At 45.3% G+C, this 72089-nt stretch overlaps 1 protein-coding gene across 1 annotated transcript; it reads right to left on the bottom strand.

Moving 5' to 3' along the window:
* Positions 1 to 46009: 46009 nt before the first annotated feature.
* Positions 46010 to 58281, bottom strand: LOC146176827 (globin-like). The gene is made up of 3 exons (XM_084581403.1): positions 57817 to 58281; positions 55677 to 55727; positions 46010 to 46261 (listed from the first exon to the last, which is right to left on the bottom strand). Exons 1-3 carry the CDS (start codon positions 58279 to 58281, stop codon positions 46010 to 46012), a joined length of 768 nt encoding a protein of 255 aa, XP_084437529.1.
* Positions 58282 to 72089: the final 13808 nt, after the last annotated feature.

The raw sequence follows: 72089 nt of genomic DNA, 5'->3' as shown, positions 1-72089 counted from the left end.
AATACTAGCCTTATCTCGAATAGAGCACAGTCCAGGCCTGATATGGCGGCCAAACCTCTGTCCTAACGTGTCAGCAAGTTATATTCCATCACTCATTATCAATCTAAAATCCAACTTTGTAATGTTGTAGCACTTTAAAGAATGCTGGTGCAAATATGACATTTGATGACAGAGAAAGATCAGTGCAGTCACTAGATCTTGACTAGACCAATTAAACAGTTGACCATCTTGATTGGCTAAAGAGAACGCAGTGTAGACCATGTAGGCCACATTGCGTTCACAGATTGGATCTCCATTCTGTGATGGGCATCCTCTGGCGCCCAACTGAACTAAAGAACAGGAATGCGCCTGGTGAGAAGTGTGGTTGAGGGCATAGTCGAGAATCGGAACGCACAGCTTCATTCGTCGTGGTGACTTGAATTTTGATACCGATAATAAGGAAGAGAAAAAAAATTCCGGGAGTACTGTGGAATCCGCACTGCAGAAATGTGAAAGTCTAAGCGTTGCTGTTGCACGCGGTGCATCACGTTTGCTCTCATTACAATTATAAACTAAATGCACAGTCATTCTCATTCCTAATGTCACCATTGTAATTACCACTAACTGCAGCGTCATTGCCATCGCTGCTACTATTCTCACGGTAGACAAGGAGAGTTATGATGCTCGTTACAAAATTCTGGGAGTGGCTTGAACTTTGTTATCATGCAAGACATGCAACCTTATGGCATCAGGCTTCTACCCGTACAAAGTGACGAGGTCCCGTACAACATGATTACGGTGCTAGGCTTCCTCAGGCTTTGGAAAACGCGGATGTTATTTAGGCATGCAGAAAATGTATGATATGTCAAGGACACCTTCATTGAAAGTGTAACATTTCTCGGATATGTTCTCCATGGTCGGCCGGAGCAGCCTCAGTGGATGTGTGGGGTCCACTGATCGATGAACGTGAAAAAACTCAGTATATTGTTATACCCAAAGGTAAGCAGCGATATTTATGCCTGCACGTGCTTTGTTGACTGCCTATAGAAAAAAAAATGATCCCGGGCTGGCGCAGTTGGTCGAAGCGCTCGGCTGGGGATCTAAGAAATGGAAGTTCGATGCCCGGATGGGACAGGACTTATTTTATTTCTTCACAGTAGACTGGCCGATGACGTCACCAGGGGACGACGTCACAAACTCGCAAAGAAATTTGACACTTTTAGTGGCCGGGCGAACAGGATAGTGGCCACGAGTATGAGCCATTAAAGACTTTCGCCTTAAAATAGGTTTCTTTTTTCGTTTTTTGGGTTGGGGATACGGGTTGAACCTTTGTATGAAAAACCTTTATGCTACACTCTTTCAAACTTCCACCGAAACTTTTGGTTATTTCTGTCGTGCACCAATGGCTGAACATGCGAATACTATGGTCTTACGGAAGCACGAAACAACTGAAAAGTTTTGTGTTGTCGTTGTAGATGCGAACGCAGTGCCTGAGTTAAACTTTTCCTCGCACAATAATTTTCCTGACGGCTCCGGAAATAACCTCAGGTTTCTTATTTGAAGCATCTCACAATATGAAGAAGAAAACCATATAAATAGGGAATGGACAGATTCTCTCGTTCTGCTGCTTTCAGGGCGCACTGCAATTGAAGGGTATCCCCAAAAGTGTTTCCCGTCACATAAGTAAAAACATAAAATGCCGCAAGCCGTCTTCCTTCTACAAGTCGATCGAATTCGGGATATTCGAAGCACTCGCAGTGACAGTTGGAACGTCCCACGAGTTGGCAACTTGAGCCCACGGTAAACACGTCGGAAAGAGAGGAACTACTTGTACGGTGCAAACCAATGAACTTGTCGACCCTGGTCTACAGTAGCGCCTCTGTTTGGCAATATAGGCGAAGTCATCTATTTGACTTTCTTTCCGGCGTGCAACTTCGACTTTTCCTTCCATCGAACGCATCTGCAAGAATTTATGAGAAAAAGCAACGACGGTTTCTGTTTTTTTTTCTGTATTTCGTTCAATATTCTGACAGAGAAGCCGCTGTACTCTTAGGAGTCAAGTTTCGCCACTACATTTGCAAATAAGAGAAAAATTCCTAGTATCTATTTAACCCTTGGCACTCTTTCATTTTTATATCTTATGCAAACTTTCTTGCCCACTTTATTTCCTTCCTGATGATACTTCATGCTATTTATCCGGAGGCTCTGCTTTCTTTCTGTATACATCCGCTTGTGCTCTGTGGGTAGTACAAAGTGAAACAAGGCGGAACTAACGACAATGTATTATTCTAGATTAAAACTATAATAATAAAACAAACCTTCGGCCCCGTGCCTGCGACATCTTGAGCACCCAAGTAAAGTTTTAGGCACAGACGACGGATGAGTTAACTAAATATAAGTAGCAATTACTTACAAGTAGACCTTTGCAGCAAGCAACTCAGCCCAAAATTCACTGTTTTACAGAGTGCATGTGGTACATTTGTATGTGGACATCCAATTGGTATGCGATATCAAGTACACACTTCTAATTGAACCCTAGCGTTGCATACTCTTGCGTTTCTTTCTTCTCTTGTCAGCCGTGTTGGATAAGAGGTCACAAAGATCGTCCGGTTACCGGCTGTTCGTGATATTGAATTCATCACGAAGAAGAAATCCTTACAGCTATGGTAAGTCATCTCTCACAACTCATGTACAGCTTTGGCATGATACATAATACGCTGCAAAATGGAGTTAAAGCGTATAACATTATTTATAACGCTATTATACGAATGTCCGCTCATGTCTCATTAAAAAGAGATATAGTACCGACAGTAAGTAGAAGAAATCACATCAGCAGTTTTAGGTCTTTACTTCAGTTAACGTGCACTCCAGGAACAACCTCTAGAGAAATGATTACCGCCTCGAATGAATCTCCTTGTAGACAAAAGCATCCTATGAAAATAACTCCATTTTAGTCGTACATTGTTTTTTTTTTTCGAGGTAGGTAACTGATCTCTCTAAGCTGACTGGCCTTCACGTTTTGCAGTCATCATTGATGTCATTTGTTTCCCTACCTTGTGAACTTGACGTTATACAGGTTGTATTTTTTCTGTTTTTGCCTTTCTTTCACAACGTTATCTCTGGCTATGTCTTTGGCATAACACCATCACCAGCTTAAGAGAGGCAAATGATTCGCATAGTACAATTTCTAAAATCGATAAGCCTACATGTACGCCAAACCTTGCTGAGGTACGTAACTGCTTCAAGCTCTTTGAAATTTGAGTTGTGTGCGCAAACGCTGCTTGTTCAGAACTTGGCTTTCGCCAGTACAGTATGTAGAGGAAGCTGAGGTTCAATTGGAGCAGTTATGTATATACGCGACAGGTCAGATATTTATAAAGGATGATAAATGTATTGGATGGCGATGTTTTGGTTATAGGAGACGTTTCCCGAATAAATTCACTTACAAATGTAGTCTATTTTGAACCATATATAGAGCATCTGTATCTCATAACAAGCCTCTCATTTCACTGTATTTTCCAGCTGATAAATGCACCCGGCGCCTCTTCGTCCTAGCACCCTTGAGTGAGCACGTAAAATAAGGAGTTTTCCTGAAGCGTCCACCCTTCCCTGTCAACAGCGTTGTAGGTCACACTCGTGCTCATGGGGAACATCCTAAAAATTATGTTATGAAAGAGCACATCGCTGCTGGCTATTACTAAAGTTAAGCTTGACTAAGCATAAAGTACACCTCTAACAGTAGAATGAATAGCTGTCACAGTATCTTAATCATTATAGCAGTGTACGGAAAACATAATAATATGATTCGGATGCTATCGACGGCATGTTGTAGTTCTGCTGCTTTATCACCGTCATATACACCCGTAAACAGATTGCATACTGACTCAATGCACGTCAAAACTGCAAATTAAAAGCAAGTAGGCAAAGGTGCAACCAGGATTAACCTAAGGAACCAAAGCAGAAGCGCAAAGTTTCCCCCTATTCGCCTCTCCGTATCTGTGCGACATCCCCCCAGAGAGCTACGTCCAAAGGATGACGACTGCTGCCGTTAAAAGGCAGCAAAGTCACGTTATACCTATCGGCAAGTTGAGGTCGAGAGCTGTTGCAATGCAATATGCAAACATTACAGAGTAAGTGGCCCTGTCGAGCACTTGCCGAGTGACGTCATGTCTATCATGTTACCAGGAAGAACCGAGCGCGCGTTTCCGGCGGCGGCGCGGCCTAGCCGCCGCTGCGGCTGAGTGAAGTCCTGGTAGTAACGGTAGTTTCTCCTCATTTCCAAGTTAACATTATTCTGTCCGCGATGAGGCAACGGTAGGGTTTAGTAAAGCATTTGCTTTAAAATATGCCTCTGTTTATTTTAAGGCTGAAGCATTTCTATGCTCATGGAGAATATCTCGTGTCTATAGATGCGTCCGCGAGATTCCGCGAGATATATTCGCGAGATTTGTCAGCGAGATTCTGCAAGATTGCGCGAGGTATGTTAACGAGGCGTCGCAACAGGCTCTGACGTCAACATAATTTCCCAGTTGAGGACATCGCAATAGGCCTTGATGATGAAACCAAAGATATCAGCGCACGTAAAAGAACCCCAGGTGGTCGAAATTTCCAGAGTCCTCCACTACGACGTCTCTCATAGCCTGAGTCGCTTTGGGACGTTACACCCCACAAACCAAACCAAACCAAAGAAAAGAAAGTAATGAAGTTATAAAGAGTACAGAAACAGGCATGATAGATGAAAGGAAGAGGTACAGAGAAGAGGAAGGGGGAGAGGCTTTCGTGATTAAGCTTTTAAGTAAATCTAAGTCCATTCCTGCAATTATTCTTCCATAAATTTTGTCATTATTTTTATGTTAGTCATATTTCACATCATTTCCTGATATTTCTCTGCTGAAGACAAGCTGGGTGGCTCTCTGAAGCCTAAGCTGTGTAACCCTTATCGTCCCTGACGAATTTTGTTTAAGTACTTGTGACTGTCTCTAGCTGGCCACGACGTGATACCACCAGCCTGAGTTTTGACGTTGTTTTTTTTTTCAGCCAGGAACATTGTCACCTTCTAGTGGACTCCTTGAATTTCACTTTTAAGTTAAGCTTTTTAAGGCTGGATATCGACGGATGGGTTTATCGAAAAGAAAGGCAGAGAGGTTGGCCGGAATAATTAAAATCTGGCCTGCTACTCTGCCCTGGAGAAGGGGATGGAGAGAAGAAAGAGGGTCATGATGAGTGACGATTTGGGAGAAGACATTAAAAATATTGATCGAAGTTTTATAGCCGTATGGCTGCGCTTGGGTGGATGCCAATGAGTAATTGCTCCCTTATTACATTAAAATATATACAAGCCCTGCAACTTGCTTAAGGGTGAAAGCCAACATAGCTTGCTGCTTCAGTAAACTGTTATTCACACTAATTGTAAACAAAATGACCCGTAAGGAAGGCATATAAGCAAAAGTACTTTGATGTCTACGCTGGCAATAGGCCTACGAGATCAAGTAACTACGTATACAGCAAAAAGAGTTAGTTGGTCAAGGAAGATTTTTTAAAACCCCCACTGCAGCCCTCTATGTCATGTCGTGAGTCAAAACATGTTTATATTTATCCTGCTTGCGAGACAAACAATATTAGTACGTTTTACTTCCATGAATTAATTATACAAGTTATGCAGTATCCAGTCGCAATGGTGTGTGGGAAGGCTTTTGACTGTCTAGATTTGTTGTAAAACAAATTTCAAATTTCAGAGAAGGCAGAGATTACAAAAGGTTTTAACAGGATTTATTTCAGTGGTTGCAAAAAAGACTATTGTGATATGTATAATAATAGCATTAACAGTAATAGTAGTGGTAGTAATAAAGTATATTGAAGGTGTGCAGCAATAGATTTATCATTATTGCAATATGCTCAATAGCTGTAGTAGAAATCAATATAAATGTAAAGGGAGAGAATTATCTGAGTAATGAAAATACTGGACATTGCCGCTACCACAAAAAAAGACCATTTTTATGCGACTATTATGCATTCTTGTCTCGCTAATTGCGTGAATGCTTTTGGGAGCGCTATATATCTCATTTTAGCCTGAGAAAGGAAATAGTATGACTTTGCTTCTTCCCCCAAGAGAGCGAAAAGCCATGGAGATTAGTCATAATAAGGTGTCAGTGTTAATGCTCCAATTCAGCGGTGAGACATGCAGGATGAAGAAAAAATGTGGATTGGTCAGAAAAACTCGACTCGCACGCGAAGCGACTGAATGGACAAGTATTTAAAACATTCGATGAATAGTGTTTACAAGGTCACAGCATGACTCAAACCAGTACGACATGTATGCTTTGTTCGTCCACAACTTGAGTTGGCTTCGTCCATTTGGGCTCTACATCATAACATCATGATCACTGCAATCGCATCTATCCAAAATAGAGCAGCACAATTCATATCTCGAAATTATAACTGCCATTCAAGCGTCACTGTGATTAAAACTAACTTTAGTTACAATTTTTAGGCACACGCCATGACGTCGCTTTCCCAACACTATTACACTAGTATGCACAACTTAATAGATCAAGTTCTCTTAACCTCGATGTTCTATCCGGCACGTCCAAAAAGTTAGTTTTATAAGAATATATGGAGAAATATTAACCCTCAACTCATCAGCACTTCCAAGAGCCATCAGATTATGGAATAACTGCTAGATAATATCGCTTCTCATGGTAATTTTGATACGGTCCATCGCCAAAGCATCACATATCTCACTTAATCCTTCATTTAGCCTCAACTCTCTTACATATTTTTCGTCAACCTTGTTGCGACTGTTCAATGCCTTTTTGATGGGTTTTATTTACTTGTGTCTGCCGTGTACGCTTTTAGTTTTTCTTCCCTTATCTGCTTGTTTAAAAAGCGCCATAGCGGGCATGTTTTCCACTTGCTGTTTAAATTTTTTTTTCTGCTGTTGTGCATTATTCTGTGTCGCGTATTTCTTGATGTTAGTATTATAATTATTTTCGTGTCGTTTCATTTGCTCTTCTGTACTATTTTGTTTGGCCATATATTGATTACTGTGCTTTGTGTGGTTGTTTGTTTTCTTCCGTATATATATATATATATATATATATATATATATATATATATATATATATATATATATATATATTGCGAGCCTTCTGTGAACCTTCTTTCATTTGTACATACCATCATCATCGTCCCGCGGCGCCGGCTCCGGCGCGCGCTGGGGTTCGTGATCGGATTAAAACGCTAGACAAGGCTTCGCTGTCCTTGCCGTCACGACCTCGCCGTCTCGACCTAGCCTTCTTTTACAATATATATATATATATATATATATATATATATATATATATATATATATATATATACATACATACATACATACATATATATAATATTGCACAGACTTTTCTGCCCCCTTGCACAATGCCTAATGAGCATGTAAGGTATTTAAAACCAAATAATAAATTGAAAAAGGTAAACAACATGACGCTAAAAAACTCGGTTGTCATTTGTGAACCATACCAATCGCCTTTATCTAGATTCTGGAGCGCTTCCTCCACTTCATGCAGGCACGTTTATACTGCTAGGTTGAACTAGGTTTTTTTTTTTTTTGTAACCTACCTTAGTGGCTAATAGCCGTATTCTGGATATTATGCATGAGATTGCACTGAGGCCATATAAAATAGTAGTAGAAAAACGAATTCCATATCATTTATAGGGGTACTTAGTGTGCACGGACAAGGAACCAAAACGAGTGCCAGCTGATTAAAGAAAAAAGCTCTGTGACATTTCGTGAACGTTCTTTGAACAAGCAATAAAGAAAAGCTACGACAGGCTGATATATAATTATCTCTGACAGGATGGTAACTACCGTTCAGCAATCTTCGACCAGCGGGGCTAAAATAAATGGCTGCATGCAGCACGACAAACTGAACCCCCCCCCCCCCCCCTCTTTTCTATAAGGAACCTTAGCTCTCAGGGCTTGAGGACCAGAAGCCGAGAAGCAACAGGCACAAAAAAAAAACAGAGGAGGTTATTCCCCTTTCGCTATCCATCTTAAAGCGAAAAGGATGGCCTAGCCATATTGCGAATCTAGGGCTGGAGAAAGAAGGCACACGCTGGTTGCGCAGTCTATCACTTCAGCACACGACGACTGGTACCAAATACTTCATGTGCTGGAACAAAGGTGCCCAACTGCACAATAATGACAGCGCTCCGAAGCAGGTTTGACGCGGAGAAAAGCTCCAGTGATGAAACAAAACAAAATGCACCGCGCTCTGAATCCCCGCGCGATGTCTGCCTTTCCTTCGATCTTTCTCATAGTTGCTACTGTGAGAAAGCAGCTGAAAGTCGTAGAGACCAGAGCGAAAGCAGTAGAAACTCAGACGTGGAAACTCCTCAATGGAGATGGGCCCAGGCAGAATAGAGCGGCTCATTTGTCTTCAGTGGTTCTTCAGAAAGCCTCTGGTTCGGGGAAATATTTGCTCGGCTTGTGTGGCTGCGTCTTACTGTGACCTTTTATATCTTGGCACTGTCTTTTACCTCCGGGAGAAAATGATTGAGAGAGTGGCTTGCAGTAGATATCGCGTGGAATCATGCAAATGAAAACAAAAGAGTGAAGATGAACGATGCCTACGAATATCAAACAAAAGATGCCCGGATCGCTGCAGCCTCTGCAGTTTTCTACCTGTGTGTCCCATCAAAACAGATACGTAGTACGCGAAAAGAGGAAATAATAGGTTTGTTTGTCAGGGTGGGTATTCCACGCTGCAACACAAGGCCCGGTTTACGATAAAATACTGCTCACATTGAGCATTAACTTTCTTTGGCATTAGATGCTCTGAAGAAAATACTTCTAGATGTCTTTTACTATGTGACAAGGCGCGCCGTCTTACGGCGTTTTGGAGGCGACGAGAGTATGGCTTTACTCATATAAGTCACATTGATGCCAAAGTATTAGTATGGTTTGATATTCCCCTGGTAGTTTCATTGGTCCATTATATTTCAGCGCAACTTTGTGATTCTATGGTACATGTCTCTCTTCATTTTATTAGTTAGAGAGCAAGTCATTTGGCCAAGAAGTGAGTACAGTCTTCAGGACCACAAACCATCTATATCTAGACATAGCTATTCTATAAGTAAAGGACGGTTGTCATCCACTCAGCCTTTACAGACAATATAATTCGTCCTTATTACAAAGGGGCATGTTCTAGCCTCAATATATACCTAAGACTTGACAAAAGCTAATTCGCCAGTTCTTAGTAAAATCATCATCATCATCATCATCATCAGCCTGATTATACCCACTGCAGGGCGAAGGCCTCTCCCATATTTCTCCACTTAACCCGGTTCTGTGCTAGCTGCATCCACTTGACCCCTGCGAACTTCTTAATCTCATCCGCCCACCTAACTTTCTGCCGCCCCCTGCTACGCTTTCCTTCCCTTGGAATCCAGTTTGTTACCCTCAGCGACCATCGGTTATCCTCTCTTCGCACTACATGTCCTGCCCATGTCCATTTCTTCTTCTTAATTTCTACTAGAATGTCGGTAACTTGAGTTATTTCTCTGACCCACTCTGCACGCTTTCTATCTCTTAATGTTACCCCTACCATTTTTCGTTCCATAGCCCTCTGGGTTGTCCTCAACTTAAGTAGAACTCTCTTGGTTAGCCTCCACGTTTCAGCCCCATAGGTGAGTACAGGCAAGATGCAACTGTTGTATACTTTCCTCTTGAGCGATACCGGTAAGCTGCTAGTCATAATCTGCGAGTGCTTGCCAAATGCGCTCCATCCCAATCGTATTCTTCTTGTTATTTCCTTTTCGTGGTCCGGATTTGCGGACCACGAAATAAAATATTAGCGGTTTATGGTTTGAAGTTATATCGAATTTGCGTTATAAGTGCCATTACCAACAAAAAAGCAACATGGAAGCGTCACCACTGAAAAGTGAACATCCCGCGGGTATTGAAAATAGTTTCTGTTTAAAATTTCAAACTGAATGTAGAATCGTAAAACAAAACTATTCTGGATACTAGAGGGTATTGTCCATACAAAAATGGAGGTAAAAGGCCTGCGGAGCTTATGGTTGCACAAAATATTTAACTACATTCAATGTATCGAATAACAACACGGCATTTGCGACGCGAATATTACGATGGTATTCTGCAACAATATAATATTGTAGCGTGTGCAACAGCAGCCGCTAGGCGGCTGCTCATCGAGAGTCTCGTGCACGGACTCGAAGAAGTGCCCCGTGGCGTTCGAGAGGAAGCTGAAGTTAGCTGCCGTCTCTCGGTGCTCCGACCCTGCTCTTCTGCGCCCGCTAGCTAAACCCCTCATTAAAACCCAGCCTTCTGGTTACGGGTCTAAACGGCTACGTGACACTGGTGGAGGTGAGGCCTTGAACTACATGTCTCGGGCCTCTCGCAGCCGCTCGTATCTACACCCGTTCATCGCTGCAGCCGTCGCCTCCGGGGTCTGGCGCCGGAATTCGCTCCCCTACCTGAACCGACGCCAGCTGACCAGCAGTTAGAGACTTCTACAATGGCCCAGGCAAGTCAGCATCAGTTGCTGCTTCAGCAGCTTCGTACGCCCCCCAGTTTCCATGGCGGTACTGGGGAAGATGTCGACGACTGGATCGACCAGTTCGAGCGAGTGGCGCAATTTAATCAGTGGAACCCGGCTCAGAAGCTGCGCAATGTGTATTTCGCGCTTGAAGACTGTGCTAAAACATGGTATGAGAATAGGGAGGTCAGCCTTCAAAACTGGGATTCCTTTCGCCAGCAGCTGCGGGAAACCTTTGCCAACCACGACCGCCGTGATCGCGCACGCCGCCTCCTAGAAGCTCGTGTGCAACTACCTAACGAAAATGTGGCCATGTTCGCCGAGGACGTGACGCGTCTTTGCCGACGGGCTGATCCCGACATGACGGAATCAGCGAAGTTGCGCCACCTGATGCAGGGCGTAAAAGAACCCCTCTTCGCTGGTCTGGTTCGGAGTCCACCTCAAACCGTCGCGGACTTCATCAATGAAGCTACCCTCATTGAGCGAGCCCTGCAGCAAAGATACCGGCGCACGGAGTCTGCCCGTGGTCAGCCCTTCAGCAGTGTGGCCACATTGAACAGGTCTACTGACGATCACTGTCTGCGTGAGCTGATCCGCGAGGTAGTTCGCGAGGAGCTCCTCAAGTTCAATCTTGGATCGCCTAACCCGACTGCCGTGGCTGTCACCGAAGCCGTGCGGGAAGAAATACGTCAGACATTGTCACCGCCTGAGTCACCGTCGGAGCCACGTTCCATGAACTACGCAGCGGCTCTTCGTCGGCCTGCAGTGCCTCCTGCGCAACAGCTTCGTTTCGAAGCACAGCCGCCGCCCACTTTGCAGCCACCGTTCTACCAACCGTCCTACCAGCCACCAACCCAGCAGAGCCTCGTCATGCAGCCGTCCGCTCCTCAGCCACTGTTCTACCAGCCGCCATCCCAGCAGAGCCCTGTCATGCAGCAACCGGTTCGGAAGGCAGACGTCTGGCGCACTCCTCGCCAACGGCTGCTGTGCTACCACTGCGGAGAACCCGGCCACTTGTACCGTCGTTGTCCATACCGGGAACTCGGTCTTCGGGGTTTTGCTCGTGACTCCCCGCGTCCCCGGGTCGGCGAACGCCCTCCAGAAATCGAAGAATATCTGGCAACCCGTGAAACCTCTTCGAGAGACAGTACACAGTCTTCTCCCGTGCGCTACTCGTCACCCGGCCGCCGTGAGTTTAATCATGTGCCGAGGCGCTGGTCGCCAAGCCCACACCAGGGAAACTGAATGCGGCGACCTCAGGGGAGCAGGTTGCTGACGAACGGAATCGATGTCCCGAAGACCCTCCCGTGACGACTCAGCCCGATGCTGTGACTACGATGCCTCCGCCGCCCCATGAACCCGAAACTCCCAGTCAACCTCAAGCTGATCACGTTGTTAGCGCCGACCTTTCCGTTCTCGTCGACGGACACCCAGTAGCCGCTTTGGTTGATACCGGAGCAGATTTTTCAATAATAAGCAAGAATTTCGCAGATCGGCTCTCCAAGATTAAAACTGAATGGCTGGGGCCGCAAATTCGTACTGCTGGCGGTCACCTTATGACGCCGATCGGACGATGCGCTGCCCGAGTAGCCATCGCCGATTCAGCCTTTGTAGCAGTTTTTGTTATCCTGCCGCACTGCTGTAAGGACCTCATACTCGGCATGGACATTTTACGTGAGCATGGGGCCATTATTAATGTTCCTCGCGGTACTGTCACGTTTTCGACGCCTGCAACGACGACCGCTGACTCCGAACGACGCCACACACCTTTACGCATCGTTGACGCGGATGTATCTATACCGCCACTTTCGTCTGCTCTCGTCACAGTCAGGTGCGACGACCAGTCCTGGGCTGCCGGCGTTGCCGAACAGAACACAGAGCTTCTGTTACATCATGGAGTCTGTGTTGCACGCGGTATAGTTCATCAGACCAATGGTCTAGCTCACGTGCTGATTACGATCTTCGGGAACGAACGGCAACGCATCGTTAAAGGCACTACGGTAGCCTACTTTGAAGGTGTCGCAGAATCAGCCCACGACTGCTTTGTTCTTGAGACCAACACGTCTGCCAGCCAAACGCCCAACTTCGACTCTGATGTGAATCCCGCTCTATCACTGGCAGAGAAGGACAGACTCGTCGGGCTACTCTTTCAGTTTCAAGACTGATTCTCATCCGCCTCCGCAGTTAAACAGACGCCCTTGACCAAGCACCGCATAATAACCGACGATCGCACCCAACCAGTCCGACAGAACCCTTACCGAGTGTCACCGCGGGAACGCGAAGTCATTGCTCAACAGGTAGACGAGATGTTAAATGACGGTGTCATACAACCATCGAGGAGTCCCTGGGCTTCGCCTGTTGTCCTCGTTAAGAAGAAAGACGGAAGTTTAAGGTTTTGTGTTGACTACCGTAAGCTCAATCAAGTCACAAAAAAGACGTCTACCCGCTGCCACGCATTGATGACTCATTAGACCGGTTGCGCCACGTGCGCTACTTTTCATCGCTTGATCTTAAGAGCGGTTACTGGCAGATCGAAGTCGATGAACGTGATCGCGAGAAGACAGCGTTTGTCACGCCCGACGGACTTTATGAATTCAAAGTCCTACCTTTTTGATCGTGCTCCGCTCCAGCGACATTCCAGCAAATGATGGACGCTGTTCTATCTGGTCTTAAATGGCAGATGTGTCTAGTCTAACTGGACGACGTTGTTGTGTTTTCACCAACGTTCGAGGAACACCTCCAACGTCTCTCCGCTGTGCTACGGGCTATCAGATCTGCCGGCCTCACGTTAAAACCACAAAAGTGTCACTTTGGCTATGAAGAGCTCCTGTTCTTGGGCCACGTCGTCAGCCATCGAGGAGATCGTCCCGATCCCGCTAAAACAACAGCCGTCACCAAATTCCCTACTCCATGTAACAAGAAGACAGTTCGCCGTTTCTTGGGCCTCTGCGCCTATTACCGCAGGTTTATTGAAAACGTTTCGCGCATTGCCGCTCCGTTGACACGTCTCACCCGGGATGATGTCACCTTCACCTGGACGGACGAAGAGCAAAAGGCATTCGACGGGTTACGGCACCGCTTGCAGACAACACCTGTTCTTGCCCATTTCGATGCGAATGCCGAGACTCTGGTCCACACAGATGCCAGCAATGTGGGTCTAGGCGCTGTACTCGTCCAGTGGCAAGACGGTGCCGAGCGAGTTATCGCATACGCCAGCCGGACTTTGTCCCGTGCCGAATCGAACTATTCCACCACCGAAAAAGAATGTCTGGCTGTTGTATGGGCGGTGATGAAATTTCGACTCTATCTTTATGGCCGACACTTTCGGGTTGTGAGTGACCATCACTCTTTGTGCTGGTTAAAGAACTTGCGAGACCCCTCCGGACGCCTTGCACGATGGAGTTTACGGCTACAGGAGTTCGACATGACCATCGTGTATAAGTCTGGACGTCAGCACAACGACGCCGACTGCTTGTCCCGTTCACCTGTCGAGGCTGCGCGGGAAGACGAAGAACCAGACTTCCCCCTTATCGCAGCCGTCGACGCGCTCACTGTTTCGCAGCAGCAGCGTGACGACCCGGCTCTCGCACCACTTATCAATTTTCTGGAAGCGCGCTCTACAGAAGTTCCCCGTCTCTTTGCCAGAACGCATTCATCGTTTTGCATGCAAAACAATGTTTTAAACAAGATCAACTTCACTCCGACGGGAAGAGATTACCTCCTCGTCGTACCAGAGTTTCTTCGCGAAGAAATCTTACAGGCATGTCATGACGAGCCCACCGCGGGTCACCTGGGGTATGCTCGAACTCTGGCCCGAATTAAAAAGAGTTATTACTGGCCAAACCTTGCGGCCGCAGTACGACATTACGTGAGGATTTGCCATGATTGCCAGCGACGGAAAACACCGCCTCTGAAACCGGCCAGTTTACTGCATCCTGTTCAAGTGCCAAGATACCCATTCGAACAAGTTGGCATGGATCATTTAGGTCCTTTTCCAATTTCTGATTCGGGCAACAGGTGGATAATTGTCGCAACAGATTACCTCACGCGTTACGCTGAAACGAAGGCTCTCCAGCGCGGTACAGCAATCGAGGCAGCGAAATTTTTCATCGAACGCATCGTCCTGAGGCACGGCGCCCCGACAGTTATAATAACGGACCGAGGCACTGCTTTCACTGCCAAGCTACTGGAATCTGTCATGCAACTAAGCGGCACTACCCATCGCAGGTCAACCGCCTACCATCCACAAAGTAATGGCTTAAAAGAACGTCAGAACAAAACTCTCGCCGACATGATGTCCATGTACGTGGATGTTGAACATCGGTCGTGGGATAACGTCCTGCCGTACGTCACGTTTGCGTACAACACGGCGCAGCAGGAAACAACGCAAATTACGCCGTTCTCCTTATTGTATGGCCGCGAAGTTTCGACAATGCTCGAAGCCATGTTGCCCCACGACGGCCGTGACCTCCAAGTTGGCGCCGAGGAGTTCACTCAACGCGCAGAAGAAGCGCGACAGCTGGCGAGGGCACGCATCCGGAACCAGCAAGGTCGAGACGCCCAGCGTTACGATCACCGCCACCGTGTAGTGACTTTCGAACCGGGCGATAGAGTGTGGCTTTGGACTCTGATTCGACGTCGGGGACTATCCGAAAAACTTCTGAAGCAGTACTTTGGCCCATACAAAGTGCTCCGTCAGCTGAGCGACGTCACGTACGAAGTGCTTCCGGACGGCTTTTCTTCTACTCGTCGCCAGCAGAAATCCGAGGTTGTCCATGTCGTGCGCATGAAGCCGTACTTTTCGCGCGGAAATTAGCGCACCGCCTACCGTATGTTTCTTGCTTTACTTTTTTTTAACTCTGCTTTCGAATACATCACGTTGACATTTATTTTTTTAGATAGGGGGGTAATGTAGCGTGTGCAACAGCAGCCGCTAGGCGGCTGCTCATCGAGTGTCTCGTGCACGGACTCGAAGAAGTGCCCCGTGGCGTTCGAGAAGAAGCTAAGTTAGCTGCCGTCTCTCGGTGCTCCGACCCTGCTCTTCTGCGCCCGCTAGCTCAACCCCTCATTAAAACCCAGCCTTCTGGTTACGGGCCTAAACGGCTACGTGACAATATATGCAATGCGCAGCACGCTATCACAGAAAAGATGCAAAACAGCTTTGAATACAATTGTGCTACACTATGTCAAAAGATTATATGTAAAGATTTCGGATGCCCCTTACTCAAGTAACAAACGGATTTTGGCATTTATTTAGCAGCAGCGTCTCACCTCTCTCCCAAAAAAACCTACATGCAATTACCACAGGCAAACTGTATAGTTCAACGAAAAACGTAGCGTTAATACAGGACTAAATAGACGAGGACAGGACAGAGCTACATTTAGCTCTGTCCTGCCCTCGTTTCTCTAGTCCTTTCTTAACGCTAGGGTTTTTGCTGATATATTTCTGACCAACTGGCCCCACAGTATACTCTGTTAAAATATATAAAGGTAAAGCAGGTTTTCTTAACAACGATAGGCAAGCGTAGTAAATGTGATGACGGGATATGGCTCTGGATACATCAACTTACAACATCAGTGTACAGCATGGCGGTTTCTGGTGGCTAGTTGATATACGGATAGCGCGAAGGGGGGGTCGCCGTTCAGGCCAGCGTCGTATGTGGCACCAAGGAGCTCCAACTTTGCTTGTAGCGTGGAGTTGAGACCTGCTAAACATAACGTCGTATTCAACTTTAAAGTCCAGTTGGCAAGACAGGCATGATAATTTTTAAGGGGAGAATTAAAACACTTTATTGGTTAAATAACTATGTAACCGGGCAATGTTTTGGCTACTGGTTAAAGCAGCATAGCGGCGGCTGTTCCAACAACAACATGCTCATGTGATACGCAAACTTTTTTAACTTATTTACTCAAAATTATTGATTGTCAATACGTTTTAATCATAATGGCATTCTTTCAGTCATTAGACCTTTTATGCACTAATTATTAAAGTATAACAGCCTGGCAGACGGAACAGCCTGGCAGACGACGCATCCAGCTGAGCGTGCTTTGTGAGCATGCGCTTAGCCTCATCCTGTTTCCAACTTCGCTCCGTCATAGGGCGCTGACGCACAGAAACGTCGCCGCTCGCGCACGCCAGTTAAAGATTTGGGCGCCTGTACAAGTACAAAAAGAAAGAAGTATTTCGAGCGGGAAACGAAATTTAAGGTGAGATGTGAATCAACCCAGAGTAGCTTGGAACTAGAGAACTTGCCACTCAGTCAAGTTCTTATGGCTTAATTAAGGCTTGGCCTCTTAGTATGACGCGTGGCCCTTCACATAACGTGGTAGATTATATATATATATATATATATATATATATATATATATATATATATATATATGTATATATATATATATATATATATGTATATATATATATATATATATATATATATATATATATATATATATATATATATATATATATATATATATATATATATATATATATATCCTACCGAGAGTGTATGAGGTTTCAGTGGGTCTATTCAGGGGAATTGCAAATAAACGATTGCAAACTGCATCAAGGACACATCAACATAAATAAAAACAAAGTATATCGGAGTACGCTTCTCACGTTTGTTCAAAAATAATCATCTTATATGTATCAGACCTTCTGCTTTGCGTTGAAAAGCAAATTTATATATTAATTCTTTCATTTGCCTCGGAAACCTGGAACCATATGCAAAATTAAATATTGAATGTAGATTGCGTTCACGTATTCGAAAATAAATGTGGGCCAAGTTTGAGTGCACGGGTCGCCTGTGAATAATTGTTCTGCCGCATTGCAACTTTCTTTTGCACGGCTCTTATTGCCATGTTTTTGAATTATTTCTTGCACTTCTTTATTTAAGCTGTCTGTTCTTTCATTATGTCCTTTGCTTCGTAATCGTTGCAGATATTGATTCTATTCTGGATGTTTTTTCACCGTTGAATTTTTGCTTTGTATCCCTCCACTGTATGAGCATGTGTTAAAGTGTAATTAAATAAATAAATAAATGTCGGCGAAGAGATGCGTGCATGAGAATAATGTACCACAGAAAGAGCTGCTGAAGGGGGCCAGTAAGGCTGTGGTGTTTCTTGACGGTTCTTCGACGCGGAAACAAACAAAACGACTGGAAAGAGTGCACAGTTTAGTGTTAATTGGCGAGGAAGACTATATGTTTTATTTTCGGAAACAATTAAGCGCGGCTTCTATTATATGCTGCTGCTTTCGACATAACTGAACCAACACCACTCCTCAAAAAGCCTTACTATGCGATATTTAGGAGGAGCAGGCCAAAAGCAATAAAGCAAAAAAGCATCTAGAGAGGTCATACTCCTTCCATCATCCATCTTGCTGTGAGAACAAATAGCGCAGCTGCATGCCGAACTATTTTGAGACAAAGAACGCTCAGACTGTTTGAGTCATCGATTTATTCGAGTTCCCGCTCACTGGCGCTGAATTCTCTTTGAGTTGGAATAAAGGTGTCGAATTCGTGTAAGTGGCAGCAGTCAGTAGCAGGTGTATTGGGAAAGAACAGTTCGACAAAATAAAATAAATACAAAGCCTCCTGTCTTGATATCAGCATGCAAAGTCTGCCTTCCCCACTGCATCGTGACAAGGCACCTGAAAGCGGTTGCGAGCGCAGTGTCGGCGATATAAACAAAGACACAGATGTCGTCCAGACATATGGGCCCCGACAAATAGGAGCGGCTCGTTTGTCACCACTGGTGCCTCAGAACCATTCTTGGCCAGGATGGCTTTGCGCGGAGTAGGTGGCTGCGGTGTATTCTAACCATATCAATCTTCGGCAGCGTTGTACACCTTAAAAAATAAAAAGCAGGTCGAGAAGGGGGTACACACTAAAATTTAAAGCAACGGCAGCAGCGATAAGAAGAAAGTGAAGGTGTACAAAGGCTACTAGTATTTCGGAATACCCGTGTCGTGGAAAGCATAATACCCCTATTGAGCGCGAGCTGCTAAAAAAAGGCATTCGCTTTTAGAAGCCACCTTTTTTACGTTACCATAAAAGGCTGACTTTCCAAAATATGGCGGCGGAACTCTTTTCTCGTGTCAGGCTATGTAGTCAGGATGCTCATACCAGCAATAGCAAAAATTCCAGGAAGCATCGTCTTGATCATGTGAAATTTTAAGGCCATCTTTGAATGACTTAATACACATGGCCTAAAGCTATCATGGGCATCGGGTATTTAACTAAGTCGTATTCTAGAATTGGCTGGTATTTGTGAGACATTTTGTTGATATAGCATGCCGTGTTGTTACTTAAGGCGAGTTCAGTATGAAGTTGGGGAAAAGTTTTAAACATTTTTCGTGCCAGTTTCATTGATTGACGTGGTTTTACTTCGCCTAACCCATTCGGGTATAATTGTTTTTGTTTGTCTAAAAGAAATTCTTTTATTTGTGCATTATCAGGGCTCCAAAAGGCCATTTCCTTGTTTTTCAGCGCGAACCACTAGCTGGCAAATGTTTACTGTTACACAAACGTGCTGGTAAGAGTAGCAGGAAAAAAACGCCGCAATATAATTAGTGTAGACCGTGAGCTGTAGACCAACTTGTACATATATCGCACTAACTAAACGTTGGAACTTTAGGCATCAATCTGCGTTGGTGTTTCGGTTTCTCCCATCAGACATAGATGGTACCATAACTGGTAACTTCTAACATGAAGTCCAGAGATGTTCTGTGCGAACGCAATGATTACAGTGAGAATTCCAGCGCCTCGAAGAAAATTTGGAAATGTTTTTGTGAAAACTAATTACATGTAGCAAAAATTCCGGACTCATTTTGAACGTTCAGGGCCAGCAGCCTATGTTTAAGGAACAGGAAACCCGCAGCGTTGCTTCCTATTTCCAGCGCTTGCGAGAGCAGCGATTCGTGCTGACGGTTAACACCACTTCAGAGATTACTGTCGGCAGATGAGCCTGATCTTCTCTAAGCGGAATTAATAGTCTCAAAACTACTGCTAGATGCCCACCGTAAGTTGCATGGCGGCGTGTTGTTGCGGTCGTATGAAGTCCTATCTTATTCGCCATGTATCGCTGCAACAAACTTAGCTAGCAGCTGTGATACACCTTCATCTAGAGCACCCACTTACACGCTAGCCAACGTCGGGCAATAGCAGGTTCTACAGCGAAGAGAGTACGACCTATCCGCACACAAGCCTCAAAACCCATACCACCCGGAACAACAAAGCATGCAAATCCTCAATATGTTTTGTTAGCGTGTAGAATCAAGTACGCTTATGTTATAGTGCTTCCGGTTGAAAAAAAAATATCGTGTAATCTTTATTTCTTCGTTGCTATTGTGCAAGATCGCCCCACGCCTGAAACATTACGCGAATACTTTCGTTAATACCAGTACATTTGTTTCGAGGTGGCAGAAAGATGAGATTTACATTTCCGAAGTACAAATGCTACCAATAGTTTGAAAAATAAATTGCCCAACTATGGACAGCCATTGAGTCGTTCGTTTGTTTTGAGAGCTTCCGAAACGTGATTGTTTCAGAACTTACGGCAAATCGGCACTTTTCATTCTACGCTAGCCAATAAGTGGGTGGAAATCTTTCAAGGCTTGAAGAGTTCTGTCGCTCCACTCTTGACTCTTCCTCCTAACCAATTTTGAATTTGATACAGACGGCGTCGCTGGCGTTCACGTGAACGCGTGTCTCGTTTTTTATACATTTGTTGATTTATGTTTCGCCTTAGGCGGAAACGAAAAGGTTTTTCGACTGGTACTGCCCAGCAATCATCTATGTCCACGTCCAAACCTTTCTTCTCAACGTAACCACTAACGTGCATTTTTCACTGCTGCGGTTTAGGGAGCAGTCAACGGAAGACTAGAACTCGCAGTAAATTCAAACAGCCAGGAAAGAAAATAGAGAAAACGGAAACAGCTGGAATCTGAGACATGCGCCTTAGTATTTGAAACGCCAAAGAAAGATCAAGGCGGCGACTGTCAGACACGGTTCGATTTGCACATTCAGAACATGCGTCAGCAGTATCCAGGTGCTACCCCCGAACTTGCGTTAGGCGTCCTAGAGCCTAAACTTCTGCTTTACTTTAAAACAATTGAGCTTATATATTCCTCCACAACAAGAAATTCTAAGCGGAAACTTTCGCCATATTTCTTTTTTTCTCAAAAAACCAGACACTTCGCGTTGAGTTTTGTATATTTTGTGTGGAAATAGATTGACGGGGCCTGCTGACGCAGCTCTCCTGTCAGTTGCCGCAAGGGAAGAAGGGTCGCTTGCTTCCGCGTCTAATAGTTGTTTGCGACCTTCAGAGAGCAACGCTGTAGTTGAAATAACTTGGCTATTGTGTTTTATTTATTTGTTGCGTCGCCTTAAATATTTGCTGAAGGGTGCATTTTACACCACACTGCACATTTCGCTTGTGCGGTCGATTTCAGGCCGTTCTCTTTCGCAGAGTGTAAGGTGTACATAAGCAGATAACGCCTTTTGGTGCTTTTTTCCCGATTAAAAGAAGGATTTACGTGACATAAGCATTATTCTATAACTTTGACAAAGATTATGGGGATAATACGATAATCAGGTAACGATAACCAGAATTTGCAAGTAGGATAGGACATGTACGTTGATTACATGATCCGGCCAAGCCAACTCTGCAAATAACAGCAATGTTTGGTTGTAGGTGCGTAGATTGAAAACAAGGAGCTTATGCCTACCTCGCCTTACTTAGCTATGCCACGCAGTGGTGGTGTAGTGGTTAGTGCAGTCGACTACAATGCTCAAAAAGGCTGGGCCGAGTACCGGCCTGCGCGGCTGCTTTTCGATGGAGGCGAAAATCATGTGCTTTACGACATCAGTGCGCGGTAGAATAACCATAGTAGTCAACATTTTCCGTGGTCTTCACCACGGCGTTCTTATAGCAATCATGAAATAGGCCTATGTGTGGCACATTGTTCGCCAAATTGGGAGAATCGAACACCTTCCGAAAATAATTGGCTTTGTGAGTTATTTATGTCAAATAAGAGTGGATTTTCTGCTGCGCAAATAATGCCTCAGGTACATAAAACTCTGTTATTGTAAGCTCTGCGTTTTGATTCGGATATTCAGCATGTGTCTTATTTCCTTAAACATGTCTTATTTCCTTAAACATCCAATGTACCAAACCATAGAAAAGGACTTTTATTTGTAAATATTTGCTATTTTACTGTTATAGGTAATTATGACATGTTACCATAATAGAACTTAACCATGAATTCATACCAAACTCTCTTTGGCCAGTTACAAGAGCTGCGATCCTCACTGAAAAAAAAAGTGGCACTTACTTTGTTTCCGATGCACTTCAGTTGGTCGTTAAGTAAACAACAAGAAATAGTTCAAATGTTTTCGATACACGAAAACAATCATGCCAGTGTGCATAGAATATATATAACAATGTTAGAAAGGCATCGAATTATTTACACGTACGTGGATAGGGCTAAAGTTATTGATGATCAGCGAATGTTTCATTACAGAATGCAGAACTATAACATTTGCGCTTAACAGCATTTCAGATGGAACATATTGTTACCGAGAAACGCGGGGCCAAAGTGCGCTCACTGACAAAGACGACGATCGAGGAACGCGGGCACGACGAAGCGTTGAAAAAGAGAACGACGCTGAGAGAGTAGATTCTGCACGGCTACCGAAGTCAGCGTCGAGTTCAGCCCATCGCAGTGCCGTCACATTAAGTACATTCCCGTAACAACTTGGTGGAGGTCGCGGGTTCGACACAATCTGACACTGGATCTCCGCAGCGGCCGTCACCTCGGAACCGTCACGATGACAACCGACGCGGCTCCATCAACCACCGCAACTCCAACTGTCGTCGTAGCCCGCCCCCGTGACCCTGGCACATTCTGCGGTACAGATGAGGTCGATGTCGAGGACTGGCTTTCGCTTTATGAGCGTGTTAGCCAGCACAACAGGTGGGACGCCACGCTGATGCTGGCCAATGTCATCTTCTACCTTACTGGCACGGCACGCGTGTGGTTCGAAACACACGAAGCAGATATACCCTCTTGGGATGTTTGCAAACAAAAACTCCGTGACCTGTTCGGAAAACCGGTTGGCCGTCAACTCGCCGCCAAGAGGGACCTCGCCACACGTGCCCAGACATCTACCGAGCCTTATATTACGTATATACAAGACGTTCTGGCCCTCTACAGAAAAGTCGACAAAGACATGACAGAACCTGATAAGGTGGGGCACATCCTCAAAGGCATAGCCGGCGATGCCTTCAATCTTCTACTCTGTCGAGACTGCTCTACGGTTGACTCCGTTCTGCAAGTTTGTCGACATTTCGAGCAGGCCAAACACAAACGCATTGCACATCGCTTCAATCGGCTCCCCAACACTGCCCCTAGCTCCACGTGCGAGGATCTGCCGACCCTAACGCAGCCTTCCAACTCTGACAATGTGACCCGCATCGTGCGTCGTGAACTGGAAGCGCTCGCTCCTGCTGCACCCAACCCGCCCTACTCGGACAGTAACCTAGCGACGATATCCCTCATTCAAGCCGTCGTTCGTCAAGAGGTTGCTGACTTGGGCGTCCCCTATAGCGACAACGTGGAACACCACAGTTCTAGCCCCATCCCTCCCATGGTCGCCCACGCTGCACCCTGCAACACCTACACGCCACGCTACCGATACCGCAATCCTGAGGAGTTGCGCACCCCTGACGACAGGCCGATCTGTTTCACGTGCTCACGTGTTGGCCACATCTCTCGCCACTGCCGCAGCCGCTGGACATCACCACCTCGACGTTTCCCTTACGTTGACCGCTACTCCGATTACGGTCACCGCCGTTTCACGCCTCGTTATGAGCCGCCCCGCACCGATACCACTCCGCCTCCTCCTGTGTCCAGTCGCTCTCCTTCGCCGCCAGCCCGCCGTTCCCGTTCACCTCTTCCTAGCCGCAGTTCCTCGCCGTCCTCTGCCGGCCGCTTCACGGGAAACTAGCCGATGCAGCTCCCGGAGGTGACGCTGCATTGGTACCCCGACCTGGAAATCCTCTGCCCATTTCTTCGCCCTGTAACCTCCTCTCCCTGCTCGTGGGTGGTGTTCCCGTCTCTGCCCTCATTGACACTGGTGCCCAAGTCTCGATCATGAGCTCATCATTTTGCCGCCGCCTCAAGAAAGTACAGACCCCCGCCGCTTCGCCCACCGTTCGTGTTGCCGATGGCAGTACTGCTGCCGTCACTGGGCTGTGCACTGCCCGAGTCACCCTTGCCGGTCATCACATCCCTGTTTTGTTCACCGTCCTCAACCAGTGCCCTCACAATGTGATCCTCGGCCTTGACTTTTTAACGGCCCACTCTGCCCTTATCGACTGTTCCAGCGGCCTTCTTCGTTTGGACCTACCTGTCTGCTCAGAACATCCTCCATCTACACCCCGCCTTCGCTCCACCGAGTTCGCTCGCCTGCCCCCTGACTCTGCTGTTTACCTACCTCTGTCACCTTTCCCGCCTGTGCCTGACGGTGACTATGTTGCCTGCCCTATCACCGAGGTCTTTCTTGACCGCAACGTCGTTCTTCCTCATCTCATCGTACGCGTTACACAGAACAACACCTACCTTCCTATCCTGAACTTCAGTCTGTCACCCCAAGTTCTCCCCGAAGGAATATCCCTTGCTACCTTGTCTCCTCTCACAGACTGCACCATTTGTGCACTCAACCCTGGCCCACATTCAAGCGTCCTTCCAACATCCGTACTACCCACCACAATTACCGACCCTATTTCCGCAATGATTGCCTCTGACCTCAGCCCCAAACACGCTCAGGACCTGCACAACCTTTTGTTATCCTTCTCCGACATTTTTGACTTTGCTGCCGGTTCTCTGGGCCAAACATCAGTTGTGACTCACCGCATTGACACCGGCGATGCAAAACCTGTACATCGGAGGCCTTATCGTGTGTCCATTTCTGAGCGCCAAGTCATCCAGCAGGAGGTCGACAAGATGTTGGCCAACGATATCATCGAACCTTCGAATAGCCCCTGGGCTTCTCCTGTCGTGCTCGTTAGAAAAAAAGACAACCGTTGGCGCTTTTGCGTCGACTATCGACATCTGAACAAGATTACAAGGAAAGATGTTTACCCGCTGCAGCGAATAGACGATGCCTTGGACTGTTTACATGGAGCCCACTACTTTTCCTCTATCGACCTTCGTAGCGGCTACTGGCAGATTTCTGTTGACGAACAAGACCACGAGAAGACAGCTTTTGTCACACCCGATGGTCTTTACCAATTTGAGGTTATGCCTTTTGGACTTTGCAACGCCCCTGCTACGTTTGAACGAATGATGGACTCCTTACTCCGCGGCTTCAAATGGACGACTTGTCTATGTTACTTGGATGACGTGATTTTCTTCTCGCCCTCGTTCGAAAGCCATCTTCGTCGCCTTTCTTCCATCTTCGCACTTTTTCGCCGTGCCGGACTTCAACTGAACTCAAAGAAGTGCAGTTTTGGTCGCCGCGAACTTAAAGTGCTTGGCCATTTGGTGAATTCCACCGGCGTGCAACCCGATCCTGACAAAGCTCGTGCTGTCAGTGCTTTTCCATCTCCCCGTTCGCCCCGTGATGTCCGCAGATTTATAGGACTGTGCTCTTATTTTCGCCGGTTCGTCCCAAACTTTGCCGCTGTTGCTCGTCCTCTCACCAATCTCCTGAAGAAAGGCGTTCCTTTCTCATGGGGACCAGAGCAGGCTAACGCATTCTCCACCCTCATCGCTGTTCTCACGAATCCTCCTGTGTTGGCCCATTTCAACCCGTCAGCCCCGACGGAACTTCGCACCGACGCCAGTGGCCACGGGATTGGTGCCATTCTTGCACAGCGACAACGCGGCCAACACTGCGTGATTGCCTACGCCAGTCGTCTCCTGTCATCAGCGGAACAGAACTACTCTATTACGGAACGGGAGTGCCTGGCTCTCGTCTGGGCCGTTGGAAAATTCAGACCCTACTTGTTTGGCCGACCATTCACTGTAATTACCGATCACCACGCCCTCAAGGATCCTGCTGGCCGCCTCTGCCGCTGGGCACTGCGCTTGCAGGAGTATACCTTTTCCGTTGTATACAAATCAGGTCAGCTCCACCAGGATGCAGACTGTCTGTCCCGTTATCCCGTCGATCCCCCTTCCTCTACTGACCATGAGTCGGACCCCTGTGTCTTCTCTATATCGGACTTTTCCCACATAGCCGACGAACAGCGGTTGGACCCAACCCTCAGTTCTCTTATCGACCGCCTCCGCACACACAGCCGTGACTCTTCCCTCGCCCTGGTCTTCCTTCATGGGAATACGCTATACCGCCGCAACATGCGACCTGATGGCGCTGAGCACTTGCTCGTCGTTCCCCAACACCTACGCTCTGCCGTTCTAGAACAAATGCACGACGCCCCTACAGCTGGTCATCTTGGCCTCTCACGCACATACGACCGCGTGCGCCGGCGTTTCTTCTGGCCTGGACTCTACCGCTCTGTCCAACGTTATGTAGCCGCTTGCGACCTCTGTCAACGCCCGAATAAACCCCCTGTGCTGCCACCTGGACACCTGCAGCCGATTGCTATCCCGACTGAGCCATTTTCTCGTGTTGGCCTTGACCTCCTAGGGCCCTTCCCCGAGTCCTTGTCAGGAAACAAATTTATCGCTGTGGCCACCGATTATGCCACGCGGTACGTGATCACTCGCGCCATTCCAACCACCTGCGCCACAGACGTTGCTGACTTCCTTTTGTACGACGTCATACTACACCATGGTGCTCCCCGTCAACTACTTACCGACCGTGGCCGCTGTTTTCTTTCCCGAGTTGTTGAGGAAATACTTCGTTCTTGCTCCGTTCGGCACAAGTTCACCACTGCGTACCACCCTCAGACGAACGGCCTTACGGAGCGTATTAACCGCACACTCACCGACATGCTCGCAATGTACGTATCCTACAGTCATCGCGACTGGGATATTAGTCTGCCATTTGTCACCTTTGCATATAACTCTTCGCGTCATGACACTGCTGGGTACTCTCCATTCTATCTTCTCTTTGGACGAGACCCCTTACTGCCCTTCGACACTTTGCTTCCCGCCGCTGGCCCCGTCACAACCTATGCCCGCGATACCATCACCCGAGCCGACGCTGCTCGCCAAATTGCTCGTCACAATCTCACCGTCTCTCAAGAAGCTCAAAAACGCCGCTACGACGCTCACCACCGCGATGTGCACTATCCTCCCGGATCTCTGGTGCTGCTCTGGCTTCCGTACCGTCGTGTGGGATTGTGTCTGAAACTTTTGCCCCACTACACGGGTCATTACCGTGTACTACGCCCAGTGACCGACGTGACCTATGAGATTGCACCGCTCCACCCAAAGTCACCGACTGCTACACCCACTTCCGAAATTGTACACGTCGCCCGCCTCAAGCCATATTACTCCCCCTCCACACCGCACGCCTAATACGCACCGGGACGGTGCCTTTTGCCGAGGGGGGTAGTGTTGCCGGGAAACGCGGGACCAAAGTGCGCTCACTGACAAATACGACGATCGAGGAACGCGGGCACGACGAAGCGTTGAAAAAGAGAACGACGCTGAGAGAGTAGATTCTGCACGGCTACCGAAGTCTTAGCGTCGAGTTCAGCCCATCGCAGTGCCGTCACATTAAGTACATCCCCGTAACAATATTCTTGGCTTTGTGAGTTTATTTTGCCGAAAATGCAAAATGCGCCCATGAAATAAGGTGCCAGACTTTCCCCCGCCTGCCTTTCCCATGTGTATATATTTCTGTAGCGTTGGTGCAGTGGCTCAGGCGCTGGCTTGCTGCGTCCAGCGATGAGCAATTTTCCTACACGAGCACTGCTTTTGTTGAAGAACAGAGATTCTTCACCATTTGGTTTAGTTGGAACAAGCTGCACATAAAGAGCATCACAGGATTTATACAGCACTTAAACCAAATATCACACTTAAGCTTTGCTGCTCATAAGGCAAAAGGAAGGGCTTACAATCATCAATGTAAAGGTTCCTTTTCACCGAGTCAATCAAGAAATACAGTATGTCGGCAAGAAAGAAAAAGCACTAAAATACCAACTGTATGATCACATTTAGATGTATTTTCATGTAGATCTCGTTTACTTTTATGAAGGTCTTTTGGTTTGGGTTATACGGTGTAACGTCCCAGTGACGCAGGCTATGATAAGCGGGGTAATGGACGGCTTTAGAAATTTCAACCTCCTGTACTTTTTTGACGTGCACTGACATCCCGCAATAGAAGGGCGCCTTGGGATTTAATGCCGCCTCGTTGGTTATAGCCGTCGGGCGCTTTGAAAAAAGCGCCATCACAGCGCGTTTGTTGAGACTGTGTTTTTTTTTATGTTCGATACATTCGGAACAAATCTGATACTAAAGCCACACGAAATGAGGAAGAATTTTGTTTTCATAGTTATTAATTATTGTTCTCAATGTAACCCCTGGGCGCTGGATCGAATCCCATGTGTGGCAGCCAATTTTCGCTGCACGCCAAATCAAGGCGCTCGTGTGCTTTGCGATATCAATAGAGGTGAATTACGCGAGATGGTAAAAGTTTTCTAAGGCTCTCTACTACGGCGTTCCTCAAGGCATCGGTAGCTTTGGCACTTGACACTCCGTAAACCTAATAGCAACCAAATTGGCTTTCGGATATAAAAGAATATATACGCTTGAAATTTGAATATATACGCTTGAAAGTACTTGAAATTTCAAAAAAATCTTTTTTTTTTGCCATTCCTCAAATAAAAGCATAAAGTCATCGATATTGAAGCAAAACCCTAAATCTAGCATTGCGCTAAAATACCTGTCGTTCGTAGTCATGGAATTTCGGGATGCAAATCTCTAGCTTGCTTTTACAAAAATACTGAAGGGCAACCATGCTGAGTTAATGATTGATTTATATTCCTCAAGGCCTGCTCATCGCATTGTGCGATTTCATTTTTTTACAACGCACAAATAAAAACTTTAAATAAGCAAAATACTTCCACCAAAATTGATACTCTCACGCAGGGCCCGAAGAGCACTGCTTTCATGACGTCTCATGATGACGACACAGGCGTACAGCCGAGTCGCACTCTCTCACGCCGTTCTGATGAGGTGTGCGAGCGTTAATTGCTATCACGTACGGCACCATGTGAAACATACTATTATTTGCTGCGGTGAGTCGTCCTCGATGTCATCGAATAGTGATATTCAGACCTCGTCATTCAGTAGAAATTAAAATAAAATCCTACACAGTACTCGGCAGGCATTACGAGTCAGGGCAGAAAGGCCGAACAATATTGAATGCGGCTAAATTATTGAAGTATGAGGCCGTAATTCTCAAGATTTGTTAAGGTATTTATGCACTTCCAGTGCCCAATGCAAGTGGCCGGAATGTACTACATCAGGACGACCGATACTAATAGCCTAAATTCCCATTCTTTCCTTGATACCGACTCATAATCCCCCTAGCTGCGAGCAATGTTATTGTCCCACAGCATCAATACTCCTGCCACATGGAAATTAGAATGTAATTCCCGCCGAATGGTATTTGTTCAATAGAATTCAATTTTTCCTACGTGGTGCTACACGACCAAAATTAATGCCGTTTGCAAATGCAGGCAATTGCAATGGGTAAAAACTGGAGCATATACATATTTCGTCGCGCCTTCAATATGTTGCGAAAATTACTTCGCTGTGAACGAATGGAGCTCCCAAATTCATATTCATGTCTTTAATGCTTTGTAACCAACCTGTTATCACCACTATCCATTATGAATTTCAGTGGCGGTGTCGGCGTCTGCTCAAATTACAGGCCAAATTTTAAAGCGCACGGAATTGCCAGTTTCCACTATGTACACTTTGTACACTAAAACAAGTTTTAAGAGCAACACGCCATATATTGTCTAGTGCGCCATTCTACGGATCCAACTTTAGCGTACGTGACCAACCGTGCAGCATACAGCCCCGTTCCGTCCACGCAGGATCGCTTACTCTGTGTAATATATGTTAACCAGTACATCGAAAAATTACCAACCACAGCCACATCAAAAAAAGAGAAGATATATTTGTAACGCTTGCCGCATTTCTGCAGCGAGCTTACAGCGACGGTGCTGCCGGCGAGAGCGGCGGACAACGGCGCTCTAACCGTGCACTGCGCCTGTCGTTAAACTGTTTCACTAGGCAAAGCAGCACCGGACGGCGCTTCGGGATTGATCAGCAGTATAGTAAATTCTCTATTCATGAAACCGCTTTACTCTTAACCCGATTGTCTCAGAGTGAAAAAAAGATGTAATTTCGGAGACGCCTTTTTAGCAGCGCAGCTGGTGTGTAAGAAATCGGAAGAGCTGGGGCTGCGAGCAGAAATTTTCCTGTATCTCAGTTATCACCACAGTCTTGTTGCAGATCAGCTATCTTCAGTAAGGGCTACTTTTTCATCTTCATTTCTCCAATCGCGTATTATTTAAGAGGTCAACAACAAATTTTAGCCTCCTTTGTTTTCTAACGGTGGCTCTTAAACATTCCGCGTGCCGACATAGACTGACAGCGGCAGGAGGTTTAGCTTGTTTCGTGTGCAAACGTTCGTGCACACAGCATCCCATTTCAACCATCGCCTGGTACTCGTGAGGCCAAACTCATCTATCAGAACCATCCTGTGACGATTGGTAGTAATCTCGCATGAGCTGCTCTGAGATGCAGAGGGGGAGCCGGATCGCGGCATTCAATTTGCCGCGAAGCTCTTTTTTCTTGGGAAATCGGTGGTATATCAGTGTGTTGTTTTTCGTTGCATAAGTTCTTCAGCCAACAACAAAACATTAGCTATCGCTGCAAGGAGCTCGAACTACAAGACCATGATTACACGATCGATGCTGTTTGCAGGTAACAAACTGGATTCCAAGGGAAGGAAAGCGTAGCAGGGGGCGGCAGAAAGTTAGGTGGGCGGATGAGATTAAGAAGTTCGCCGGGGTCAAGTGGATGCAGCTAGCACAGAACCGGGTTAAGTGGAGAAATATGGGAGAGGCCTTCGCCCTGCAGTGGGTATAATCAGGCTGATGATGATGATGATGATGTCGGCCGTGTCTGCGTTGTACCGGACTGTTCCCTAGTAACGCCACCATCGCCCTGCCTTGTGCCAGGAGCATCGCTTAAGATCATACAGGCGATTTCATAGTGAACTTACTGTAAGGCTGCTGCCATAGCCGCTCATTTCCCACTGTAGTCTGCTATCGATGGTCTTTCGCGGCAGTGATTTCATCAAGCACAGTGTTGGCCGCAGGAATTTCCTAGCTCACAGCGAGAGTCGAGAGTCCCGGGTGCTGTCTTTAAAATTGCTTTTCGACAAAACTAAAGTATTCTCAACTGCGGTTTTTATTACACGTAATCATGACGCTGAGAAGAACGCCTGACCCAAACTTCCTTGATATCTGTGAGCATCGAAGAATCATCGGACTCGCCCTTTAAAACCTTGAAGGACCTTCAGAGTAACAGGCGATTATGACAGCTCTTAGGAAATAATCTTTCTTGTACTAGCTTATTATAATAGGGATCGATATATTGCAAAAAAATTGATATTTGGAGGGATAAAATGAAACGCAGAAATTTAACACACCAATTATAAAATTTATTCAATAATATACTGAATAAATTTTATAATTGATGTATGTGTATTGATGTATAATTGAGTTGTAAAAGCTGAATGAACTGCGGCAGATGAAAACCGTTATAAGAACTGTGGAACAAAATAGCAAATGCCTGTTTTTCCAGTGTTAGGGCCCCACAAAAAAAAAATAACAAGCTTTTATGCAACTATTTTGCGCGAAGCGTTGAGGCATAGATTAACATCGAATTTTCCTGCAAAAAAAAATTGAAGTTTGAATCTTCGCTTCCTTCCGGTTGTAGATTACCGTAATGTGGTCTCGTATCTCATTTTTTCTTTTTTTTTTGCGGCTCATGGAGCGTTTGTTTTGCAGAAGCCGGTTGAAACTGCAAGCTTACTTTTTATCACCAAGATAGAGAAGCCAAAGTCTTCATCTAAGTGCGCTTAGTTGTGTTTTCACTAATGTGCAACGCAATTATGACAAGGAAAATGTAAGGAAATAGTCCACGGCTGTCAGAAACTCCTCCGGCATGATTCAGCTCAAATTTGCTCACCGGCACATCAGTCTCTCGTTCCGACAAAACATAAAGAAGCATTGTCCGCTAGTGTAAATATATTTTATATATATTGCGGAAAAACTTAACCAATGAAGTTTAAGTAGCGTGAATATTAACGATAATGCGCAACTCCCCCAGGCTCAGTGCAAAAAGAAACTCTGCTTACATTCAGCTAGTAGTTAACGGTACAAATGTTCGTGCAGCTGCATCGCATACTGAAACAATACTCAGCTTTCAAATCATTCTTCAGGCTCTTCCTAACTGGTATAAAATAAAGAAAATAGAGATTGAAGATTGACTGACGCAAAGGTCTCTTTGCTCGCCCTTAGTCGAATTTTATGCCCACAATCGCTTGTGCAAAGACCACTGCGTTCCGCTTTAAAATATCTCACGCGTTGCTAGATGCTGTGTAAAGCGTAAACTATGCCAAAACCGAAAGTTAAAACGGGAGACTCCACTTCTAGACTATGATACGTCGCCCGGCGTGAAGTTTAGTTTGGCAGCGTGCCGGAAGTCACAACGCATTTTGCACTGTGGCGTATGGAGTGGTCTCAAAATAGTTAATGATGTCCTTCACCTACCTACCCTCGTCTTGCTGAACAACACAACCACATATAAGGAAGCAACGGAGCCAACCGGCTTGACAGCAATTGTAATGATATGTGAACCCTAACAGATCTGGTTATGCCTAAGTATCTGCAACATGCATTTACAGTACTACGTTAATACCTGAAAGAAGACTCGTCGTAATTACACATATATTCGTTTAACTGCGTATGATTAAACTCGATAAGCCTAAAAGTCCAAACTAAGCCGATCTGCGCGAGAGCACTTCTAAATTTCGCTTGGAGTACTTGCCACTATAAGTAAACCAGTGTCATTTTTATTTAGCATTGCACTTGAACCACTTCATGCCTTGCTAGCCATTAGTGAAGCTTCAGGCTCTTCAACTGACGGAGGTGAATGACTATACTTCCAAACAAAGGTTTTCTGGTTTCGGAGTTCACTGGGGGAGTGCCGAGTCTAGTATGGAGAAAACAATAAACCTCTGCCCACATTTCTTTCTTCTAGCTGGAGAAATTATAATTTAGCTGAGCTGTCTGAATATACAGCGCGAATTGTGACGTACAAGGCTCTAATATTACCCAAAATCTATTACATATAGACGCGCTCACAGCTAATGTTTCCTTCTACTTGCAGTTTTGAGATATTCTGCGACGTCATCAATGCACTGTTTGTAATAGCACGCATTAATTTTTTTTTTACTGGACGTAAGGATGCTCGAGTGACAACTTGCGTTTGGCTAGATTTTGTTTTAGAGGTGATGTAGAGGCAGCGAATTTCGGACAGTTGCCATTCAAGCAGACCGCGCTCCTCTTTGATGAAACGATCATTACTTCAGAAGCAGGTTGAAGCCTCTCTGGTACAACGTTACTAGGATGCTTACACGTGCGAGACATCAATGCTGAAAACTGATCCATGCATCCTGTCGGCAACGTGTACCAGGGAACTCGAAAAGTGACCGGGTGCGTTTACAGACAGCTTAACCATCTTTACCACCGCCAGCGTGGCAAAAATTAGCCGAATGGTTTTGCAAGCAAGTCAATCTTATTTAGGAGACCTCCATGCAACAATGATTTCCGCGGTGACGGTCGGCAGCGCGTCTCAGGAAATTCCGAATATTCCAAGCCGCCTTCGGCTGAACTACAATTCGCCCAAATGATTTGCATGACGTTAAGGGCAAAATATTTCGTGAAGTAATTGGGAAAAGCATAAGCTGAGCCTTTGAGGGTGAGTGATAGCACATTGGCTCCAGTTTTAACTATATTTTTCCATCAACATGGGGGGGGGGGGCATTTACGTTGCTGATCACCTTCATTGGTCGCGATATTGTTAAATATCGATATCATTCACATTAAAATCTAGCGCTGCTGTTGTCAGCAGCGGCGATGTGAACAGAAAAGTCAGGGATGCTCTGAGAAGTTGCGACTAATTGCGAGAAGTTGCGACACTTGGCCACGTGAAAGGGACGCTTTGGCCGCAGCTTCGCACTTCAGCTTTTCAATTCAGATAGGAGGTTGAAAGGAATCGAACTTACAGGTCCTGCTTTCCAAGCCAGGCATACTAACCTTCCACAGGCACGTTATCATCGCTTGGTTAAGCGAGGCTTTATATGTTTTCCAGGTGGTCTTCCACGAAGTATGGGAGCTGACGATTGTATAGTGTGATCTTAAATAACAAATATTTGCATTGTAAAAAATAGTGATATAATAGAGGCAAAAGCAAAGGACTGGTGAATAAGCGAGACGTAAAGAGTATGTACTCGAGCGGGGATGCGGAATTATTAACGCTATTTCATCATGTCCGCAAAAGCGGAACTTAATTGTTCCCACCCCCCGATTTCTGACGCGAAAGCCTTTATAGACGATGTTGGTGAGGCCAAACGTAGGCGCAAAATGTGAGGCCAGGAGGATTCGCGCTGGTCAAGTGTCCTCAAAGAAAGTGCGACAAATACTGCGCCTTTCCTTTTCATTAAACCAATCATTATTGCGAAATCAGTTGTAAAAGATATGTAATGCTAACGTTAGATAGTGGCGATTAATCACCGTAAATATAATAAATATTACTTTATTAAGTAATGAAGATAACAATTATGGATATTCTTTAATAGTAACAGTAAAATAAAAGGTAACAAGGCCACTTAAAATAACAAGTAAACATAAATAAGATGAAACTAAACAGAATTAGAAATAAAGACATCCCCAGGAAAAAAGCTAAATATTACAAGATTATCGCTGCAGCGGTAATGCTTTCGCATTCTTTCAATGCCTTTATGCAGTGACCTCTAACTTTTATTTGCGGCTCTTTAGTCTGAAGTTTTTTCAGTAGCGTACACTTCCAACGTATCACATTATGTGAAACACTGACCCAAGAATAAGCCTTCACTTTAATCAAGCGCATAAACGTCCATGAGAGGCAGTGTGCATAACTGGAGGTTCTAGTGTCCTCGAGGGTGGATTAAGTCCTCACTCTCTGGTCTCAAAGGTTAAGTTCATCCCTCATCTCGGTCATGTGACATGTTTTTGTGATAGCAATAACCGACGACTAGTCACTACACGGCCGTCTCATCTGCAGTCACCGGCCAGAGACGACATGTGTATTTCATACCCTTCGGAGCAATGCCTTCAGGAAAGGAACATTTACGGTATTACATTGAAATGCACAAAGCCGACAATGGCAGTTGAATTAAAAAAAAAGTGTCGCAAGCTATTTATTCTGCTGCTTACCTGTAAGCCTGGCATTGCGGGACCGCATGTGGCAGCTACAACAATGCATCATACTCCATCAATTTCACAACCCAATGCGTGATGATAAATTCGAGCCTAGCAGACAAAACGCCGCACTGTTTGTCCGCCTACGTGAGACTGTCAAACACATCGGCTTCAAGCAGTTAACAAGAAGAAAGCACCGGTGGCATTACGGCAGCAACAGGTGGCGACTGCCGCGACAGTAGAGAGCGGAAGGGACAAATACTAAACTACTAAAACCGTTATTCACCTTTCATTGTGCGTGACGAATTGCCTAAGCCATTATGGCAGGGCATCATCCCTACGTGAATGGATGGATGGATGGAATATAGGAGTGTCCCCTTTGAAACGGGGTTGTAGCAGTTCCTATCACGCTCAGTTTTCTCCCTATATATCTTAATTATTGCTTTAGATTGGTTAATTATACTATCATTTTATTTATTGAATTTTTGTTTCTACATTACTAACATTATGTCACTTTTCTGCTTTTAAGCCACCAATCTTCCAGTCGTTTTTTGCTAGCTTCCCCCGCAGGTTTATTCACCCGGCCACTGTTATCTCTAAACCTCAGAGCTTCAGGAAGAGTCACTGCGCCTGCATCGACTTGGATGGATATCATTATATTTGAGTATAATACGGTCAATTGTTTCACGGGAGTTACCACATACAGCACATGCGTCATCTTCATTGTTAAATTTCTTTTTTGTAGCTGCGTGTTCTAAGGCACCCTGATCTAGCTTCAAAAAGTAGGGCACTGCCTCTTGAGTTATCAAAGAAATCTTCCTTCCTGATCTGCATTTTCCACTTTCGGTATAATTCCACACTCTGTTTCTTTTCCATCGAATTTATCCAATTTTTACCTTCTGTGTTTTTCACTAGTTGCTTAACGCTCTTTATTTGTCCGTCCTTGTTACTAGCATACTTACTAATTAGTTTACTAGTTCTTTTCCTCCATTGTGAGTCAACGCTTTTTAGGTATAGGTATTTAAATACTTTAGCTGTCCATCTGTTACTGTCCAATTTTCTCAGGCATTCCTCATATAATATTTTACTCTGAGCTTCCCGTACTTCGAAAGATGTCCAGCCCATATCTCCGTGTACCGCCTCATTTGTGGTTTTGCCGGGGGCACTTAATGCTAATTGCCCAACGGCTCTCTGATTTATTTCTAATGTCGACTGTACCTCTGATTTTAAGCACAAAACCCCATTTCTGAAAGTAAGTCCGGGCACCATAATTCCTTTGCATATACCCCTGACATCCTCATCCCTGTTGAATCCCCACAATGCCCTATGCTTCATTATCCCGGCATTTCTTCGCCCTTTGGCCTTAATTGATTGCTCATGCTTTCCAATGTATGCCAATCCTTCGTTTACCCATACCCACAGATATTTACATTCTGCTACTCTGGGTATTTCATGACCATGTAATTTAAGACCCTGATCAGTTGAGTTGAAAATCATCAGACCCGACTTAACTGCGCTTAAACTGAAGCCTAGAGGGTCCCCTTCATCTCCGCTATACTTAACTAGAGTTTGCAATTCTTCCAGACTCTCAGCTAGCAGGACAATATCGTCTGTATACATCAAACCCGGGAGGCGCTGGTCTACCCAATCTATATGACAGGTTAAAACCTAGGTTACTTTCTTGTATCCTCCGTTCCGGGTTTATTTAATTGGGTACCAGCGCCGCTTTGCGAGGCGCGGCGAAAACTGGGGCCCGACCGTGATGAGGCGCTTCCCGTAACGAGGCGCTCACATCGCAATCCCCGTTTGGTGCGATGCGTTTTGCTCCTCCATCGCCGGTTAATCGAAGATGAGTTTCCATTGAGAGGGCTTGGTTCTACACCGTTGTTTCTTGTTTCGGGAAGAAGGAAAGCAGGCGCCAGTTTTGAATGAGTTCACTGTTCTGCACCCGACATGTCTGGAAGGGAGCACAGATAGATCCACACTTGCGACCCTTGCGATGCGGTGCTCTTACCTGTTTTCTGACATGTAACTCACTCATTTCTTTTTGAAACAGGTAACTAGTGATATCGCTCAGGGGAAGGATGTTTGTAGCCCATGCCCTTCAACCACCCGCTTTATCTCCTGTACCAGTGTGCGTAACACTAGCTGCTTCGAGTCGCATCCAGTAGCTACTTCATACGTACCGCCGGCGCAAGGTCAACATTATTTGAGGAGGGAAATTGAGAGTAGTATTCGAGAAGAATATCTGTTTTCTTTTTTTCCGGCGGAAGATACATCTTCGCTCGAGGAACAGCGGTTTTGGCCTAACTTGTACTGTAAAAAACATTTGCGAAAAAAAAAACACATAAATTTCATGGCAAATTTATTGAGATAACTATTCTGTTCTCACTTCTCTTCTGTCTTCACTTTGTAATTTTGCCAATATTTTCTGTTAGTGCGTTTTCAGTAATTCAACAGAATTTCAACTTTCCTTCTTTTTCGATAAAACCGGCTAGTTGTCATTTCACAGATTTTGCTGTCTTGCTTTTTTCTGTAATTAACAGAAATTTTATGTTTTCGCAGTTTGTCAAAAAACAGGCTAGCTTGAACTACCGCATAAGCAGCTTCCAAGTTTTGAATTTTATTAAATATTCCGAATTTGTATTTTTCAGGGCATTTGCCTAGACAATCGTATTCAGATATGTGGCGCAAACAAGTGAAGCTTCGTTGAGTTTACGTAGAAAAGAATTTAATTTTATTGAGCGATTCTCTTGAGTTATGCAAAGAATGAGATTATTATCGGGCCTCAAGGTGTTATTCTTGGCCTAAAGTTGTTATTCTTGGACTCATCTTACGTTTTTGGGGCCATGGGAGTTTGCAGAATTTTTTCCCCCTTAAGTACATGGGCCTCGTGGCTTCATAGATGTTGGCAAGATATAGTTTCTCAATAGATAGGGACTACTTAAGTTATGGTGTGTAGATGGACATGTCCTACTGTATTTGCTGTATTTGTGTGGTGGTGTTTTTAGTGTATGATTTGTGACTATGTGGTGATATTTACCTGTCCAGTGTGGTAGGAGTTACTGGGCAATGCAGTGGTGTGGATTTACAAGACAGTATAGAATTTGTGACTGTCATGTTTGGTCGATGTTTTTTGGGCTGAGAGGAAGAAAGTGTCACTTTCCCCTTGGTAAAGAAGAGAAAGAATAGAAGAAAAGAAAGAAGAGATTGGTCACCGCCATGTTTGGACAAGGTTATGGTGTGCGAGGAAGAGTGTGACATTTTCCCCTTGGCAAAGAAGAGGGAGATGAGAAGAAGAAGAAGTTGAGACGTGCCTGAGTGTAGAAGAGGAAGTGTTTTCCGGTTCTTCTTACAGTTGGTAGTGTGCGCGTGTGTTGTGGATCTTCTCCTGTGTTTGTCTTTGTTTGCGCCACATATCTGAATACGATGATGCACCAACTAGCCTCTCAAGCCGTTATTTTGAGATGCCTAGACAATCGCACACCTTTGGAGAGAAAGAACATGCCTTGGCATTTAGAGTGTTTCCGTACTTCTTTCAAATTTCATTGCAGGAACAGCCGTAAGGAAAAAGAAACAAGAGCCTAGATTAGTGTAACAAAATGCTATTCGGATAATACCATGCAATGTTTTCCAAAATTTCAGGACTTTTCTAAACTGTGGCAACAATATTATCACCAATACGCCATATGCAGCCGGAGCGTTCATGTCTAACAATTATAATTTAAGGTGGGGTCGGTGTTTATGTTAAAACAAAATAATATTTTTGCAATGCACACATCAATATGACATAACACTTATGTTCTTTATTTCGCATTTGCGTCAGTATTTAGAAAGTGCACCAGGCCGGCCCCTCGACAATCTTGCCACGTTTTGTCACTGGTTCCCTACGGTTGTCACTATTCTGGTTCCCTACATGAATTCCGCTGCCACTTGAGCGAACCTGGATTTGCTATCATGCTCGAAACTGTTTTTCGTACACTGTTCGAAGCAGTTTTGCCGTCTTGCATTTTCCTACTAATCCCGCAATATGGTATGAACAGTTGCGTTAGAGAGCTGCCTACTGCTAGGTTGTTCCGTCAGCTCTGCAGTGTAGGGCGCCTCGGTCGCATACAGTTTTCAAGCTGCATATGATTTGCGCGTTTTGAGACCTTTACTTGCTACGGCGTGCACTGGTGTTTTACTGAGGCTCTCAGTGTGGCACTCATTGGGTGAAATCATGGCTCACGGAAGCATCCCCTAGAGGGGGAGAGGGGACTCATACTATGCCGGTTAAAGTCACCGGATACTATCTGTGGGGCTCTGTCTGCTCTTTCTTCCGATTTTATAAAAGAATAACCCTACTTGACCTCCCTCATTTTCTGCTATACACACTGAGAATAAACATGTTGAGGCTTGCTCATCGTTTTGGCAGATTCTTCGCAACCACGTGTAGTGAACTCCTGTTAGAGGCACCAGCACCGTTTTCGCTAGACTTCTCATTGCAGATCGCACCTGAAGCGTTGTCTTTAATATTTATATATACAGTTTATTTATAAACGTACTGCATTTCACATATGACCCTAGCAGGGGGGACAATAAAGGAACGAATTGAATAACGTCATGACAAAAGTAGTAGTAACAATAGCATAAAACAAGCAACACAAACAATACAAAAGCAAACTAAAAGAAGGGATCATATTTCACTCAAAAGAGAGTGATTACGTGAGAACGAAAACAGGTCTTTAGGAGCATTTACGACTGTGTCATAAAATAAATAAGGCGCTTTGACAGAACTATTTTCATTATACCATTCAAACCATCGCGTAAGAGTATGTTGAGTTTGGGGATATTGTTCAGTCTCATCATCAATATAGGAGAATGCTGCCTCTTATATTGTGGCAAAATAAACCGGATAGCTTTCCGGATAATATTTTCTAGTCGCTGCTTTTCCTTTTTAAGGTAATCTACAGGTAAAGGCTTACATCCAATAATAATCTCACACTGTATGGTAGTTGACATAATCAAGTCGATCTCCCGTTTTATGTACTGGTATTACCCGGGCCATCCTCCAGCCATTTCATACAGAATCGTATTAGAGTGATACTCTAAATTGGTTATTTAAAAGGGCATTTTTTTCGGTATGAACTCTTAAAAAAAGCCTGTATAGCATCCAATGATTTTAAGTCTGGCCTGTCAATTTCGGTTTTTTTACCGTTTCTGAAGGTACAGCTCGCAACCTCTATGAGAGGTAATTTCTTGTGTGCAGTTATTACACATATTTGAAATGTTCCGAAAAAATAGAATGTAAAACGTACTAACGTCGTATACAAACCTTGAGAACAAAAAGGGGACTCAACAGGCACAATCATGTGCGAAACTAGGGCGGCCGCACGAACTGCTACGGCAAGTGTTTTTTGTGAGCGAACGGGTTAAACTGACTGAAGGCTTCAGAGAAACCATCCTAGGCGTACCTCGAATACAGCCGCTGCACCGTTGCTAAATGCTGGAACATACATGAAAAATGGCAATAAAGATCTCATGAAAGGCACGCTGTGATCGTCTGCTCAAACTAATAAATGTTTCGTTTATTTTGTAGGCTTTAGGTTCCCAAAACCAGTCAGGCAATAGCGATGCTCGAGTTTAGGTATTCAAAAATTGTGATCGCCTGGGGTTCCTTATCGGGCACTGACATCGCAAAGTAGACAGCTTCCTTGCTTTTCGCCTCCATTGAAAAGCAGCCGCCGCGGAGGGGATTCGATCCTGCATCAATAGCTTCAGTAGTTGAGCGCCCTGACAACTGAGCTACCGCGGCAGGGTTCAAACTGAGGAAGGGCACATCTTTAGCATACATTGCAAAATTACTTTTGAAAAGGAAATAAATTACCTCACTAATTACTTTGCTGAAAATTGCAGAAAAGTAATTAAATTACATTACTCATTACTGCTCTCCAAGAGTAATGAAATTACATTACAATTACTTCCACTGAGTAATTCAATTACTTTGAAATTACTTTCTAGTTTCCATAAATGCAAAAAGTAAGTAAAGCTATTAGGTTCAGTTCAGGCGTTCAGTCGTGTCCGACTCTTCGTGACCCTATGGACCATGTCACGCCAAGCTTTCCGGTCTCTCACTATCTTCTTAACATCACATAGCTTCATCTGCAATGCCTCGAGAATGCCATCTAACCATCGCGTTCGCTGCCTACCCCTTCTCCGGCGACCCTCAACCTTTCCCAACATCAAATCTTTCTCCAGCGACTCCTATCTTCTCATCAGATGACCAAAGTAGCTGAGCTTTAACTTTAGAATTTGACCCTCCAATGAGCAGTCAGGGTTTATGGTAGACAATATCGACTGATTTGATCTTCTAGCAGTCCAAGGAACTCTTAAGAGTCTTCGCCAGCACCACAATTCAAACGCGTCAATTCTTCGGCGGTCAGTCTTTTTCACAGTCCAACTCTCGCATCCATACATCACAAAAAGCTATTAAACAAAACAACAACTTGTTCTCTAGAGTATTCTAGTTGACAATAGTTCTGCTCAATTCTGTCTCCTTTTGCCAATCCCTTACTCTGGCTTCGGGTTGCAGCATGTCGTTTCTGCTTTCGAGCACTCTACTTTGTTGTATATTGATGGAGTGATGGCGCACTTTAGTAAAAGTAATTTCAAGAGGAATAATTACTACTAAAAAGTAATTCACTACATTACTAAATTACCAAACTAAAAAAGTAATTCATTACATTACAAATTACCGAAAAAATAATTAAATTACAGTAATTTTATTACTGTAATTCAATTACTGCCATATCTGATCTTTAGTCACTGAATATTCCAAAAAAGCCAATTCTACGTATGTTTTCAAAGCATCCCCCATTATATATTGCACGAAATAATGTATCTTCAAACTACCACAAACACTTATAAAGATAGCTTATTGTAATCGGCTGTAGCACAATCCTTCTTCTGATACCAGAACATCATTTGCATCGGCTTAGAAGAAACTGTGTTCTCGGAATTCTTTTTTCTCGCTTTTCCGAACTAGCTAGAGCTCGCTCCCAATCCTTCATGCATTGTCGTGTTATAAATCGATAGCCTGAATTGGCACGGGCCCGTACAATAGATCTCCCTCACCCCGAAACAGTTTGCCCAAGTAATTTCCTTGTATATCGCATGCATTGTTTGCAGACAATCTACCTTTCGGTCTGCATCTTGCCAAGAAGAAGAAAGAGGAGGCTTGACCCTGTTCCGGGTCGTTGTCTCAACTTGATGAGTTGGAGCCTACATCTCCAAATACAGATGTTTCTTTCCATGTGTTGTGACAGCCCACGAAGGGCACTATACCTTCAGGGTAGTTTTATGGTTATACAGCCGTGTATTGTGGAGTGGTGCAAATGGTTTTTACGACATCCTTGCCTGGTGCCCTGGGACCAAATGTTGGAGCTGTAGAGTATCCGCTCTATTTTCTTGGGAGCCCGGGCATCTTGACCATACGCCCACACTGGGTGATTTTCTGTCGGTCGGTAACCGCCGATTTACAGCAGTCAAGATTCTTAGCTGCTTAGCCATGTTACTCTGACAGTGAGGTAAATGCTAGCCGCTGTCTGTCAATATATAATAGTATATGTATGTACATAAGAAGTTCGATACAGCCAGACCAGACCTCACTTTTCTCTTTAAGTGCATCCTCGCTAGCCATTAATACATCTTCTTTTTATTTATGCGATATAGCGCTGTATCCTCCGCTTCTTTGTCAGAGACAACAGCGTCCCCGCCTCATGCTCATCGTAATGGTAATTATCTCATTCACTTTTTCCATATCATCTAAGTGTTTGGATTTAAAGCACATACTCTGCGAAAGTAAAGTACTAATAAATGGCCGTCGGTGTTCATAGGCGTCTAAATTTATTTTCCGACATTGTTTTCAATATAGATACTTCTCGTCGGCGTGAGGCATGCGAGCATTATTACAACCTAAGTTTTATGACATTAGCAAGGAGGCTTTTTCATACGCTGCCGGTACGGAAACGTCAGGGGAGAGGAGATAATTATTGACAGCATTTTTATCTTAGGAGTCAGCGTCTTCTTTTTGGCGATGACAATTGCTGCTAAGGTGCCTTTTCATTGAATCTGTTTTTACAGGTACTCAAGTCAGCTCTCCGCACGCCGCACTCATAGTATTTCAGTCAGAACCAAGTGGCTCATCCATGCACAGTTTTCAAATTTCTTCCTTCGGTTTTGGCAGCTCACTCTGCCCACGCCAACACTCATGGCCTTGCGACACCGCATTGACGCAACCTATACTGTCATGTAAGCACAATGCGGACGCACAGATACATCCGTGCAAGAATAAAGTTAAAGTTATATACAGTGAATACATTGTTGTGTTATCATAAGTCAAACGACGCAGTGTCCATACAGAGCCCTGGTTTCAATTTTTTTGGCTTTTTTTTTGTTTTTTGCTCCTCATTATTGCCGAGTGCAGAGAGGTAGCATAAGCGTGCGAAGCGTTCCTTTGACAGGTTTATTTGAGGCTACAGGGAACTTCACCAAACAATACGGGACCATTATATGTGCTTTCAATATGACAACAACCCTTTGGAAAATGAATTTATTTCGCTTGCCATAGAAGAACATTATTTATTGACAGTTTACAGCTGATATGCTTCCAAGGCACGCTTTTCATTTTCGTACCGCGTAGTAAATTATGTTTCATGCTTCGTTGAGCCAACACCAAACTACTGCAAATAAAGCAATATTTCTTGTTTTTATTAGAAGGTTAATAGAACTCTTTTCTTCATGTATGTTCGTACTAACTTCCTCGAACATTCATACAGAGGTTGGCCACCTGATACGTGACAGACATTTTAGATCGTCACATATCCTACTCTTTACCTGGGATTGCCAAACAGGAACATAGATCGTAATTTACCGCGTGCAGTATGACTAAATATATAGGCACACTTGATAGAAGCTCTTTTCAGCGCATACATTCTTTCGCATGGTCGCTTGCGAAACTAAACGCCTTTCTCGGAACCTCGATAAATATTTTATTGCATACCAAGCGCTCTACGCTATTCTTTTCCTTCTTTGTAGATATCGATTCCAGATGTTAGTACCGGTTCTGCCGAAGCACATTTATGTGGAGACGTTATAAAGGCAAGAACAAGCTAAAGGTTTTACTTTTTCAGGAAGCCATAGTAATAAATTCTTGGGGGGGGGGGGGGGGGTATCATGAAAACAATATCCACAGCCTAAAGTAGCCCTGCGCGGAGCTCATTGAATTTCAGAACTGCAGCTTAGCAGTTTCCAACATAGCTCTGGCCATGGTTCCCGTAGCATCTGTAATACTATTAGTAACCCTATGTTATACCGGAAGCTGTGCAAAGCAGTGGCAGATAAAGCAGTCGCAGGTACCACAATCGCAGGTACCACAGTCGCAGATACCGCAGTCGCAGATACCGCAGTCCCAGATACCGCAGTCGCAGATACCGCAGTCGCAGATACCGCAGCCGCAAGTACCGCAGGTCATCGATCCATCATGTAAGTGTCGAGCATGGCATCTCAGGTTGCCTACGACCTGCCCAATACCACAAACTATTGCCACTTCATGTAAGCATGCTAAAATGCGAGGTTGATGCCTAAACAGATCCTTGTACTCATTTATACGGACATTTCTTGTGCTCCGCAAGTGGTCATTGTACAAAAGAAATGATTCGGAGTTCATGTAAGGCATTTTAAGTTCAAAACTGCATCCAGAGCCAGGCTATTAACCGTTTATTTCTTCTCTTTAAAATTGTTTTTATCTGAACACTGCATAGCTATTTAAAAATGTGTAGCGAAGGAAAGCGTTTATTGTAATTACAGTACTGTTTTGTTCCCATCCAAATCTAAATCACTTCAACCAGTGGGATTTGTGTCCACGTTTCTTTCGTGTGTTTGCGCCGCCATAATGATAGTTCTTGCATAGAAACAAAAATAAGCTTGAAGAACACAAGTTAGAAGGAGGCAAATAAAATCGAACTCGACGTTTCTGACAAATATTTCAACCATTGCACCGCCTATGTACTGTGTTAAACGAATGCGCATTATTGCGGCGCTGTTTTTTCTCTGTTCTAGTTAACTATTTTCCTGCTGTGCATTTATAATGTGGCATTGCAATGTCGTAGAGCCAAGATATAATTGACCGTGTAGTGCCTTTCTTAAAAAGCATAATGATGTCACTTATGATCCTTCAATACACCTAACAACACCTTTAGAGGCCTGTCTTCTTGATGCAGAACTGCACAAATAATGGATAAATTATTTTCAACATGTTTCTGCGTTTTGCTTCTTCAGTTTTATGCCGATATCTTTAGTTCATCGGTTCCGTCCGTTAAATACCTAAAAGTAAACGTCATCAATAAAACTGTTAGCCAAGATACAACCTGGATACCACAGTCATGAGACCACCGCTGATGCATTCTAGTGTTTAAAATTTCTCGGTACCCATTTTTTGCAATCGAAATGCAGCTAACGCCGGACCGTTTTCGTTGACAAAATTCTGGATCATCAACGCTGGATTATCCAGATTCGTAGATAATGAGGTTACTCTTGTCATGCTTGTTCCAGGCGAACATTAGGGGTGCAGACACATCAGTGTTCATACGGGCACCGGGTTCGTGTATCACATGTTCTTTAGCACCAGTCGAAACCTACCTGATTATCAAAAATCACTGCCTGCCTGCTAGGCCTAAGCGTAGCGCGTCGAACTCGAAAGCGAAAGCTCCCGGTAGTTTACATTTCGATATGTAAATGCAGCACACAAATAAGTATTGTTACGTGGCTAAAAGTGAGGAGACGGCACAACATTATGACCGGGTGAAAGAATATTTAATGGCTCACCTAGCGCGAGGGCTCCTATCGCGCCCCTGCTGAACTTCTTCGCAACATTTCCGGGGCCACCCAGCGATCGCCCCGATCGGTTCATTCCAGTCGATGACTTGACGGTGAGAATTTCAAAGGAAATATAAAAGGGAATGACTTGCTTGTCAGCCCCGTGACTGAAACGTGGATGATCCGCCTCCCCTGGAGCTTTCCAGCAATCCACCATCAAAGCATCCATGGGGCCGATGGCTCGAGGTTGTGTCGGGAGACTTGGGCTGGGGTTTCGTGTTCATGTCCTTCCCGTCTTTGTTCTGGTTTCGGCTCTGCATGGTCGTTCGTCTGTGCGACTTGACGTCAGATCCGGGCTGGGGGTGGGGCGGCGGTAGTTGCGGATTGTCGGGTCTCGGCAGGAAGGGCTGGAGCGGAGTTCCGCAGCGATATCCACGGACTTTCGGCCGATGGCCCGGCATACGGATGGCGTCCTGGCTCCAAGGTGAGGATGGGGATGACGTACACCGCGCCTCCAACCAAAATATTACGTGGCCACAAACCAGAATGCAGCACAACATGGCGACAGGGTGTAAGATAATTTAATGGCTGATCTAGCGCGAGGGCTCCTCCCGCGCCACTGCCGATCTTCTTCGCAACAGTATTGCTAAAAATGTTTTTGTTTTTTTTCTAATGGATGCAGAAGTAAAAAGACGCGAAATTTCCTAATGCAATTAAAAGACTATATGTATTCTTAATTCGTGTTTAGGCTGATTATTTTTGTTGCTTTGCACGCTACTACAGTGTTCCTCGACGAAAAAAATACAGAAAATTTGTCAGCGGCTGTTTTTAGGCTTTTCTAGAGTTTAACTTCCGAAAGGTAAATAGACTACCACGTACGTCTAAATGGGGAGACGGGTTGATAATATTAAATGCAGCGGATTGTTTAACGGGCACCCAAGTACAAAAGCAGCGGGCTCACCGCAAAACTGCCGCCGCGTCCGAGATTGAGTCCGGGTGCCCTTGGCTTAATTGTGGAGCTTGTATGACATGATACAGCGTCTTCCAGACTTTCATGTTGCGAGAAAGTTGGCCGAAGACAGATCACTCATATACGGCTGGCTAAACACATTCAGTCTATTTTAATGTTTTTCTCCATGGCCTCAATCCAAGAAAACGGCTCGACCCCCTTGGGTAAGTTACATATGGCTGAAACTTAGCCGTAGATAGAATATATGCCGGGCGTCGATAATCTCAAACTCTCAAAGCTCAAACTCTTCTACTGGTCACGCGCTCAAGCCCCACAGTTTTCTCCGTAGCGGCATGCATCATGCAGAAGCCAGCCGCGCGACGTTTGCCCGAGGACGAACCTAATTGCGCCCCCCAGTATCGAGACCAATGCCGACAGAAAGCAAATGCCTGCAGCGTGACTAACGATCGAGATCAAGCCTAGACTAACAAACAATCCAGAAGTAGAGCAGCAAATCTATGGCTTACACAAGTAGTAAGAAATAATTAGGAGGACTATGACAGTAAGCTGGGAGAAGCTGGCTCTTCTACTGCTTCAAATCACATACGACGTAATTCGAAATATAATGACCATCTGTTGAGTAAAATCATCGCACCCATCAGTCTCAAACCACATAACCGTATTCAAACCTTGGTCTGACAAGAATGTCGTAGGCAAGTAGCTTAACATTTAGGAGATTTTTACGTTGCGTCACAGAAAACTCAATTTCCGAGAGGCTGGTGTTTAAGCATTTGCAGACGGGAGTGCTGTTTCATGACGCGGAAGAAAGAGTATAAAAAAGGTACAAAAGACATAGAAAGGGAACAGGACGGGCGCATAAATGCATAAACTTTATTACCGCAGCTTGTTCACTTTGTGCAACAAAGAACCCCAGGTGGTAGAAATTTCCGGAGTCCTCCACTACGGCGTCTTTCATAGCCTGAGTCGCTTTGGGACGTTAAACCCCACAAACCAACCAACCAAGTTTGTTTTGCTTTGTAGGTTTTAATGGCCATAAGCGACTCATCAAAAAAAAAAACTGTTCTATGTACAACGGCCGCGAAACGGGCAAGGTAGCGTTTCAATTTTTCATTGTACTTTAGAAAACTTTGCACTGTTGCTGTCTTCATAGCTGCCTCCATTGAAAGCACAGTGCGCAACGTTCTTTAAGCCGTGCTTAGGAGATAATAACAAGATTAAACCAAGCGCATAAAACGCCCAAGATACGCTTTATTCAAGGAGAGACGAGAAAGAGAACCAATGATCTTCCGAAACATCCTGCAAGAAACCGGTCCGAGCACGATGGGTACTCAAGCGGCAAAGAGGTGGCGTGGTGGAGGCAGGGTTCAGAGCCTAGCTGTAGTTTAAATTTATCAAGATACTTTAGGAGCCACTGCGAGTCTCTTATTGTGATACGCTGCTACCGTGCGTAAGAACTGCTCATAGCATATAATTCCTCCCCATAACCTGACACACCTTACCTCTGAATTTTGTAGCAAAGACATGCACGTTTCGTGACGAACACTCTGGTAATGATGATCCTTATAATATTGCATTTTTGCCTGCGATAGCTGTGACGCTTACTCCAGCACAAATTACTTTTGCTATGACTCGGTTGCTGTGGACGCAATATGCCAAGTGTACCCATTTCGAATTTATCAACCTCCGTTATTCTTATTTACACGGTACCATTGTTTTTTTCTTTTTCTTGTAGCATGCTCGGACAGAGAAGTTTTCAAGAAGTGTGTCAGTAGATTCTGCGCAGAGGAATCCTGCCTCGACTTCCAAGAAGAAGGGGACTCCTTTGAGAAAGCATGCACTGATGAGTGTGCATCCGGTTGTTTTTGCAGGGATGGATTCTACAGACAAAAATCTGGTTCCTGTGTTACAGCCGAAGAGTGCAGTAGTTCATAATTGGCCCCTCTCTATTTCCTGCCTGAATGGCTTTAAACGTGGTAGAATCAGAAATAGTATGATTCGCCACGCAATAGCGCTTCGCCTGGAGTACAGCAACAAACAAAAAGTCATTCTCGAGAGCCGTGCTTCCAGTTACTCCACGAACGCCATTCCCTTTGGCAATAAAGAACTACTGCAGTCGTTAATCACTTTATGAAAAACGTTTTGCTAATTTTAATGCGAGGCTAGTCTATACTTCTTTTTCTTTCTCCCACACTCACTTTGTCCTTCACTATGCCTACTGGCGAACATCTCTAATAAAAATAGCTACAGCGATACAAGTGTTAGTTGTTTTAGTCTATGTCTTCATGGCCTCGGCTACATTTATATCTCAATACAAAAGAGTACGTGATAAAATTTATACAGCGAAAAATGTCTGCTGATTAGAATGTACCATGCTTTCGGAAATATAAGAATAGGATTATCGGGATTTATTTACCCGACACCAACCGTAAGCCGAATACGAAACGTGCCAAATCGCGAATACCATTGCATACTCATTTCCTTGCAGTTTTTACTGAAATATAGTCTTAGCCACGGGCTTGGGATCTTGTCGACGGTGTCTGGTGGGCTTACATTGACTCCGAAACAAGCTTCTTGAAGCTCTTTGACATGCGTCGAAACTGCTGCCGCTTTGAAAAAAAAATCATTTCCATTAACAACCCTTTATAAGAATGTATTTAGAGTGTTATCTCGACACCAACTATTCCCTGTCATTCATGTGTGTTAACTAGGTACTGCGTATACGCCTATTTCATAACTGTCATTCATGTGTGTGAACTAGCTGCTGCGTATACGCCCATTTCATGGCCGCCTCACCACAGCTGCGGCGCACGCTCACCCTTTTACCGCAAGTGATGTTAGTCTCGAAATCAAGTGTCCACGAGGTGCGAATTGCCCTCCTTTTCCGCCTCGTAGTCGGAGGCTTAGAAATCGTATATAAGCCTCACAGGTTTTTTTTTTTTTTTTAGCTTCGCATCATGTGCAGTTTTCCTCAAGCTTTCCTCGTAAAGGCTCCAAGTTCAATGACATTTCCACGTAACGGCTTGCAGCCAGTGGGGGGCGCATATTTTTATGCCACCTGCACCCAGCAAAAATCAGGTTCGATAGCGGCCAGTGTTTCTGCGTATTTGTCCTTCAGACCCTAAAAACCGGACTGATAACACTCACTAATTTCCGAAAAACCCGAAATCCGCAGTATATTTGGCGGAAACTACATACCAGCGCTCTCAAAAATAGTCATATCGTACAAGGTTTTCAGCGGCAAACATTTTCGTAGTCTTCAGAAACAAAGCCTCGTCCAATGAGGAATTGCGGTAAACGTAGGCAGCTACTTTTAAAGACACGCAAAGCTGAAGGTCAGTCGTAGCTGTCTTCTTCGGCGTGGCACGTTAAGCTGCTAAGTTTTAGCTAGCATCTTACATGACCGACCGTTATATTCTGTGATTTGTACTACTTAACTAGCAGCACCAAAAGTTGGGAGGAACTGCCAACTCGGGTTGCTGATTTGATCATTTCAGGTGGTAAGTTGCCATAAGAGCCAATTTTCCAGTGCTCTTGGACGCCAAGTCCGGCACGCTACTCCATGGCCATGCAGCCAAATTCACACGGCTTGGTTGAAGCGGCACTTAATATGTCGTGTGGTATAGGCTACATGTTCGGGTAACACCCCTAAAGGCTTAGTTTAACTATCACTATGCTTTATGTAAAGAGTATTCCTCAAGTAGTTCAAAATGCACCATATCCGCGCAATTTAAGCCCAGTGCGCACGGACCTTTTTTCGGAAGCCAAGTAGCCACGCCTGTGAAACGTACGAGCCTTTACCGCCAAACTCGGAGCATCAAAAGCGCAAAACGCTCGCGGGATAAACGATAGGGATAAAAATGCCTAAAGATATTTTTCTTCGCACGCTAAGCTTATGAGACGATTGTCAAGATTTTTAACGTTGCAAAGCTTCACGTATCTATGAGGTACGTGAAGCATCAAAAATGTGCTCACAGCCATGGTTTCACTCGTTTGAGTAAGTGCAGTTCTAACCAGCGTAGCGTCTTTCGTCACAAACATTCCAATAACCGATGGTCGCTTAGGGTAACAAACTGGATTCCAAGGGAAGGAAAGCGTAGCAGGGGGCGGCAGAAAGTTAGGTGGGCGGATGAGGTCAAGAAGTTCGCAGGGATCAAGTGGATGCAGCTAGCACAGAACCGAGTAAATTGGAGAAATATGGGAGAGGCCTTCACCCTGCAGTGGGTATAGTCAAGTGATGATGATGATTATGACGATGATGATGATGATGATGACGATGATTCCACCTCACTTTCGGCCTTTCGTGCCTCGTGCACTCCGACAGGTGTGCATTTCTTTGAATATCAAAAGTTCTTTTACGCAAGGTTTCACTCTCACTCATGTTTGTAGCGATATCCTCAACCAAGCAACCTGTATTGGAAAGCCATCCGCATGCAAATTCAGCATTTCGGGCCACTCATGGCTGTTCCGAGTAAATTTTCAAATTTATTCATTTGGAGCACCTACTACGACATTGTGGGCATTATTCTAGGAGCCGGGATACATAAATACTTCATGCAGCAAGAGCATTCTGGACACACATAAAGAATGCGCCTACAGACTCCGCAAACACTCGCATGCTGCAACACTCAATCAGCAAAAAAAAAAAAAAGAGTCCAAAGTTATACATATTTAAGAAGCGTGCTCAGTTCTGCATAAAAAAACGCACCAGAAAAGAAGTGACACGAGATATGAAACTTCAATAAATGCCCTGGAGACAGATACACAAGCAAGGAACTTTATATCATCGTTATTTATGACTTGAAAGCAAATGAAGGTACACTACACAGTTTCGGGATGCCTATATTGCGTTCGTGATGTGACCGGTTCAAACAAACCCGTGTATAATCGTCCAAGGAGAGCATACGTTCCGTGTCCATAATAAAAAGAATTATTTAGGGTTATTTATGTACCCCTAAATGATTTTATTATGGACACGCTGCCCTCATGCTGCTACATCCGTAGGCCCGCAGCCTCAATCGATCTATTCAAGGGACGTTTGCATTAGCAAACAATGAAAACTCTTAAGAACAAAGCCAAGGGGCATCATTGTTTCTTGTACATTCTGCAACAGCATTTTCAATGTATGCTCGTGTTGGCACTACGCAGTTGCACATCATGCTTTGATTTAACGATTATCACTTGCAGCTCGCCACAATACCGCACAGGTAAGAGGCCGCTGGGTACGGGCAGCTTACGCTACGGGTGCTACATTCCAGTAGCCGAAGCTGGGACGTATGTGACGTATCCGGAGCTTGTATGTTGAACCAGCGTGGAGCAAGCCTGTGTGGATGCGGCTAGCAATCAAGTGCTCAGAGACAAAATGTTTATCAAAGAACCTCCCTCAGCATCTGACGCACTTGTAGCCGAAACCGGCTTCCGGCATGCCAGCCAGACGTTTTGTTTTTGTTTTGTTTTTTTTTGGAGGGGAAGGGGGGGCAATCATATCTGCCGTGAGACAGCCATAGGCCCCGATGTGTGCTGCTTTTTCCTTTTGAATCACACCTCCTGCACGATTTCTGCTTTGTGATCGCTCGTGCACATCTGATGCAGTCTTTAATTCTTCCTGCGAATGTACAGTCTTTGCCAAGAGTAACAAGGCTGCTCCGAAGGCTACCAGAGCAGACGCGCGGTCGTGAGGCGGCGTTGCGTTCGCTGGCGCTAGACGGTGCTCGTCGGCTCCGACGGTACAGCAGCTGACGTAACTTCATACCCTCACTCTAGCTATCTGGATGATAAAAATTAGACTTGTATGATATGCGGCCTGCGTTTTCACTGTGCGAAGCCCAGTTGTGCTGAGCGATGGTGCTATTCGCTCTTCTCGGTAAATGCGGAAAAAAGAAAATCAGGTGATAGCTCGCCCAGTGACTTCTGGTTGTTCGTTACTAGGAAGAATATGGTAGGTTTATGAAACTGTTCTCCCTTAAATAAAGTCTTCCGCAATTGCGAAAGGGATCATGTGTGCCTATTGGCTAACCATGAGGAATGTTTCATTGCAGTTGGTTACATATGCCAAACCTTACCCACAAGCAAATGCACGAATTTATTAGAATCAATCACTGCACCTATTTTACATGCCCTACCCTAGGCGCTAACCAACGCTCTGCAAACCTAAAAGAGAGATAAGTGTCCTCGAAACGGTTCACAAGTTTTTCCGAATCTTTGTTCCAGAGCTACAGTGCAGAAAGTGGCATTATGCAAGGCACCTCGAAGAAAGCGTATTGAAATTTCGTGGTGCATTATCAATATTTAATTTACAGGCGCATCAAACAAACAGGAAAGCGCAATTGTACTGGTACGTTTCAGCAGCGGCTTACAGAACGCAAGCAATTATATAGCAAAAAACGCGTATTACATCAGCTTCGAGGCGAATAGCACCGTTGCTATACTGATTGCCCTCGCTGGGTGCAAGAAAGCTCCGTTCGCACACGCCTAGTTACTTTTGGCAAACACGGTACATGTAAAACCATACATGCAACTGAAATTTCGTGCACAAATGTGATAATACGGACAATAATTAACACACAGCAGAGTAACACAGCTTGAATTACAGCCTACCAGGAAGTTTGTCATTTCTTCCCTGCTAGCTTTCAGAGAAACAATTCTTTTTGTCGATCGAACAGTACGAGACCCTTTCTCACTAATATTCACATAAGCGCATGTAAAGGGCATTAAGTTTTAGGGCGTAAGGTCTATTTTTCCCAGTTACTTAAAAGGTCATTCACTTGTGCGTTTCATCTTGCGCCGAGAGATGCCGCAGAAAGGGCTCCGGAACTACCTGGACGCAAGGTCGTCCCCTTGCGCGTTTCACCTTGAGCCTGGATAGCCTGCAGTGAAATCCTCCGGAAAACTTTGCCACCTAAGCTTTTAGCGTCAGTTGAGCACGCGACATCGCGTGGGGTTAACAAATGATTCGCCTGCACTTGGTTGCTCCATTTCATCCCAAATGAGATGCATGCCAGTTCAGGTGCGTCAGCGCTTCGCCGCAGCCGTCATGCTGACTTGTAAACATGTTTACCAGAGTTTACGCTCGGATAACTAGATTTCAACTGGAGTCAACCTCCGCAATGTTTTATGTAACACCAAACCTCCAGCTAGAGTTATTGCTTCAAAACAATGATCACCGATAACAGTACCAAGGTGCCCTGTGAAGTTTAGAAAGCGGTGCGTTATTATTAATGATAGATAAGGAAAGGTATGCAACGTAGAATGCGATTTCACTCTATTGAAGCGGTATGAAAGAGCACTGAACAAGTGTACAACGGGAGCCTTAGTTCGCGAGCGGAAGGAACGTTTTGACAAGCGAACTTGTCTTCGTCTGGACAGCGCGATGATCATTAATGACGAGGGATTAAATACAGCTTTGCTACTGAACTGGAAAAGTCAGAGAGGGAGCAGGGTGGGGCCGAAGAAAGTAGGGCAAGGAGTGAAATAATGTTCCTTCATGAAGTATTTCTGAGCCTGAAACTGGTGATCCTGCTCCATGAATAAGAAAATAAAAGCAGCAGCAGCAGATAGATGTGCAGGAGTAGGGAGGCAGAGATGTTAACCAGAAAGGCCTCCGGTTACCCACCCTAAATTGGTGAAAAGGATAAGGGAATTAAAGAGGGGAAGAGAAAAGGGACGTGAAGCACAGTCAGAGTTGTTCGCAGTCAAATTATAGCCTGCCATCGTGGTCCGGCCGTAGAAGACGGCGACAGCCACAGCACGCCTGCCATGCACGCCCAGATTGGTTTTCGTGGCTGCTTAACTAAATGCCAGCAGTGCTCTGTCCCATTCCCGCCTGCTGAGCGGCCCCTGCCAAATATATTTGTTGAGACCCGACAACGACAATTGTCTGTGATTCATCCCCCCAAACTTGGTGACCTGGACGTGGAGATGAATCACAGGCAAGTCATTGTCTAGCATCCACAATTATGTCTGGCAGGACCCGCTAAGCCAGGTGGGAATGGGACAGCGCACTGTCCCATTCCTTTCTGTAAAAAGAACTGAAGTAAGCCGCACTTGTTTATTGCTGTTTGTGCGGGTTTGTGTTATGTCTGTTAAGTTCGGGGAAAAGTAACCGAATTTTAATCCATTACTGTTATGTAATCAGTTGCTTTTCGGGCTGTCAATAACTGGTGTAATTAGTTACAATCGACTTTGAGTAATTCTATATGTAGTCTGTTACTAATTTTTAATTAACGTGTAGAAAACTGGTTAAGGTGTTTTAATAAATAAACATGTGTAACACATACTGAGGGCTGATTCAGAGCATGATATGCCGTGAAGCACTTTTTTGTTCGTAATTCTTGGTGAACGAGTCTGCAGCATAAGAGGGAAAGGCATGCTCGTGTGAAAGTATCCAATCAAGCTTTGTTTTACCTTATTGTATTCCGCTCGCCACATTTAATACAATATGAAGTACAAATTATTGTTAGCATCACGTTTTGTTAAGCAATATAGTCTCAATACACTCAACAATATTCTCTAAATACACACATTTATCGCCATTTTTTCAGTGCCGAAGCCTCCAATGTCCACCGCTGCAATGTGCGCACAAACTTTGCGGATACTTTACACATACGCCTCATGATCAAACAAAGTGCGATAGCTAGTAGAGTGGGACTCCGTGCTTCGCATTTGTAACCAGTCACCATCTATACGCGGGTCTCCAAGGGTACGAAGCTCTGCCGGGTTATCCAAGTCCCTCTTCCAACAGCGCCAATAGCTCTTTTGGTGCTACTTGTAGGCGTTGTCTGAGTGCCGTCGCTGGCCTTGTCTGGTGTTCGGCCGGAGGGTAGGTCTTCGTATAACTCTGATTTTCGCCGAGTCACCGATTGCGCTGAAGTCTCGTCGAAGACAGATTTTGTAATCATGTTCACTTCCTGAAACAAATGAGAAATTATCTTAGGGCCACTGACTGGTGTTCGTAAATCAATGTTATCACCAAGGTAAAGTGATTTACCTTTATTTTCAAACAGAAAAAAGTTATTCTAGTTCACCTCACTGATGAGCCCAATACGCTTGAATAGGAGGATACTTTAGGCAGCGTTGCAAGCTGCTCGAGCACCCCAGGATAGTGTTACCTTGTCAGAAAAAGGAAAGCGTAAAGCGTCACATCGTCGCGGCAAAACGAGGCGTCGTCTAAAAGCAACAACGTTGTCACAACGTCGGCTTGTGTGCAGAACCTCCCCGCGGCGCTGAAAGTTTTGTGTTGTGCTGGCCACACCTGACTGCTGAGCGAGCGGCGCGCGTGGAAATAAACAAGCGCGTCGTGCCCATCGCTGACATGATGGCCTTAACTGGTAGCCACCGACTACAGCGCAGGCATCCACGCTCATTACAAGCGTTTTAATCTTGCATAACATGAGAATTCGCAGACAAGCGAACGAAACAACTGACACGTTAACACAGCCGGCCTTTTTTGACAAGGAATCTCTTAAGGCGGAGAACGACCACCACCTATGTGCCCTCGCATTTTAGAGGCACATGGGGAGGGGGTCAGAAGAGTGCACGTGTGTCAGCCTCAGCATCATGGCTGAGTTTGCATTGCCGCTGACACATCACTGCAGCCTCTAGACCTTTTCGCACTAGCCGGAGGAGACGACTCTCCACGTGAATGCCGAGCTTTCACAAATCCTAAACACAAGCAAGTCTATGACGACACATGGCAAGGAAAGCCGTCCTAGGAGTCTAGCCACGGCGACCGTTGGACCTTTCTTTTGACAATGCTGAAATGGTTAAAACCTCTGTCGCTCTGATAAATGTCCCAGCGTCAACAGCAACCACTTCTACGACTCTAGATGCAAGTGATGAAACGTACCAGCGGAGCGTATACAAGGTAGCTGGAGTAATGTTTTTCACACAGCGGTATGCATGCAGCGCTCACGAGCTGCTAAATACCTAACCAAGCAGATAACTCTTTCTTGAAACCGTGCATATGCTAAACCTTCACCGACTATATATATGCATACCCCTTGCCACAGTAATCCAGTAGGCAAACGTTCTGAATTTTTCAGCCATACAGAACAGTTCTCTCTGGCCCCCCTCCCCCGCCCCATCAGAACCAGAAGACGTTGATAAGGATAATAGAAGTTCACTTTACCTGACACATATTTCAGTTAAGCAGTGACACATGTGCTCTATTACCCGGCTACAAGAGCAGGCAGATTCATTTCCACTTAATTGGGTACAGTCAGGCACACGGAATGTGCCTCAGGTATAACGGGAAACAAAATTGTCAGGTGCAGTCACCTAGAGAAGTTCACAATGCCATTTAACATCCAATAACTCAAGCAGAATTCATTCGAAGCTTTCAAGTAGCTACCTGTACTGTTAGCCAGGCAATCAATGGGTTTCGCGCCACATTAGTCGCCAAGTTGGCATAATTAGGCTAATTTAGGCAACAGCCTAGGTAAACGACGCTAGCTTGAGTAGCGCTATTATAACCCTTCTAGCCACGATACAGAGCTAATAGCGAGGAGTGAGCGCAGTGAGTGAGAATGCCGTTGCACCTGATTTTTTTAGGTGAGGGGTAATTCTGACATACAAAGTTCCCAAATTTCCCCCCTTATCTACCTTCTCTACCTCAGAGGGCCCCCAGCTCTCTCAGTTTTCATTCATGATTCCTTTAGATGTGATCAAGAATAACTTACTTCCCCTACAGCGACGGCTCACTTTGAACTCCGTATGACGGTTGGCACTTTTAAAAATCGTAAAACGTAAACGGCGTTCACTTCTGTGACTGTTCTAAATGCTGCCAGTTTCAATAAGTGATCTTCTACGTTCCGGATTTTCCCCGCGCAGTGCATCAACTCTTGTCCCGAAAGCCACAAGTTTGTACACTGCATAGAAACAAAGACGCAAACATTGAGTGTGACGAAATGTGAGGAGTAGTGCTCCGTAGTAGTTTTACCTGTGTCGGATGCCTTAAAACACCATCTATCGCTAAGGTAACAACGGGTCCGCACTCACCTCGAAAAACTTCTCCCAGGCTTTAACGGTGTACGGAGACATAAGCGACTCGTCGCTTGCAACCATTCCCTCCAGCACCGCTGAGAAGAAAGCCACAAAATGCTCCGGCTGTAGGCCGGGCCGACCGGTGTGGTTGTAGGCGTTCTTCAAGATAAGCTCAGTCAGCACAAATGGGTCATCCAAGCTGTCAATCATGGCCGACAGCTGATGGCCCACAGCAAATGCATGAGCCCTGAACTTGGGATCGTGCTGGAGCCTGAGCAGACTTTGTCCCTTGAAGCCGGGAAACAGATTAGCGTACTCGGGGTGCTTCGCAAACAACCTGACAAAGAGCAGAACGCCGTAGTCACTATTCTTGTCGCAGAAGCGCCTCCAGCTGTACATCACCAGCAGCTTTTCTCGCTCTGTCATGCCTGTCCGCTGGTCAATGTGTCTCGTCGACATGCGCGACAGACAGCTTCCCATGGTATCTCATTTTTCTTCTTTGTCTTTGTTGCCGCAAACGCGAAGAGGCCGAGCATTCGGTCTGATTTCTTTTTTTTTTTTTCATATCGATATGTGTTTTACTATCTCTGAGCCAAAATCGCCAACATATTTTTGTTACATATTTGCAATGCACCCCTCGAGAGGCAATATATAGATGATCAACAATCGGCACGCTTCTAGTTTTGCATTATATGTTGATACGTGGCAAATAAAAAAGAAAACAACAGCTGATGACGCGTGAATGTTCCGTCGAGCATCAACCTTCTCGTAGCACCAACAATCATTGCTACCGCTTCGTCTTCCTTCGGTATTTTTGTTGTTCATCTAAGTCTTCTTCAATATCCAGGACATATGTAACATTACCGCCCTACGGAAAAATACAGTCCCTGTGCGTACTAGGTCGGCGAACTACGGCTTCATGCGGGCGACATGAACGATCTCGGTACGCTGCAAAGCGGACTGTCGTGGCGATGCACAGGGGCGATCTCATATGTCACAGTAGGGACGTGCCTTAGAACACGGTAGGGGCCTGCGTAGCGTGCGAAGAGCTTCTAACATAGCCCAATTCTACGAGCGGGAGTCCAGAGCAGGGCGAGACAGCCTGCAGAGTAGTGGATATCCCGATAACGAGAATCATGGCGGCGTTTTTGAGTTTTGGGAAGAAGCTAGTCGCCAGCGGCGTCAGTTCGGGATATGGCATCACGAATATAGGAACTGGTATTAGCGGTGTGAGGTAGTACGTAGTCAAATGGAAGGGCTAGGAGCACATTGTATCGTGACGGCAGGAATTATACGCGAACGTTACAAACGGCAAAGTAATATCCCAGTAACTGTGATCGTCCGATACATAGATTAACGGCATGTCCGTTAACGTGCGGTTGAGGCGTCCGCTGAGGCCGTTCGTTTGTGAATGGTAAGTGGTAGTGAAATAGTGCTTAATGGAGCAGTACTAGAGAATTACGTTGGCTACTCGAGCAAGAAAGCAACGGCCACGGTCAGTCAGCAGATGGCATGGAGCACCATGGATTAGGATGACGTCGTGGAGAAGAAACGCAGCTCATTTGCATAGCTGGTGGCTATTTCTCATGTGACAGCGTAGCGCGTAGTATAATCCGTGACCACCGAAATTCATTCATTCCCCGAAGCAGACAGTGGGAAAGGCCCGAGGAGATCAAGGCCAACTCGGGAAAACGGATCTATTGGGATGTCGATCTGCTGCAGGGATCCAGCAGGCACAACCAGGAGCTTCTTCCGTCGCTGACACCGGTCACAAGAAGCCATGTAACGACGAAGGGAGTGGTAGGGGCCTAGCCAAAAGAAGCGACGCAGACGCTGTCGTATTTACGAGATACGGCAAGGTGGCCCGCAGTGGGCGCGTCGTGCAGGTGCTGAAGAACAGTAGCACGCAGGTGTACCAGTAGCTCGGCGCCGTCTGAACGCATATTCTGCCGATTAAGGTGCCGTTGTGGAGCACAAAGAAAGAGTAGCGTCACGTTAATTAGTGCTGAGGCAGTTCTTAAGGCTGCAAAGCTTGGGATCTATGCGCTGCTCATATCGAATGTTTAAAAGCTCAGAGGACAACACACATGTCTCATCGTCCCCCCGCTTTCAGGCGGCGGATCTTCTGAGTTACGGAATAGGCAATCGGCATCAGCGAGCAGCCGACTGGACTTGTGAACGACAGAAAAGGTGTATTCCTGAACGCGCAGCGCCCTACGTTTCAGGCGACCAGTAGGGTCCTTAAACATAGAAAGCCAACATAAACCGTGGTGGTCGGTGATAATGGAGAACGGGCGGCCATACATGTACGGGCGAAACTTTGTAATGGCCCACGTGAGGGCTAAACACTCACGTTCTGAGATTGAATAATTCCGCTCATCCGCACAAAGGAGGCGACTGGCATAAGCAATGACGCGAGCGCGACCTGTCTTGTGTTGAGCAAGAATGGCACCAATACCGTGACCACTGGCAACTTGCGAACCTCCGTAGGTGCCATGGTGTAAAGTGTGCCAGGACTAGCGGATTGGTGAGTGCCGCAATGAGCGCAGGAAAGGCTCGACATTGTTCTTGGGCTTAGAGAAAGGAAACGTTGTTCTTCAGAAGAATGATGAGAGGACGAGCCATCTCCGCAAAGTTCGGGACAAACCGCCGAAAATAGGAGCCAAGCCCAAGAAACCTGCGCACGACACTGGTACAGCGGGATGTAGTAAAATGCACTTGCATCACGAAATTTGTCGGGACGACCAAGTGTCCGAGCACCTTGAGTTCACGTCGGCCGACGCTACACTTCTTTGAGTTCCGCTGAAGGTCAGCTCTTCGGAAGACTCCAAGAATGAGATCACAGCGATGGAGATGACTCTCGAATGTAGAATAAAATACAATGACGTCATCGAGATAGCACAAGCACCTCGTCCATTTCAAGCCGCGCAGGAGAGAGTCCATCATGCGCTCGAATGTTGCGGGCGCATTACACAAGCCGAAAGGCATCATCACCTTGAATTGATACAGGCCATCGGGAGTGACGAAGGCAGTCTTCTCTCGGTCCCGTTCGTCGATTGCGATCTGCCAGTAACCGGAACGAAGATCAATGGAAGAGAAATAGCTGGCACCATGCAAGCAGTCGAGGGCATAATCTATCCTGGGGAGTGCATAAACGTAATTTATTGTAATTTTTTTAAGGTGTCGGTAATCTACGCAGAACCTCCAAGCGTTGTCCTTCTTTTTACAAACACGACAGGGGACGCCCAGGGTCTGCTCGAAGGCTCTATAATGTTTTTTGTTAACATCTTGTCTACTTCATCTTATATGACGCGACTTTCAGAAATGGTGACTCGGTAAGGATTTGTGTGAATTGGGCTGGCGTCTCCAGTATCGAGCGTGTCCCAAGAGGCGGTCACCAAAAAGAAAATATCGCTGTACGAAGTCAGAAGGATCGAAGGGGCTGTAACACAATCAGGGCGCGCGTTAGGTGCAACCAATCCTGATATGCCGGCCTCCGGAGGTGGGGACGGTGCAGGTCGTGTCTAGACTCTAGCAGTTGGGTCATGTAAAAGAGCGGCCACTAGGACGTCACAACATTGAGGTCAGTTCGGCGAGAGTAATTCTCTCAGGAAGAACGTGCACAAAAAGGCCGAAGTTCAAGACTAGAATATAAGCGTTGTTATTCTTTACGTGCACGATATTATGAGGGACAGCGATTCTACGCTGCACAGTGACGTCGGTTAGGGGCAAACAACTTAGTCGTCATCAGGAACGGAGGGGAAAGACGACATGAGCACATAAATCAGCTTCTGGTGGCAGGTGGGTAAATGTAGCGGAGCAGGGACGGAGCGTTCAAGATTCAGAAGTTTGCCAGGACAGAGTGGTAGGTGTGTAAGAAGCAGTCCAGAAGAACAGTCAATAAGTATGGAATGTGCCGTTAAAAAGTCGAGTCTTTCGATTTAACGTCACTTTGTTAGCTATCACTCAGCGCCCTCGCAGGCCCCTACCATTTATTCTAGGCCATATTAGTTCCGAACAATGCCTTAGGAGCCAAGACAAGCATTAACATTTCAAGCGAAGAAAGAAGAGGGCAACGATCATGGAAAAAGAACAGTGCTTACACAAACCGCACACCTTTAAAAAACGTCCAGGTGATGACTTTACTTTACAGTCAAAGTTCTTCTGAACCTAATGTTCATTAACATTTACGGGTTTTAATTTTGTTCTGTCTTCGTTACGGTGGGGTCGTTATTTGTCTCAAAACTAAATTCAAAAATTTTGACATGCACACGTCAATATGACACAACACTTATGTTGTTTATTTCGCATGCGCGCCAGCATTTAGAAAGTGCACCAGGACGGCCCCTCGACAATCTTGCCTCGTTTTGTCACTATTCCGGTTCCCTCATGAATTCCGCTGCCACTTGAGCGAACCTGGATTTGCTATAATGCGGGAAACTTTTTTTTCGTGTACTGTTCGAAGCAGTTTTGCTGTCTTGCATTTTCCTACTAGTCCCGCAATGTGGTTTGTGCAGTTGCGTTAGAGAGCTGCCTACTGCTCGGTTGTTACGTAAGCTCTGCAGTGTAGGGCGCCTCGGTCGCATACGCTGTTTTCCAGCTGCTTACAATTTGCGCGTTTCCAGACCTTTACTTGCTACGGCGTATACTGGTGTTTTACTGAGGCTGTCTGTGTGGCACTCATTGGGTGAAATCATGGCTCACGGAAGCGTTCCCTGGAAGGGGAGAGGGGACCCATACTATGCCGGTTAAAGTCACCGGATACTATCTGTGGGGCTCTCTCTGCCCTTTCTTCGGATTTTATACAAGAAAAACCTTACTTGACCTCCTTAAATTCCTGCTATGCACACCGAGAATAAACATGTTCAGGCTTGCTCATCGTTTTGGCAGATTCTTCGCAACCACGTGCAGTGAACTCCTGTTAGAGGCACCAGCACCGTTTTCGCTAGACTTCTCATTGCAGATCGCACCTGAAGCGTTGTCTTTAATATTTATATATCGAGTATATTTATAAATGTACTGCATTTCACATTTCACCCTAGCAGGGGGGACAATAAAGGAACGAATTGAATAATGTCATGACAAAAGTAGTGGTAACAGTAGCACAAAACAAGGAACACAAACATCACAAAAGCAAAATATAAGAAGGAATCATATTTCACTCAAACCAGAGTGATTGCGTGCGAGCGAAAACAGGTCTTTAGGAGCATTTACGACTGTGTCATAAATTCCTAGAGGTAAGGGGTTTTTGACAGAACTATTTTCATTGTGCCATTCAAGCCATCGCGTAAGAACGAAAGCCTGTTAAGCTTTCTTCGTGTGTTGAGCTTGGTGATAGTGTTGAGTTTCATCATCAATTTATAGGAATTCTGCCTCTTATGTTGTGGCAAAATAAATCGAATAGCTTTCCTGATAATATTTTCTAGTTGCTGTTTTTTCTTTTTAAGGTAATCTGCACGTAAAGGCTTACATGTAATAGTAATCGACACTGTACGGTAGTTGTCATATAATCAAGTTGATCACCCGTTTTATGTACCGGTATTACCCGGGCCATCCTCCTGTCCTTTGATATAGAACCGGATTGGAATGATACCCTAAACTGGTTACCTAATAAGGGCATTATTTTTTCGGCATGAAGTCTTAAAAAAAGCCTGTAGCATGCAATGATTTTCTGTCTGGCCTGTCAGTTTCGGCTTTTTACACCTTTTCTGAAGGTACAGCTCGCAACCTCTGTGAGAGGTGATTTCTTGTGAGCAGTTATTGCACATATTTGAAATGTTATGAAATATACCCCGTAAAACGTACTAACGTCCTATACAAACTATGAGAACAAAGAGGGGACTCAACAGGCACATTCATGTGCGAAAATAGGGAGGCCGCACGAACTGCTACGGCAAGTGTTTTTTGTGAACGAAAGGGTTAAGCTGACTGAAGTGTTCTGAGAAACCATCCTAGGCGTACCTCGAATACAGCCGCTGCACCGTCACTAAATGCTGGAACATATACGCAAAATAGCGATAAAGATCTCATGAAAGGCACGCTATGAACATCTGCTCAAACTAATAAATGTTTCGTTTATTTTGTAGGGTCTAGGTTCCCTACAAAATGATGACATTGCCTTGCTAAGCAACTCGGGGGATGAACTGCAAATAATGATTGATGACCTAGACAAGAGAAGTAGAAAGGTAGGCTTGAAAATCAATATGCAGAAGACTAAGGTAATGTTCAACAGCCTCGGGAAGGAACAGCTGTTTGCGTTAGCTAGCGAAGTACTGGAAGTAGTAGGCGAATATGTCTACTTAGGACAGATAGTAACCGCAGATCCGGACGATGAAATGAAAATAACAAGAATAATATTGGGATGGAGCGCATTTGGCAAGCACTCGCAGATTATGAGTAGCAGCTTACCGGTATCGCTCAAGAGGAAAGTATACAACAGTTGCATATTACCTGTGCTCACTTATGGGGCTGAAACGTGGATGCTAACCAAGAGAATTCTAGTTAAGTTGAGGACAACCCAGAGGGCTATGGAACGAACAATGGTATGGGTGACATTAAGAGATAGGAAGCGTGCAGAGTGGGTCAGAGAAATAACTCCAGTTACTGACATTCTAGTAGAAATTAAGAAGAAGAAATGGACATGGGCAGGACATGTAGTGCGAAGGGAGGATAACCGATGGTCGCTGAGGGTAACAAACTGGATTCCAAGGGAAGGAAAGCGTAGCAGAGGGCGGCAGAAAGTTAGGTGGGCGGATGAGGTTAAGAAGTTCGCAGGGGTCAAGTGGATGCAGCTAGCACAGAACCGGGTTAAGTGGAAAAATATGGGAGAGGCCTTCGCCCTGCAATGGGTATAATCAGGATGATGATGATGATGATGATGATGATAATGATGATGATGGTGATGAGGTTCTCAAAACCAGTCAGGCAATAGCGATGCTCGAGTTGAGGTATCGGAAAATTGTGACCGACCGGGGTTCCTTATCGGGAACTGACATTGCAAAGTAGACAGCTTCCTTGCTTTTCGCCTTCATTGAAAAGCAGCCGCCGCAGTCGGGATTCGATCCTGCATCAACAGCTTCAGTAGTTGAGCGTCCTGACAACTGAGCTACCGCGGCAGGGTTCAAACTAAGGAAGGGCAAATCTTTAGGCACTGAATATTCCAAAAAGCCACTTCTACCTATGTTTTCAAAGCATCCCCCATTATTTCTTGCAAGAAATAATGTATCTTCAAACTACCGCAAACACTTATAAAAAATAGCGTATTGAAATCGGCTGTAGCACAATCCTTCTTCTGATACCAGAACATCATTTACATCGGCTTAGAAGAAACCTGTCCTTGGAGTTCTTTTTTCTCGCTTTTCCGAGCAAGCTAGAGATGGCTCCCACTCCATCATGCATTGTCGTGTTATAAATATCGATGGCCTGAATTGGCACGGGTCCATACAATAGATCTCCCTTACCTCAAAACAGTTTCCACTAGTAATTAAGTGGCTCCTTATATATCGCATGCATTTTTTGCTGGCAATCAACATTTCGGTCTGGATCTTGCCAAGAAGAAGAAAGAGGAGGCTTGACCCTGTTCCGGGTCGTTGTCTCAACTTGATGAGTTGGAGCCTACATCTCCAAATACAGATGTTTCCTTCCATGTGTTGTGACAGCGCACGAAGGGCACTACCTTCAGGATAGTGTTATGGATATAGAGCCGTGTATTGTGGAGTGGTGCAGATGGCTTTTTCGACATCTTTGTCTGGTGCCCTGGGCCCAAATGTTCGAGCTGTAGAGTATCCGCTCTATTTTCTTGGGAGCCCTCTTGACCATACGCACATACCAGAGGGTTTTTGTGTCGGTCGGTAACCGGCGAATTACAGCCGTCAAGATTCTTAGCTGCTTAGCCATGCTACACTGACAGTGAGGTACGTGCTAGCCGCTGTCTGTCAATATATAGTAGTATATGTATGTACATAAAAAGTTGCTCGATGCAGCCAGACAAGACCTCACTTTTCTCTTTCAGTGCATCCTCGCTAGCCATTATTATTTCTTCTTTTAATTTATGCGATATAGCGCTATATCCTCCGCTTCTTTGTCAGGGACCACAGCATCCACGCCTCATGCTCATCGTATTGGTATTTATTTCATTCACTTTTTCCATATCATCTATGTGTTTGGATTTAAAGCACATATTCTGCGGAAGTACTAATAAATGGATCTCGATGTTCCTAGGCGTCTATAATTATTTTTCGACATTATTTTCAATATGGATACTTCTCGTCGTCGTGAGGCATGCGAACATTATTACAACCTAAGTTTTATGACATTAGCAAGGAGGCTTTTTCATACGCTGCCGGTACGGAAACGTCAGGGAAGAGGAGATAATTATTGACAGCATTTTTATCTTAGGAGTCAGCGTCTTCTCTTTGGCGATGACAATTGCTGCTAAGGTGCCTTTTCATTCAATTTGTTTTTACACGTACTCAAGTCAGCTCTCCGCACGCAGCACTCATAGTATTTCTTTCAGAACCAAGTGGCTCATCCATGCACAGTTTTCAAATTTCTTCCTTCGGTTTTGGCAGCTCACTCTGCCTACGCCAACACTCATGGCCTTGCGACACCGCATTGACGCAACCAATACTGTTATGTAAGCACAATGTCGACGCACAGTTTCATCCGTGCAAGAATAAATTTAAAGTTATATACAGTGAATACATTGTTGCGTTATCGTAAGTCAAACGACGCAGTGTCCATACAGAGCCCTGGTTTCAATTTTTCGGGCTTTTTTTGTTTTTTGCTCCTCATTATTGCCGAGTGCAGAGAGGTAGCATAAGCGTGCGAAGCGTTCCTTTGACAGGTTTATTTGAGGCTACAGGGAACTTCACCAAACAATACGGGACCGTTATATGTGCTTTCAATATGACAACAACCCTTTGGAAAATGAATTTATTTCGCTTGCCATAGAAGAACATTATTTATTGACAGTTTACAGCTGATATGCTTCCAAGGCACGCTTCTCATTTTCGTACCACGTATTAAATTATGTTTAATGCTTCTTTGAGCCAACACCAAACTACTGCAAATAAAGCAGTACTTCTTGTTTTTATCAGAAGGTTAATAGAAGAACTGTTTTCTTCATGTATGTTCGTACTAACTTCCTCGAACATTCATACAGAGGTTGGCCACCTGATACGTGACAGTCATTTTAGATCGTCACATATCCTACTGTTTACCTGGGATTCAAACAGGAACAAAGATCGTAATTTACCACGTGCCGTATGACTTAATATATAGGCTTACTTGATACAAGCTCTTTGTGGCGTATACATTCTTTCGCATTGTCGCTTGCGAAACTAAACGCCTTTCTCGGAACCTCAATAAAGATGTTATTGCAGTCCAAGCGCCCTGCGCTATTCTTTTCCTTCTTTCTACATAGCGATCACAGATGTTAGTACCGGTTCTGCCGAAGCACATTTATGTTGACACGTTAAAAAGGCAAGAACAAGCTAAAGGTTTTACTTTCTCAGCAAGCCATAGTAATAAATTCCTTCGGGGGGTAGCATAAAAACAAAGTCCACAGCCTAAAGTAGCTCTGCCCAGAGCTCATCGAATTTCAGAACTGCAGCTTAGCAGTTTCCAACATAGCTCTGGCCATGGTTGCCGTAGCGTCTGTAATACTGTTAGTAACCCTAGGCTATACCGCAAGCTGTGCAAAGCATTCGCAGATACAGCAGCGCACCGATCCATTATGTAAGTGTCGACCATGGCATCTCAGATTTTATACTATCTGCCCAATACGCGAAATTAGTATCATTTTATGTAAATATGCTCAAATGCAAGGGGGATGACTAAACAGATCCTTGTACTCATCTAAACAGAAATTTCTTGTTCCACATGCCGTCAATGTACAAAAGATATGATGTAAGGCGTTTCATATACTAAACTGCATCCGAAGCCGGGCTATAAGCTGTTCATCATTTCTTGTCTTGAAAATTGTTTTTATCCGAATACTGCAGACATATTTTAAAAGTTAGAAGCGAAGGAAACATTTATTATAATTATCCTACTGCTTTGTTTTCGTCCAAATCTAAATCACTTCGACCTGTGGGGTTCGTGTTCGTGTTACTTGCGTGTGTTTGCTGAAATAATTGTGGCTGTTGGAGCGAAACAAAAGTAAGCTTGAATGATACAACAAGTTCGAAGGAGGCAAATAAAATCAAACTCGATGTTTCTCACGAGTGTTTCACCAATGCACCACTAGTGTACATGGTATTAAAAGCACGCGCAATATTGCGGCGCTGTTGTGTTCCCTCTGTTCTAGTTATTGACAAGAAGTGGACGCTAAACAATCAGTTTATCGGGGCAACTTACGAGGTTATTTAAGGAAGACCTGTTTACACTCCCCCTTTTAGCTTCCTCCTACACCCCGTCCTTTTTCACTATCCCTGAATAAAAAAAATAATTTATTTCATGTGTAACACGCGCAATTCCAGCCGTGCATTTAAAATGTGGCATTGCAATCTGTCGTGGAGCTATGACTGAATGTATTGCGTCTTTCTTGAAAAGCGTCATGATTTCACTTAATATGAAGATTGATTTACACCTGACAAAACATTTAGAGGTTTGTCTTCTTGGAGAAGAACTTTGACCATTAATAGATAAATTACTTTTAATTTGTTTTTGCGTTGTGCTTCTTTATTTATTCTTACGCCAATACCTTTATTTCTTTGGTTTCGTCCGCAAAATGCTTAAATGTAAACGTCACCCCTAAAACTATTAGCCCAGATAAAATCTGGATACCACAGTCATAAGACCATCGCTGGTGCATCCTAGTGTTTACATTTTCCCGGTACCCATTGTTTGCGATTAACATGTACCTAACGTCTGAGCGTTCACGTTGAAAAATTCTGGATCATCAATGCTGGATCATCCGGATTCGCAGATAGTGAGATCACTCTTGGCATGCTTATGACAGATGAAAATCACGGGCGCACACACATTGATTCTCATACCGACATCGATTTCATGTCACATATGTTACACCAGATTATAAAAAATCGCTGCCTGCTTGCTCGGCCTAAGCGTAGCGCGTCGAATTCAAAAGCAAAAGGTCCCGGCAGTTTGCATTAAGAGATGTGAAGGCAGGAGATAAGCAAGTATTGTTATGTGACGACAAGCGACAAGACGGCAAAAAAGGGCGGCAGGGTGAATGATGATTCAATGGCTTATTTAGCGTGAAGGCTTCTATCGTGTCCCTGCCGATTTTCTTCGCAACATTTCCGGGGCCATCAACCAATCGCCCTGATCGGTTCATTGCAGTCGATGACTTGACGGTGAGGATGTCAAGGGAAATGAAATATAAAAGGGAATGACTTGCTTGCCATGACCATGATTGAAGCGGGCATGATCCGCATCCCTTGGAGCTTTCCAGCAATCCGCCACCAAAGTATCCATGGGGCTGACGGCTCGAGGTCGCGTCGGGCGGCTTGGGCTGGGGTTGCGTGCTCGTGTCCTTCGGGTCTTTGGTCTGGTTTCGGCTCTGCATGGTCGTTCGTCTGCGCCAATTCAGAGCCGGGCTGGGGACGGGGCGGCGGTAGTTGCGGATTGTCGGGTCTCGGCAGGAAGAGCTGGAGCGGAGCTGCCCGACGATATCCATGGGCTCTCGGCCGTTGATTCCGGCATACGGATGTCATGCACGCTCCAAGGTGAGAATGGAGATGACGTACCATGCACCTGTAATAAAAATATTGCGTAACTACAAGCAAGAAGACAGCACAACATGGCGACAGGGTGTAAGATGATTTATTGGCTTACCCAGGTAGCACAAAGTGGGCTCTGAAGGGTGGGTCCCGGTGGGCCCGATGTAGGCAATGCAGGACAGCCCCGGTGGGCTCAATGTGTGTGCTGCAAGAGGGGCCGACGTAGGCCCTAAGGGGGCTGTCGACAAAGCCCCAATGGGCCCCACTAGGGGCCGATGCAGGCAGCCCTTGCGGGGCTACCCACATTTTTCCGGCATTGTTAAAAGGGCACATCCCGCCAACTCCCCGCGATGGTCCTACTTTGGACCGATTTGGGCAGCCGCTTTGGAGGAACAATTTTTTTTTATTTCAGTTAGCCCCTCAGATAATGACATAGGACCAATGTGGGTTCTATAGCGCTAGCCCCACTTGGGCTTGCCCACATTTTTCTCATAGGGGTCCGACGCAGGAAAGCCCTAGTCCAAGTTTTCCCAATTAATAGTTAGGCACATAATTAAGTAATTATTTTATATATGTCTGCACATTCTAAACAGCCACAATATTGAATTTTACAATAATTCATAACATTAATCTAGCCGAAACGACTTCATGTACATCTTGTTCAGGCTATGGAGATGTGTGTTCTGAACAGTAATATTGTGCTGCGAGTTGCAGGCTGTCCAAAGCAACCACATAATAGGCAACAATTAGCAATCAGTTTGTTTTAGTATTTGTAGCGCAATTTGCATGAGCGCGAGAACTAAAGCCATGTAAATTTCTAATCGACTAAACATGGCAACAACTGTTATACAAATCATCTATAATAGTAATTTAGGGCAATATCTAATGCAAATAATGGTTGGAAACAATGATTGCGCAATTGCACGAACGCTTTCTAGCCCCATTACGGCCGATGTGTGACCTACAGCGGTTTTGTGTGGGCAGCTCCAGTTGGGGCTGGGTGTTGGTTTTGAACCTAAAGCCCACTTGCTGTTGCACGTTCATTCAAATTCCCCACAAGGGACCAATTTTGGTATCATGCGGGCCCTCCCACCTTCCAGCCCCATTACGGCCCATGTGGGATATAAAGCAGTTTCATGTGGGCAGCCCCAATTGGGCTGGACGTTGTTTTTGAACCTAAAGTCCATCTGCTGTTGCACGGCCCTTCAAAGTCCCCACAAAGGACCCATTTTGGTACCATGCGGGCACGCCCGCCTTCAAGCCCCATTACAGCCTATGTGGGACCTAAAGCGGTTTAGCTAAGGCTGCCTCATTTGGGCTTCACGAGGGCTTGCCCAAATTGAGCCCTTATTCATATTTCACCTGCCCTCAAGTAACCTACAAGGGGCCGATGGGGGCAGCATGTGGGTATGTCCGTTTTCTTGCCCCACTACGGCCGATGTTGGTCCCACAAAGATTTAATGGGGGCGGCCTCACTTCGAATCTATGAGGGCTTTCCCATTAAAAGCCCACATTTAGGTTGGATTGCCCTCAAATATCCGGCAAGGGACCCTTGTGGTCTGGATGCAGGAATGTGCTCTGCATTCGCCCAAGAAACGCCGCTATGGGACCCATGCAGGAGGAGCGGGGGCAAGCCCAAATGGGGCTTGCCCACTGTTGCCCCATCGGGGACCGATGTAGGTTTTATGATGGTTCCCCTGCCCCACTTGCCTTCATCGGACCTACTGGGGCCCCACATTCTGTGCTACCTGGATACCTACCGCGAGGGCCCCTCTCGCGCCCCTGAACGTCTTCGCAACAATATTACAAAAAACTCTGGATGAAAAAGTAAAAAGGCGCAAAATTTCCTACTGTGATAAAAAGACTACATGCACCTTTGCTATAGGATTAGCCTAATTATTTTTGTTGGTTTTCAAGCTACTACAGTGTACCTGGACGAAAAAATAGAGAGAAATCTTCATCGACTGTTCTCAGGCTTTTATGGGGTTGAACGTCCCAAATGTAAATACACTATCAAGTACGCCTAAGTGGGGGCACGGGTTGATAATACGACGCAGACGCAGGCTCAGATTTGTGCTGTGATCGTCCTCAGTGGTACGGACAGCTGTCGGACTGTGAATCTCCCCGTAACCTCTCTTCGTGAAGGTGCGGGGTGACTTGGTTTATCTTTGAGCAGAAGCTCCACGACCTGTTCGGAAAGCCTATTGGCCGTCACCTCGCCGCCAAAAAAGCGCTCGGTTCTCGCGCCCAAATGTCTACAGAGTCTTAGATCACATCCAAGTGCCGCAAAGTCAACCACCCTATGACTGAGGAGGATAAAGTCGGCCACACAGTAAAAGGCATTGCCGAAGATGCCTTTAACCTCCTGTTGTGCAGGGGTTCCACTACGGACTCTGTGCTACAAGTGTCCCGACGTATCGAGCAAGCGAAACAGAGGCGCATATCTCACCGTTACGACCGACTACCGACCACGCCTTCCAGCTCCTCCTGTGTCGATCTTCCGACAGCTCCACCGCCTGCTAATGACCGTTTTCTGACCCGCATCATCCGCCAAGAGCTTCAGGCAATCACTACCGCAGACTATCTATCGCATCGCATACC

The sequence above is a fragment of the Amblyomma maculatum genome, chromosome 10 (genome assembly GCF_055883805.1).
Source record: "Amblyomma maculatum isolate TAMU_Amacu chromosome 10, ASM5588380v1, whole genome shotgun sequence".
In the NCBI taxonomy this organism is placed as follows: Eukaryota; Metazoa; Arthropoda; class Arachnida; order Ixodida; family Ixodidae; genus Amblyomma; species Amblyomma maculatum.
Note: the sequence above shows the minus strand (reverse complement) of the source record. Positions and strands in the feature narration are given on the sequence as shown.

What these genes read in the sequence shown, in the direction of transcription:
- LOC146176827 (XM_084581403.1), bottom strand. Translation starts at nt 58,281, where the DNA reads ATGGGAAGCTGTCTGTCGCGCATGTCGACGAGACACATTGACCAGCGG. An exon ending in CCTGGGAGAAGTTTTTCGAG is followed by an intron (nt 55,728 to 57,816) that starts GTGAGTGCGGAC and finishes CATTTGTTTCAG; the next exon opens with GAAGTGAACATGATTACAAA. An exon ending in ACGAGACTTCAGCGCAATCG is followed by an intron (nt 46,262 to 55,676) that starts GTGACTCGGCGA and finishes ACTCCGCTCCAG; the next exon opens with CCCTTCCTGCCGAGACCCGA.